This window comes from Akebia trifoliata, chromosome 16 (genome assembly GCF_017979445.1).
Source record: "Akebia trifoliata isolate Shusen 1 chromosome 16, ASM1797944v1, whole genome shotgun sequence".
Taxonomy (NCBI): domain Eukaryota; kingdom Viridiplantae; phylum Streptophyta; class Magnoliopsida; order Ranunculales; family Lardizabalaceae; genus Akebia; species Akebia trifoliata.
This window is the reverse complement of record NC_141390.1, coordinates 15,603,284-15,675,372: the sequence shown is the minus strand read 5'-3', so window position 1 is coordinate 15,675,372 and position 72,089 is coordinate 15,603,284. Positions and strand designations below refer to the sequence as shown.

General features: G+C 35.4%; 2 protein-coding genes across 2 annotated transcripts in view; both read right to left on the bottom strand.

Moving 5' to 3' along the window:
• LOC147382627 (chitinase-like protein) overlaps positions 1 to 1,886 on the bottom strand; it is a 41,698-nt gene extending 39,812 nt beyond the window's left edge. The window contains exon 1 of the mRNA XM_086428508.1: positions 1,319 to 1,886. Within this exon, the coding sequence (XP_086284634.1) occupies positions 1,319 to 1,711 (393 nt within the window). The 5' untranslated portion in view covers positions 1,712 to 1,886. The remainder of the gene's footprint in view (positions 1 to 1,318) is intronic.
• Positions 1,887 to 17,216: 15,330 nt separating this feature from the next.
• Positions 17,217 to 45,950, bottom strand: LOC147382626 (reverse transcriptase-like protein). Its single transcript, XM_086428238.1, has 12 exons — positions 45,806 to 45,950; positions 45,585 to 45,693; positions 45,417 to 45,480; positions 44,106 to 44,207; positions 43,967 to 44,031; positions 33,734 to 33,829; positions 33,205 to 33,284; positions 32,898 to 33,114; positions 29,650 to 29,705; positions 19,723 to 19,848; positions 18,121 to 18,307; positions 17,217 to 17,627 (listed from the first exon to the last, which is right to left on the bottom strand). The coding sequence occupies exons 1-12, from the start codon at positions 45,853 to 45,855 to the stop codon at positions 17,508 to 17,510; spliced, it is 1,272 nt and encodes a 423-aa protein (XP_086284364.1). The 5' UTR covers positions 45,856 to 45,950; the 3' UTR covers positions 17,217 to 17,507.
• Positions 45,951 to 72,089: the final 26,139 nt, after the last annotated feature.

Below are 72,089 nucleotides of genomic sequence, written 5' to 3'. Positions count from 1 at the left end.
AACATCCTTAAAAATTAAAAATTGAATTATTTTATGATCGAAAGCAGTAGCGGATGATAGATAGAAGCTTCCTACTACTAGGTGTTTAACACCTTCATGACTTACAGCCTAAAAGAGCATCTACAACAACCACAAGTCATATGCAATCACCATTAATATCCTTTGTAAGTCCCTCATTCCCACCTCTATTATACAAACCCATTTCATGTTCTTGATCCAATACTAATATCGTCTTAGATCAATGAGAACCTTCATATTCAATCTGATCTGCTTTCCTCTAGCCATCCAACCAAGCTAGAGGACTTGAGGGAATGGTGCTGGTCGAGAAAATCCAAAGATATAAAATACAGCTTCAAGTGGATGAAATCACCATCTTCATTCAGAATCTTCATCATTATTACCAGCAAATCATGCTCCAACAATGAGATTCATGAAGTTAATATTTTAAAACCATAACTCATTCTCCCCAACAAATAGTCCAGGAATCCCCAATTCACATGGTCACACACCTCCTCATCGACCTTACGAATGATCCCAACATTCCCAAATCTATGCCTCAAATCTATACATTAATTGGAAATCAAAATTCCATCCAAAGTTGTCTCTCCACTTTAAGAGCATCTTTTTTAGGTGAAAACATTGACCAAATGATTGTTGAAATTTCAAAGTCTTGATAACAATCTTATAAACACGCCCAACCAAGGTAAAACGCCAATAACCCTTAGTATCTTCCATTTCTAATACTTCCATAATCAATGAAATGAAGGAGTTATTCAAACAATAATCGAGATAACCTTCATAATAAAATTAAGTCCAATCTCTTTCCAAAAATAATTAAATAAAGAAGAAACATCTAAACCTAGGGCTTTCTCCCATCTAACTCCCTAATGGATGTGAAAACCTCATCTACCTCAAAAGGTATTTCCATCAAACCATTCCCAACCAATTCAAATGAATGCAACAAACATCTCTTTACATTTAAACTATAACGATTTTTTCTATTATAAATTAGATTAATAGATGCTGCAATCACCAAATTTTATATAGATCACAAGCATTTTAAAGTTAATAAAAATTGATTGCACAGCCTGGATGACCCAATGTCTTGGATGCTTCTAAGACAACGATGAATGGCCATAGGTTTCCATCTCATCCGATACTAAAAACAGATTAAAATACCAAAATTCTTAATAAATCCAGCTCGTACATTTCTTTGAAATAATTAACAATCAAATAAATAAAAATCTTAACAAATCAATGAAAATGTAAGTCTTGATCACCAAGTTATAGAAGAGAGAAAGAAAGATGTGAATGATACCGTGCAAGCAATGAAGGCCAAGAGAAAGAATGCCTGATCGCTCAAGCTTAATTTCGCCGTTGGAAGATAAGTTGAAAAATTAGGGTTTCCAACCTCGAAATTCAATCTATGTCCAGCTTCCTTTTCAATAAAAACATCGTTCTGTGTCTCCGTTTCCATCGATTTGGTAACAGATGGTTTTGCCGCTTCGGTGGAGAAAACTGTAATCATACGAGACCGATGGATTCGAGAATTAATAGAGATATCTCTGCCAAAAATTGGAATCTTGAGAAATCCATTGGAATTCCAATCTGGGGATCCCTTCTTCCGTCCAAACGAATCAAACACATGAGATCTTCTGGAGAAATTGGAGATGAGAGAAGATGAATTTGCAGAAATCAGAGAAGATTTCATCTTGTCGGTTCGATTAAAATCTTTAACAGATACAGAGATTCAAGAGATGGTGATGAGAGTTGAAGTTGGGGAGTGGTAGAAGATCATGCTAACATGCGCACGAACGAGCATGAGTAGGGATGGCAATTTTTCCCCTCCCTAATAGGGTCGGGTTTTCACACTTTTAACGGTTTCGAGCGGTTTTGATATAAAAAATGACACCGAATCGTTGTTGGGGTGGGAACACTATTCGCACCGTCAAAACACACGTCTCGTGTGCATGAACAGTTTTTTTTATGAAAATTTTATATAATTAGTAAAGAATCACAATTTAAGAGTATTTTAAGATTATTAATTTGAATAAGAGATAAAAATATCAATTATAATTTAACTAGGATTAGGAGTTTTTTTAAGGATAAAAGTCAAAATCCATTATAATAAGCAGGAGAGAAAGAGAAGAGGAAAAGGGGAAATCGAAGAGAGGAATGACTCCTCGAACCCTTGGTGGTGGGTATGTTTATTGAACCACGTAAAAAATTCTTGGGTTTATTTTTATTTTTTTTCCCATGATTTTTTTTATTAAGAATGCGATCGTGATCGAGGTCACCTTATCGCAAAAACAATCTCTATAATTGGCGTCGTCTGTGGGAATCGAATAGAGAATCACAAGAAATCACATGATACGATTAAGGATCGAGGTTTTAGGTTTAGATTTTCCTATATGATCTTGCCTAAGAAAAAAATGAGAGAAGATAGAAACAAACCATAAAGGTAGTTGCACGATCTGAGTATAGAAAGAAATAAGAGGTGGTTGGATCAAGGTCTCTCACAGACGATTGTAGGAAGACGCACAGAGGATGGTAGAAAAACACAAGGGAGTCCAAAGGAGCAACAAATCGTGAGAGAGAAGGTGTAGCAGCTACGTTTCCTAGGAAAGAAATGAGGAGAGAGTTGTGGTAGGATACAAAATTACATGTGTGCAGGACACGTACTGAGGAGAATTACTATGTAAAGTCATGTTTGGTTGAGTTGAAAAGAAAAGAAAAGAAAAAGAAAAAAGGTCGGGAAACTGTTGGAAAATAAATAAATAAAGGGATGAAAGTAAAACACTAAGAAGAGTAGGACAATACTCCAAAACAAATCTATTTTAGAAAGCAAAAGGTGATTTGTGAATCTGCACAATTTAGTTGGTTAATCAAGTTCGGCCTTGGAGCTTCGATCCAAACAAAACACATTATACTCTCGTGTAACCAATTCTATTTGCAAGAAAGTTTGAAGAGAGGGCCATTAAGGGTTGTTTTGGAACACCCATAGTATGTTGCGTGGAGGGTTACTAAAAGAAGAAGGAAAATATATTGATTTAAATGGGAGACACATGCCAGAAGAGTATCTGATTCAAATAGGGGGCACATGCTAAGAGGAAATGAACACAACTACCAGCACAAGAAGGCTATTTGGTTGGGTGGCGTGCAAGGGAAAAAGGTGGAAATGTGATGCAAGCATGGTAAGGATCGATTTTTGTGTGTGGCATGCACATCAAATGCTTGATGTGGGTTATAATTGTGTGAGGGTAAGTAGAGGTGAAAAGGAGTTGATGTTACAACAGGCTCATGATTACATTTACATGATTCCTTGAGGTTGAATAAAAATAAAAATAAAAAGCTTCAAATCAGGTAATTTTTTATCTTTTTCTTTAGGGGTAGTTATTAAAAAAATTAAATTTAAATATTAATTATCAAAAAAGTAATAATTTTTATAAATTTATAAAAAGGAACTTATTTTGACGATTTAATTACTGAAATTTTTTTTTATTTTTTATTCCAAATTTCCGGCACTTAAAGTGTCGAATTTTTTTTATTCACATTCTCGGCACTTTAAGTGCCGAAAATTTCATTAAAAGAATAACTTTCGTACTTTCCTCTTCCTTTTCTTCTCCTTGGTTCTTCTTCTCTTTGATATTTTGTTTTTCTTCTTCTTTTTCTTCATCTCCCAAAAGTTTCTTCTTCACAGGTATTTTGTTTTTTTTTTTTTTTTTTTTTTTTATTGATTATGATTAAGATCTTGATCTAATGTCAAAAGGATGCTTCTGACATTATATATTTCAATATTTTCTCTCTTAATTAATTCTAATTTTGTTTTACAATCAATTTCAATATAAGCTTTAACTACTTTTTTTAAAAATTTACAAAATAAATTTGCTTTATAAATTCTTTTTAAATTTGTTTGAAAATGTTGAATACAAAAAAAAAAATGAAATGATGAAGAAAAAATATTTATGAATTACAAATATTATTTCTTCTTGTTTCTTTAAAATAAATGAAACGTTACTAAAATCATGAGATCTATGTGACATTTCAAAATAATTTAAAAATCATTTCCAAGTATATTTATTTTCTTGTTCAACTATTACATATGCAAGTGGAAAAATACTATAATTTGGGTCATGAGCAACAACAACAAGCAATATACCTTGATATTTATCTTTTAAGAATGTATCATCTAATCCTACAATTAGTAAACATCAATTTTTAAAATCATTTATGCATATTTTAAAAAATATAAAAATACATTAAAAATGATTATTTGGACTAATTTTAAGAAAATCAAAGCTTCCCGGATCTGTTTATAAAATAATTTGACAATAATATTCAATATTTTTATATGCCTCAACTTTACAACCTTGTATTTTACAATTGACTTTTTTCTTTAGTTTCCAAGCTTTTATATATATAATAGATACAGTTATTCATCTCTAATAAAATTGATTATTCCTTACGTGAGTTGATATTTTATCCTTTATTCAATTACTACTGGCTTGAGGATGAGGTCGTGAGTCCATTTTATCCATACATGTATAGGTTATGTTAAATTTACGTATAACAAATAAATCACTATTTGTAATTTTTTGGTATCTGTACACCAATCATAGTTTGAAACATCACATTTAACTACAACTTTTTCTTTATTATTAATAATATATTTTATGGAAAAATTATTTGCAATAGCTAAAAAAAATATTTTTTCTCTTAATTTTATTACATTATTAAAAAATTTATCAATATAAATATCAAATATATTTTCATCATCGTCGGATGACGAACTCAAATTGTTATCAACAAAATCTATCTACATCTCTATGAGAATCATTTTGTGTTACAACATTCGGTTGTGTTGTACCTGTACGCAACATTATGGTCTATATTGGTATTTTGATATTGATTCGAAGAGTTAAGCCCACCTTGACTATAATTTGATTGATACATTACAAAATTTTCATGTTATATTACAAACTAATTATACTTTAAAAATTTTGATTATAATTTAATATATATTCCCAAGTTCATTAGTCAAAAATATCAGTTAAAAAAATTTCATCATCTAAATTGATAACTGACCTTATTGAAAATTATCGTTAAATATTACTGATTGAAAGAATAAGAGCATTTAACTCTGCATATATAATTTTTTATGAAGTCGATAAAAGTCGTGTATTTCCATCAATATACGTGATACCTTCAATGTAATTTTCATATCGACAAATAATTACTCTTGAAAATATTTTCGATGTAATTATGAGAGAATGAAAATATTGAGAATTATGATAGAAAAATAATAAGAATTGTAAAAAAAATAAAAGTGTAAGATATGCATATATATACACATAATCCAACGGCTAAATAACAATCGAAAAACAATGGCTAAATAATAGTCGAAAAAATTAAAAATTCGACGGCACTTAAACCACTGAAATAAGTTCCTTTCGATAAATTTGCAAAAACCATTACTTTCTTTTATAATTAATAATTAAATTGATTTTTTTTATAATTACCCCCTTTTCTTTACATTAAGTAGGTAAATTTAAAAAAGGTTTAATTTGGGTGCATACTTGTACATCATACTTGATGTACGAAAACACTTTTTAAAAGGTAGAAACGAGTTGGAGTATGGGTCATGAACATTAGTATTTTATGTGAATTGAAACCTACAGTGAGTAGGGTGTACCACTATGAAGGCCACGCATTCTGACACCTAGAGTAAGGTGTAGTTCACCTCTGAGTCACCCGGGAGAACCCATGTAATCTATGTAAGGCTCACATATGAAGTCATATCAGCCTCGTACCAGGGCATATCTATTAGCTTAGTGGCATTTTAGTAATAAGGGAGTATGACCGACCTCTACTTTTGATGTTTCCTTTTGGAAACTTAGGAAAAACTTAGCGTACTCATTGTAGGAAGGTTGTCTAGTATCCCAATCCCCGACCTACTCCCATGTTAACTTCAAGCCCTCATGCCAAGCTACATGAAGTGTGTCATATATCATCAGTTGCTTGTAACACACCTATTACTTTTGTAACGTGTTATACTATGTAATTTGCATATATATATATATCAACAAAATTGCCTCCGAATTTTGCCTCATGTTGCTCCTATTATCTTACATGCTAGCTACGTATTTGTGTGTGGATATTATTTTTATAGGCTTATTTGTGGATTAGTACCTCTTATGCCGCACGACCTCGTTTCGAAGAACACAGTCGTGCTAGTTGGTATCAGAGCCAAGTTGTGTGACAGTTGGTATCAGAGCCACGTTGGTTTCAGCATTAAGTTCTTCCCCCAGTTCCATTTGGTCCACACGAACAATGGCTAGAGGAGATAAAAGTACCACGGACCAATCTGCTCCAACCACATCCCCCCCACGTACAAATAAAGTTACTCAAAGATAAGATGGCCCAACTATCGGGTCTCGTTGATAGTGTTGCACAACTAGATGATAGCCATAACACGTCGGAAAATGACTCTAGGACAATCAGTGTTAGATTAGTCAACCTTTGACCTCAAGGAAGATACCCAAGGATCCCTAGCCAATTTATAGGAACAAATCACGAAGCTCACTACCAAGGTAGGTCTCATTGTCATAGCCGTTGGTAACGAACAGCTTATCAGTAGTGAAGCTTCTCCCTTACGCCGAAGAGTTCCTGAGCCACATGCCTTTAGTGGTGTTCGCAATGTGAAAGAGCTCAAGAATTTCTTATTTGATATGGAGCACTACTTCCATGCAGCTTGTTCGGATTCAGAAAAGGTAAAGGATCACCACAACGTATATGTATCTCAAAGGTGATGCCAAACTATGGTGGCGAACCAAGTACACTGAGATGGAAAGTGGCCAATGTTCCATCGATACATGAGATGACCTTAAACAGGAGTTGAAAATTCAATTTCTACCAGAGAATGTGGAGTTCATTGCCAATAGAAAGTTGAGGCAACTCCACCAAACAGGTACAATACACGACTATGTCAAACAGTTTTCCGCCTTGATGTTTGATATTCGTGACATATCAGAGAAAAAAGTTATTCTCATTCCAAGAAGGACTCAAGCCTTGGGATCAGACAGAACTCCAGAGGCAATGTGTGCAAGATCTCCCGTTTACAATTGTTGCAGCCGAACGGTTGACTGATTATACTCACATGGATGGAAACAAACAAAAGGTACACCCTTACTCGAAGGGGTACTCCCAACAATATAAACACACTTAAAAGTCTTCTAATGATAAGATTGGAGGGCACGGATACAATTCTAGTCAAGGATCCCAACGGGATTCCTCCCCTTCAAAGAGTAGAAGTACCTCGCCTCAAAAGCACCGCAACAAGCTGATATTCATTTTGTGTGATGGTTCTCACAAGACATACAAGTGCCCGAAGCGAGCTAGGCTTATTACACTACTAGCCTCCTAGAATGGCCTTAGTCACAAGAATACAAATGTACGAAATGATGAACATTCTCCTCACATGGAAGCAATGCATTTATTGAATACAATTAAGCAGACCTCTGAGACTCAGAAGATCCGTCTACGGAAAGGTCTCATAAATGTTGACATAGAAGTTTGTGGCAAGACCACCCAAGCAATGGTTGATATAAGAGCTATGCATAGCTTCATTTCCCCTATAGAGAGGTAAAGTGCCTCAATATCTGGTTCAAAAAAGATTCAAGCCATATGAAAGCTATAAACTCTCAGGCCACTCCTATTCAAGGGTTGGCCAAGTTCATGGCCATCAAGATAGGTACATGGAAAGGTAAACTTGATTTACTCGCAGTTCCATTCGATGAATTTAAAGTTATCATTAAGATGGGCTTCTTGCGATAGAACAGGGCCGTTCCGATGTCATTCGTCAACACATTGGGTATGCTAGGTGAAAGTTCAAGTTTCATTCCCATCTCCATTGGCAAGGAAAAGGGGAAGATGATTTCAACCTTTCAACTGAAGAAAGGAGAGCAAACATGCATTGCTACTCTACGAGTTGAACCTGATGTTCAGGACCATAGTTCAACTCACACTCAGGTTACACATGTATTAACAAAATTTGATGATGTGATACCGAATGAGCTTCCTAAGGCCCTACTGCCACGTACGCCGATTGTTTATCAAAATGAACTAGTACCTAGTACCACACCTCCTACAAGGGAGTCATACAGAATGAGTCCTCTAAAACTAGTTGAGTTAAGCAAGCAACATGATAGACTTCTAGAGTATGAGTTTATCAGACCTTCCAAGGCACCTAATGGGGCGCATGTTTTGTTCTAGAAGAAGTATGGTGGGTCATTACGACGTTGTGTCGATTATCAAGTGTCAAACAAGATCACTATAAAAAATAAGTATCCTATCCCACGAATTGCCAACTTATTTTATTAACTTAGGACAGTCAAGTACTTTTCAAAGTTGGGTTTGAGATCAAGTTAATGTCAAGTTCAGGTTGCAGATGAAGCATGTCAGTTACTTCGAAATAATGTCATCAAGTATTGGGGTGTGCCCAAAAGTATTGTTAGTGATAGAGATTCAAGATTCATAGGGGAGTTATGGGACGAATTGTGTAGATTGCTTGGGTCTCAGCTTGACTTTTCAACCAATAGACATCTTTAATCACTGAAGATTAAACCAAAGTGGTCAAACCAGATTAATTGGTAATGCTTACATATCAAATGATAAAAAAGAAATTAGGTTTAAGATTGATAATGTTCTTTAATACCACTATTACAAAGGAATTGAAGTGATTAACATTTATAGTACAGAATGCATACCTCAATTTCACTCAATAAAAGAATTTTGAGGTTGCCAACTAGAAAATATCAATGCCCTGAGATTGTCATTAAGGGATTGGGATAGATCTTTTTCATAAAGGGAAGAAAAATTGAACATAATCAGATCCAAATGTATGGACAAGATCAACCAAGAACTCATCACTATTCTCCCAATAATTTTAGATCTAAAAATATGAGATTTGAGAATAAGAAACATCCCGAGCTATGAAGGGAGGAAACAAAATGAGTTCTTGGTTGATCTCGTCCCCACCACAACGAAGAAGATCCGTGATTTAAGCTTGCAATACAACAAGGTGATCAGCTTCGATTTTACATACCTTTGGATCGAATTTTTAGAGTTCTTGATGGATAAAATTAAAAAAATTGAAATTGAAATAAAGAAACAAAGAAAAGAAAATTTTAAAAAACATAAAATTAGAAGGAAATGCAGTTGAAATCTGAATTTCATTAATAAAATAAGAAGAAAAATAAAAATTTGGAGGATTTGGAGCTCCATTAATGGAGTTTTCTTCTTCATCTTCTCCATTTTTCTCCTCTAGATCTACTTTCTCTATCCTCTACATCTTCTAGATCTACTTTCTCTTTCTCTGATCTCTAACAAACTTCGAGAATAAAATTATCTTCATAAATTATGCCTATTTTCTAAGACCTTTCCTCTATTTATAGAAAGAGTCTAAAATTACAACTAGGTCCCTCACTTACAATATATAATTATTAGAGAATACTCCCTCTGTAATTCTTTTAGATCTACTTTCTCTTTCTCTGATCTCTAACAAACTTCGAGAATAAAATTATCTTCATAAATTATGCCTATTTTCTAAGACCTTTCCTCTATTTATAGAGAGAGTCTAAAATTACAACTAGGTCCCTCACTTACAATATATAATTATTAGAGAATACTCTCTCTGTAATTCTTCTTCTACAATTATTACATAATAGTCGTTCTCTTTCAATTACAATTATTACAAAATGAACTCCTTTCACTTATAAGTACAATTATTCTAAAAAATATCTCAAAATACAATAAAATTTACAAATGTACCCCCTTCATTTACAAATGATCCCCAAAATAATTAAGAAGAATGTAAAACCACCCTAATTACATATCAAATATGCATGTGCCAATTTTACCCTACAGTAATAAAACCCCCTCGGTGTTGGCCCGTCAAAGTGAAACTCAAGGACTAGCACCGAAGCAATCATCATTACAAAATCATCATCTTCACAAAAATCTCATTGTAGTATCCTTGGGTTAGATTGACCTTCTCTGTGTCTTCTCAAACAAACTAACAAATGTCGTTGGATGCCATTTCGACCCCTATAATAAATTCTCCTTGGCGTAGTCAAGGTTAGTCTACACCTTGGACAATTTTTCTTCCAACTCAGCAAATCGAGCTCGAGCTTCAGTTAGGTTTGCCTTGAGGTTATCCCTATTGGACCTCGTTTGGGCTAAGTCCAAAGTGGATCTGAGGGCTTATTAGTGTTTTACATGAGTCCAACAAGACATTTACATGGACTGATAGAGCACCTAGAAAGAAAGAAAGATGAAGGTATAAGATATTTATGAGTAAGCAAGAACAACACCACCACGAAAGGGTGGAAGAAAAAAGACACTTTTACTCACATTGATCAAGTCCTTAAAGAGGCATTCAAAAAAAAACCTTTTCGTTGACAGCGCTTAAGGTAGAAGCGTCAAAAGAGTGGACAATAGACTCGCTCACAACCTTCGCAAAAGGGGCAAATGAGAGGACACTTTCATTTTTTTTTATATGGCTATCTAGTATTTCCATTTGAGGTCTCCAAGAAGCAATCCTTAGAGTGAGAGAGGTCGATTGGGTGCGCGATCGAGATTGAGTCGCCTCCCCGGTAGGGATTCAAGAAGAAGCAAGAGTTTTCCCCTTTCCCAAAGATCAAGAAAGAACATGATCCTTGGAAGACGCCTTTTTCGTTGGGGAGCCGTGATGTCGGTCGACTTTGTTTTGTTGGCCAAAGAAGCAAGTCTAGGAATGCGGTTAAAGGTCTCAGAAAGTGAGGGAAGCTAAAAGGAGTCGCCGTCCATTTCTGATTCCAAGCTTGAACTTGAAGAAGACCTGCCAAAATGAACGTTGTTAGATCCCTTAATAGTACTATCATTGAAAATCTCTATGATCCTAGGCTCAGTAAAAACTCCAACAAAATGATAGGGAACGACGAAAATGGAGACATCGAGAAGAAACGATCTAAATCTTTCAATAGTGCACTCAATCATTTTGGGCCGAAGAGTTGGGAGCTGCAAAAGTTCCGTGTACGATTTGAGATTCTTGGACAATCCAAGAACCCAATCTAATTACTCCCTTTTGGCCGGGAGAATGGACGGCTGCTCATTAAGGTGTTGTCATGCATTTATGTTAGGGAGAAGTTGGACACCAAGTAGTAGACACCTCGAGCAGAGTAATGAGATGAAAAAAGAAGGTAACCTCACTAGTTACCTAGGAGAGATTTTCTCGTCGGGATACTGGAACCTCGACTTTCTAATGGTGCGTCTGGCCCAACTTCCCACTCACCCGAGATCATCACTGGGTACTTATACCATATTTTGTCAGTATTTTTAAAATCGTGGATTAAGGCATACTTTTTGCTCCTCTAGTTAAGATAATAACAATCCATTATGCACAGTCCTTGTTTAATTATAAGTGCATTATTATGTATGGACCTACGCTAAAGTTAAACCTACTATTCAACTCTTAGATACACCAAATGAACCTAAAAAAGTTACTGTTCATTTGATAAATTGTAAGGCTGAGATATTGGAAAAGATCCCTAATGAGGTTGCAAAGGGGAAACCTAAGGCCAGCGTAGACCTAACCTAGAAAGTAACAGATCTTGTAAGGTAAGATCGGAGTAGGCTCTACTATTTCCTTGGTCCATCTAATTGTAACAACAGTAAGGGGTATATTAAACCTTTTCTTGACCTTCACTTAAGTCATGGTGATAACGCTTCACTATTGAAGCAAAGTCACAGAGAGTGGTTTGTTATGTACTTAAAGTAGTGATGGTTTAATTTAGTTAGGTAGTTATAGGTTGTGGATTTGTGTAGAGAAATTAGTAGTCAGTTGTGAGTAGTTAGTGGGTTGTGGCGTAGAAGTTATGTAGTTAGTGGGTTGTTGTAGTTAATGGGGTGCATTGTGAGATTAGTAGTTAGTAGGAAATGAAGGATTGAAGGGTGTATTTAATCTATTTTTATGAATGTAATCAACAAGTAGTTTTTTCTCCTAAGTAAAATCTATATAAGGAGGCAGGTTACCCTCGAAGTAACCATCTTTTTTTACTTCCAAATTGCTAAAAGTAGCAAGACATACAACATCGGTATCAGAGCGGTTGATTCTGGAATGGTAGAAAGAACGTAAAATGTTAAACTCGATGAGATGATGGGTTTCTTGAAGGAAACCACAGAGATCCATGAAAAGATGCTTAATGAGCTAAATATGAAGGTTTCGAGTATGGACACCAAATTTGAGCACTTCTCTAAAGAACAAGGCAAGGAGATCGGGGAGAGTTTGAGCAAAACCGTTAACAGACCAGATGAACCTCATCAATTTGATATTGACAAGGGAATTCAGACTCGGACAGTATGATTGGAATTCCCAAGGTTTATTAGGGTGGATCCAAATGGTTAGCTTTATAGGCAGAGCAATTCTTCTTACATCAGCAGACTCCTTCCACGCAAAGGCTACTTATAGCCTCCTTTCACATGGAAGGTAAGGCACCCCAATGGTTTCATTGGATGGAATGGTCAGGGGCGATTTTGACTTGGGAGTCATTTGCCTCTGCTTTGCAAATTAGGTTCGGCCCCCCTTCACCATACGAGGATCCCATGGCTATGCTATCTAAACTGCGACAAATGTCTTCGGTGGAGCAATATCAAACATAATTTGAGGAGTTGGCTAACAAGACGGAGGGTTTGAAAGAATCCTTCATGGTTAGTTGCTTCATAGATGGGTTAAGATAAGATGTAAGACTGAGTGTTCAAATGCTTAGACCCACATCCCTCTCTGATGTTGTTGGGCTTGTTAGAATGCAAGAGGAAAAGATGCTAACTTGGCGACGGCAGATCAAACCCCCAAACAACATTAACACAGTTGCCTCCCCGGGAGGTACTAACAAGTCTTCTACAATTCCTCTCAAACGATTCACATTGATGGAGATGAAAGAGTGCAGAGATTGTGGATTATGCTACAATTGTGATGAAAAATTCGCTCCTGGCCATAAATGCAAGATTCAAAAGCTTTTCCTTCTTGAAGGAAGTTGGTCGAACGAGATGGGTGAAGATGTGATGGAGGAATATGTAGAAATGGGAGATAACGAAAAAGGTGAGGAGTCCAACAGCCATCCTGGGATTTCTTTGCATGCCATTAAAGGTTCATTTTGGGCACAAGTTGGAAAAAGGGAGGTAGTAGTTTTGATCGACTCGGGTAGCACTCACAATTTTTTAGATACAATGGCAGCCCACAAAGCTAGGCTAAACATAAAAAAAGGGTGGCAATTTTGAGGTGGCAGTTGCCAATGGCGATAAACTTCCTTGTGAAGGTTGATCTATGGGTGTGGGATTAACTTTGCAGGGTATCTCAATAGAAGCTGAGTTCTATTTGTTACGTTTGGGGGAGCAATGGCTTCAAACACTTGGCCCAATAACTTGGGATTTCTCACTTCAAACCGTGGAATTCAACTATGGTGGGAAGAAATGTAAGTTAAAGGGTGAATCTGCTAAAGATATGGAGTTCTTAGATGAAGGGAACTTGCAAAAGGTTAACAAGGAAGGGAAGTATAGCTTGCTTCTTCAAATCTGCTGCATAACGAAGAGTAGCCTGAATGCTTGCCCAGACACGCGTATCCAAGCCATTCTTGATAAGTTCAAAGATGTTTTCGGTGAGCCAACTGGGTTACCACCATAATGTCCGCAAGACCACAGAATTTTGCTAGAAAAAGGAACTAAGCCCATAAACGTTAGACCCTATCGATATTCCCATTACCAAAAGGGGGAAATTGAAAAAATGGTTTGCAAGATGTTGCATTCAAGCATAATACACACCAGCCACAGTCCATTTTCCTCCCTCGTGTTGTTTGTAAGGAAGAACGATGGTCATGGCGTTTATGTGTAGATTATCGCACACTAAACCAATCAATAATTAAAGACAAGTTTCCTATTCCAATCATTGACGAGTTGTTAGATGAATTACATGGAGCATAGGTGTTCTCTAAATTGGATTTGCGTTCAGGCTATCACCAAATCAAGGTACACCCAGACAACATTCCAAAAACAGCATTCAGAACTCATGAGGGACACTATGAGTTTCTTGTAATGCCCTTCGGCCTCACAAACACATCGTCCACCTTCCAAGGTCTCATGAATGGCATATTTGGACCATACTTACAGAGGTTTGTCTGAGTATTTTTTGATGATATTCAAATCTATAGCCACTCATGGAATGATCATTTAACCCACCTCAGCATAGTGTTGGGGGTGTTACATTCTCACCATCTATTTGCCAAGGAATTTAAGCACAAGTTTGGCTGTGAAGAAATCAATTACTTGGGTCACATAATTCCTAAGTGTGGAGTAGCGGTAGACCCTAGTAAAATATCTACCAATGTTGGAATGGCCGTTACCCTCATCTCTCAAGTCTTTAAGGGGGTTTCTAGGTCTCACAGGGTACTACAGGAAGTTTGTGAGGGATTATGGGAAAATTGCTAAGCCTCTCACCGATATGCTAAAGAACTTTTTTCATTAGACTCCGAAATCTCAAGATGCGTTCGCAAGGCTCAAAGAAGAAGTGACATGCCCACCTGATTTGGCACTTCCAAACTTCAATAAGACCTTCATCATTGAGTGTGACGTGTCAGGTTCAGGTATTGGTACTGTGCTCATGCAAGAAGGAAGGCCTATCGCATTCTACTACCAAGCATTGAAGGAGAAATTTTCATTTTTCTCAACCTACGAAAAGGAGCTGCTGGCTTTGGTGATGGCAGTCTCAAAATGGAGACCTTACTTATTCGGAAGGAGATTTATAATCAAAACAAATTATCAATGCCTCAAGTACCTATTGGAACAACGAATGGAAACACCTTCACAGCAACAATAGGTATCTAAGCTCATTGGGTATGACTTCATGATGGAGTACCGAAGTGGTCGTCTCAATAAGGTTGCTGATGCACTATTCCGTAGGAATGAAGATGGCGAGATTAAAGTTGTTTCCAGCCCTATTGCCACTTGGTTGGATGAGCTAAAAGCTGAATATACTAAAGATTCTGATATTCAAGAAAAGTTGCAACAACTAAAGCAAGGATCATTGGACCCCACTCGTTTTATGAAACATAACAAACTTATATTCTACAAAGGTAGACTCTATCTAAGTCCTCATTTATCTTTAAAAGAAAAACTCCTTAACAAGCTACATAACAGTCCCATTGGGGGGACCGTTCAATGCCAAACAGTTTGTCGGAAGTTTGGTAGAATGTTTAGCCCTTGAAAGCACTCCTATGTGGAACAATACATCTCATATTGGATAGGATTGAGACTTAAAAATGACAGATCAATGGTTCTACGTAGTAAATTCCTTATCAGATAGGTCCCAATTTGGTAATAATCCAATCCTAAACCATTCCATTAATAGCCCTATTTTGTTATTATTTCTTCAATAAAAAATCTAAGTGGGTATTTGATAGCGCTTCAAAACATGGCTTTTTATAGCTTTTTGGTGTCAAAACGCGATTACGTGCTGCGATTTGCATTTGATAATGCTTCAAAAAGCAGATTTTTGAAGCTTTTTTTTTTAACCACAGTTTTGAAAAGCGGATGAAAGGAGCTTCTCACAACCGTGTTTAAAAACACCGGAGTGAAATGATGTAAATACCCTTCATCCAATAACGTAATTACAACGCAAGTCCAACTATAAAACCCAATCGATCTCTCTCTTCTTCATTCAACCTAAACCCCACAGACACCTCTAGATCACCATTGACAACGGCAGGCATCTCTGATCAACACCATCGACAAAACCCACACAGCCCTCTCTCTCTCTCTCTCACGCCATTGATTCTTCGTTCAACCTAAACCCAATCAAGACGACAACCATGATCGACAACATTGACGACCCCATTTGCGATCAAAAAAACGATTTAGGTAAGTCTCCATTGTTTAAAATCCGATTTTTGAACTTGTTTTATTTGAAATCTATGGATGCAAGACGTGTAACAGTTAGTCCTCTTGTGATCACTTGTTAAATGATGTTTGTCATGGAATTGGAGTGATTTTGTTTCGAGAGAAATGGAGATCTTAGGTTTTGAGGTTGAATGTGAGTTAGTTTTGGTTTGATTAGTAGTAATTCGACGAATGTTGGATTTGGAGGGTTTTACTAGTTGCAATTAAGAAAAATGAAGTTGTTATCTGTTTCTGAGTATTCGATCGTGTTCTATTTGCTTTCTTTTGAGTTATAACTATACATATACTTTTGATTTTGACTTTAGTTTAAGATTTTGGTGGGTTGAGTTGTTCTGGTTCAAATGGAGTAAGAATTATAGAGCTCAAGAGCATACAATTGTGCAATGTTGTTTCTAGATATGTTATTCTCTTTGTTATTTGTTATGATTTGTGAGATCTAGAGTTGAAAGCTCAATTTGGTGTCTAAAGGTGTTTAATTTGAAGATTTAAGGCCTATTTGGGTCTCCAATTTTTGCCAAAGAAAGATGTTTTGAAGCTTCTTCAACCCAAAAATGACAATCGAAACTAGCACATAACATTGATAATAAGTTTCTTTTGTGTTTGTTAGACTGCTTAGTTTCCCTTTGATTTTAGTGAAAAATTGGCCACTTTTAATTTTCTATTCTATTGCTTGTTGGTGAGTTTGATTTCCATAATTCAAATTAAATGGATTTTCTAAAAGGTCAACTGTTATGTTGTAAGCATTGGTGATATTTTGACTTGATAATTGATATTAGCCTATATAGGATTTGGGCTTTTTTTCTCTTCTTTTTTTTTTTTTTTTTTTAAATAAAAAAATTCAGGGGTGTTCTTAGATTATATCACCAAATCTCATATGAAATCACAATTATAAATTACCAAACCCATGTATAGATATCTAGGTGCATTATCAACATTAATTATGCAGGTATTTTATTTATCAAGAAAATTTCTTGTCCATTTTTAAGAGGAGATATTGCTGAAATTTCTATAGAATTAATTATTTTTTAAATTAAAATAAGTATTTTTATATTTTTTAATATAAATTTATTATATTTATATATATTTAGAGTAATTATATATTTATAAGGATATTCTGATAATTTTTTGTGCATTCTGGATGCATTATCAACATCAAGGGTATTTTGATCATTTTACCCTAATCCAGGAGAATCCAGCAGTTGTATCAAACAATAATTACCAGATTCTGGTAAACAGCACAATACTTTTACAAAACTATATCAAACAAGCTTTTCAGTGTTCTAGTTTTTTAAAGTTATTACTGACAACAACTTCTTACAACAGAATCTGACAACAAATTTTGATAGGTATATCAAACGGGGCCTAAGTAATTTTATAAAACTGTCCTCCAAATAAATACAAAGCTACTAAAATGCAGTATTTTCATATGTTAATCAAGATTTATAGTCTGTGTGTGCATAATTGTATTTCGTCTCAGGCTATAATCCCCAGATCTTAGATCCCTCTCTTAATTAGAGAACCAATTAAGAAATATGACCAGATTGGCGTTCTGAACGCATTTGTTGAACAAGTATTTCCTCAATGGCATCCGCGAAACTTGAAAGATTTTGCCGTGTTTTTACATCCAAGGAGTTCACCAGTTCCTAATCAATCAAAATTGAGCGAAAAAACATCAATTCATCATTAAAACAACTAAAAAACCATAAATTATATTCGATGATACTCAAGTTGAAATGGGAGAACGGGTAAAATTAATTCAACATAAAATGAAATAACACAAATACCCCTACTACTAATAACTTGTTACTCCTAGCACTACACATCAATTTATCTTACATTAAAATCTCAATTCTCATTAATTCTGGAAATGCTACTTCCCCATTCAAGAAACCAAATCCGCTCCCTTTTACACAAAAATGTAAAAAACGAGACCTACTGAAATATTACAATATTAATCAATAATGCTCACACAATCAAAACAAGTAGGGCATATATCAGAAATATGCAAATAATATAACATTTTCATGTTTTGGTGCCACAATGATGCTCAATTAGTACTAAAGGGACCTTTAAAAAGATCAATTTTGGCACTACTGGATTTCATTATGCAGGGATTAATAGTCCAATACAACTCACCTCAACCTTGCAAAGAAAGCTCAATGAAATTCCTTTTGAATGATTCTCTAACGAGCTGTTGAGAGAGACCAGCTTCAATGCAGAATTTAATACAGGCCAACTTTGTGGTATCTTTATGAATGCATCTATTCCCCCTACCATATGAGCTGTTATTGTTGCATCTCTATCGGAGTACTCGAACCAGTGCCTGAAGTAGGAGACAATGTTAACTATGTATAAAAACATATAATACACCATTAGTATTAATATATATATGGGTGGCGTTAGGAGGCCCTAAAGAGAGCCAAACATTTTTGATATCACCATAGAGATCATCCTCACAAAAAATCAGCCCATTCTGAAACTTCTAACCCCTATTTTAAAAAATGTTTGGCTCTCTTTAGGGCCTCCGAAAGCTTCCCTATATATATATATACTCTTTAGGGCCTCCGAAAGCTTCCCTATATATATATATCCTAAAATGAAAGGTCAAACAATCCAGAAAACCTATATATCAATCGGACAATTTAAACAATCCCCTTTTTTAATCCTTAACAAGTAGATCTCTTTGGTGGAATCCATCAATGGTGTCAACTCTAGTTACATGTAGCATGTAAAACAGAGGTGGGGAGGATCAGACTCAAGAAATCTCCACAATTCGTATAATGGAACAGAATTGGAGAAAAAGAAGTAAAACAATAGTAAAGGGAACACACTTCACATGCAAACCCTTGAGCAATACCAGACTTGAAACTTACATAACCAGATTGATTTCGTAAATACATACTATTAAAAATCATGAGCAAATACTAATGGACAATACTGCACCATGCACGAAGATTTAAACAATGAAATAATGCGTTAACGAAAATAATGGGCATGACCACCATAGAACTAAAATGCTATTTTATGCTGTAAAATTCTTCTTTTAATTTTTTCAAGGTTATATTGTTAAGTATAATGGAATATACTGTACATTAAAAAACAGTAACGAGTGTGCTTGTGTGCCTCTTAACATTATCACTAAAATATATATGACAAGACCAGAGAAACGTCCTACGAGGACTTTTTAGTAACATAAAAGATAACAATAAAATGGAAATAAACACCTTACAACATAGACGATCATCAAAGGAAATTGCTGCGATATTAATTTGAGTCAGAATATATGGCTCTTCTGTTTGATCATGAATTTTACTTCTACTCACTGAATTGGGTTATTTAGATCACGACAACTGGATTCTTCCGAAAGTTACTCCTATAAATCCAGGAGATAGTCTTCCAAACAGGTCAAATTTACTCCATTTAAGATGAACATGAGAACAACTAAAATAGAGAAACAATTAGAGAATTCATCCATTATAACCAACTTCAGGAAACATTTAAGCAATGGTTGGGTTCCCTTGACTCAAGAAATAACACACTGTCCGAACCATGTAAGCACAACATCCAACAGTAGAGAATTATCTTCAGGATATGTATTATCAGGACAAATGTTACTGGGATGCGTATAAAATTCCAATTGTTGGATGTTGTGCTTACACGGATCATGCGTTATTTCTTGAGTCAACAGAACATGATCCTTTAAACAATATAGACATGCTTGAAGAATATAACAATCACCTTGAGTTGTTTGCATCTTTCACTAGTAATTGCCGTAGAGTGCTTAAAATAATTTGATGTTGCACTTTTCTTACAACCCATTCCAAGGAAGACCTTGGCTCTGAAACCGACAATGGACAGTACTGCCTGCAAGAGTTAAACGTGACTAAATTTATGAGTCTCATTGCTTTTCTATTCATGCAAATACATACATACATGCATACATGATTAGTTGATGATGAGAAATGTCTTTACATGATTTTCTATCTACACAAACACGCATATGAATATACATGAATTAGCACTTAAAAAAAAAATCAAATAAAAGCAAAAGAGGTGACAACAAGGAATGTAAGAAGTTGTGTACCTCAGCTGCATAAGAGAAACATAACTTTGTTTCAATGTTTATAAAGCCGAGAAAATTTAGTGGTCTAGCAGAAAATAAGAGCGGAAAGAATGACAAAGAATTGATGAGAGATATCGAACATTTAACTTGCATGCAAAATATTAGTAGATAAGCAATCTATGATTTGTTAGGGAAAATCAATTTGCAATATAAATCATGGAATAATCCAGAAGAAGAATATCGCATAGAATTATAGTAATAAATTACCACTTGTGAGAGACATGGCTAAATGACCAAGTTTCTCACCCAGAGAATATAGCTTGGTAGAACATGCAAGTGATTTAACATCAGAAAACCAAAGGGCTTTAAAGTTTATAGTCAACTTGTCTAAGATGTTAATCCCCACTTGCTGATGAACATAACATCCAAATGGAGTTTGAGTTTGCTAAAGAAAGAAGCAAATCTCAAAAGGTTAGGGGCTGTTCGTTTGGGCTTCGAAAGCCCGCTCCTTATGCTTTTTTAGCTTTTAAGCCAAAAAAGCCCAATAAACACTGTTCGTTTGGGCTTCTTCTGCTCTTATCAATATCAAAAAAAGCCTGAAAATGGCTCTTATCAAGAGTCCTCTAAAGAGGGCTTCTTTATTCTGCTTCTGCGCAAAGCAAATCATCGAAAAACGGTTCAGGTATAAAGACCAAAATACCCTTCATCTTTTTCTGAATTTCCACCAAAATTACAAACCTAAAACCCTTCGTTTTGTTGATTTTCAACACAGACGACAGCACAAACAGCGTCATTCTTGTTGAATATCTCAACACCTCTCTATAATCTCATCTTCTTCCCCAAAATTTCTCATCAACTCCGCCAACTCCGCCAAATCCTCTCTGTAATCTCTTCTTCTTCAAACTTCTTTCAACTCCGCCAACTCCGTTAGAGTTTCTCAAATCGAACAAAGGTAAGTTTCTTTCACATCACTTTCAAGTTTTAGACGTTTTTTTTTTTTTTTCTCTGATTTAAGTTCTGTTCTAGTGATTTTTTTAAAGAATTTTGATGTTGATTTTTGGATGTTTTTCATTGATTATATTTTTAGGGGTTTTTTTCTGATTTTTTTGGGATATATGTGTTATGTGAATGGGTATCCACCTTGGTTTTGGATTCCTTTTTATTGGAATCAATTACAATGTAATCTCTTGGAATGGAGTCGATTGAACAATTTTATTGGATTCCTTTTTTGGGATATATTCATTTTTCTTCTCTTCCTGACTTCATCTAAGAGGCAAATATGATGAATAATTTTCCACCTGAAAATCTGAATTTTATGAGGACATTCCAATTTTCATATTATTCTCCATTTCTGATTTATTTTAGTGATGAGCCCGAACAACCTCCAAAGCAGATTTTGAAGTGAACAGCCCATCTGATTAATACCCTGTTGCACCTAAATAGAGCCACGCAAGTTTGCAACATCTTCACCATAAAGAACTTCAACCCTCTCTAGATTCCACCTTCTATTTGTCCACGCTTGTCCCAACTGAAGAGAACCGTTGGCGAAAGGAAATAATTCAACTAGTGCGTCATTGCCTCTCCAATTATGAAACATCAAAGAGATATTTCTACCATTGCCCACAATAAATCTGACATTTTGAAGCATCAATGGCATTAATTTGACCATAGCTTTCCAAATAAGAGAAGAATTTTGAAAATCTTTAGCTGTATACATGCATTGATCCTTAAGGTATTTACCTATGTCCATAAGGACTGAATAGTGTGAAATTTCCAACATAGTTTCATCATGCTAATTTTGTATATGTCTTCTAAATGACAAAGCCCCAGACCTCCTTCCTTCTTTGGAGTTGCCAACTTATCCCATCGCATAAGTTGAATTTTTTTCGAGTCACAATGTTGTTCAATTGTATGAATTGTTGATTTAGGAATTGGAAGGATCGAAAGAAGGTAGATTGGCATGGAAGCAAAAACGTGCTTTAATAAGGTTAGCCTTCCTCCATCCACTAAAAGCTTAGATTTCCAACCTTCCGTTCGCTTGAGAATTTTTCAACCAAACCGTTGTAGCTCTCCCTAGTAATCTTGGACATTAATGTAGCAGTGAACACACAGCAGAGAACCATATAGTGGTGCTATGCTTCTAAGGATAAGCATACCATATGCATAGTTATAGTGGCTTAAGGATATGAAATATTTACAATAATTTGAGTTTTCAATATTTATAGTAAAAATGACATTTTGTTTTACTATTTTGGAAATTTTTGAAATTATTACTTTTAGAAAATTGTGTTTTACACTGTAATAGGTACAAGAGACTCAAAATTTGTATACAATTGCTTGTTAAATTAATAAGATAAAAGTGTGATAATATTACATTAACCAAGTGGAAATAATCAGTCAAAAAAATGTATATTGTCACCATTAGTTTCAACTATAATGTATATTCATACATTTGCAAAAGAAATAAGCCCACTGGATGAAAGGCCATTTATTTTTTATGAATTAACTGTAGTTAGTAGATTGTTCATATAATTTATTTCTCTAAAGCAATATTTTGTGTTACCTTATCATGTTATCTACCTTTCTCCTTGTGTTTTCATATAAGTTTCTTCCTATGAATATCCTCTTTTTGTTAGGACTTCTTTGAATTAGTTCATCTATGTCATCTTGTGTATTGGATATGGTTTCTCATAATCTAACTTGGAGTTCGTGGGGACTATTTATGGTTAGCAAGTTAGGTTAATTTTTCTCCTTTTCATTGTATCCACTAGCTCTAAGCTCTTTTCTTTTAAAGCCCCCACATTCGAAGTAGCTAGAAGAATCCTATAATTTTGGACCAAATTATTTACTCGCACTCAGTTATTTATGGTTGTTAGAATTTATCAATTTTAATTACGATTTCTACTCATTAGATTTAGATATTTTATTTGTGATTCTTCAATTAAATGATTAGAAATCATCAGTCTAGTTTCTCTTTATAAATAGGCATTGCACCTTTGTGATTATATATGATCATAATCATGTATTTAATTTGTAATAAAGTTCAAGTGTATAATACAAGCAAAATGTGAAAAAAAAAAATAAGGGGCAAGCTTCACAAATATAAAGTTGTGGGATAGTTCATAGTCAATGTGTCAATCAATTAATGATTGAAATTAGTCGAGATTACTGTTTTAGCTATGTTCTATCATGTGTATTGGATATTCTATCAATTAATGAGGTAAGTTTTATTTAAATTCACCTCACATGCAAAATTTATATAGATAAATGCAAATTTATATAATTATTTGCTTTATAAATTTATTGATTATTCCTTATTCATTATTTATTTTTAAATGAATATTTAAGTTGTCAGATGCCGAGACAAAAAGTAACAGAACCAAAAGAGACAGAGTCAAAAATTGATTCTGCACGATGGACACCCTATCTTCATAAGATTTGGGTTGATATCTGTGTGGAATTGGTTAAGAAGGGGAAAAGACCTGGTACTTCACTGAATGTATCGGGGTATTCATCTCTAATGAAGCAATTCCAGACAACAACAGGGATCGGTTACACTAAGAAACAACATAAGAATCATTGAGATAAAAGTAAAGCTATGTAGGTTAGATGAATTAAGTTAAAAGCATGTAGTGGTGTGGGTTACGACGCTGTTAACAATAAGGTATTAACGAACGATGACTGGTGGAACTCTTGGTTAGAGGTAATTTTCGATTAGTTTATCAAATAGGAAAGCCACGTTTACCTATTCAAACCCATTAAAGAAATTTATTTATTTTATAGAAAAATAAAATTGATGCACAATGGCGTTATAAGGGACTGGAACATGTTGAAGAGTTGGACATACTATTTGGAAGGACCTATGCTACTGGAGAGTATGTCGTGAGCTCTTCTAATCCTGGTGCACATCCATCCATTGGGTCATCTAGAGTTGGAGAGCATGAGCTTCATGATGATGATGGTGGTGGTGGTGATGATGATGATCTTGCATTTGTTCAAGAAACGCAACCACCAGAGTCCCAACCATTAGGTCCTCAGCCACATGTTGATATTTCTCCTAATACTGATGTTGATGGTGATGGTATCCCTACATTTACTGCCCCATCACAAGAAATCTGGAGATTTCCATTCTCATTCCAAACTACAAAAAATGATGAATACAATTATGTTGGGACAACAAATTGATCGTTTGATTGAAGCAGTTTCGTCGAGGACGAGTGTGAGTAGTGCACCACCTACACAACCTGGTAGCATTAGGGAGTGTATTGATCTGTTGGATGCAACAACAGAGATCATCCCTAATAGTGATCGTTATCGGTTTGCACTGAAATTATTTAGTATGAAGAAGTACAGGCAAATTTGGTGCATGTTGCGAACCAATGAACTCCGTATTGGGTGGTTGGATGGTGAGATGGAGGATGCTTGAATTAATCCTTCTAAGTAGTATTTGTGTAATTTTTGATATATATGTTTTTTGCCATCTTTCATTGATGGTTATGACTATGGTGGTATGTTATTGACAATGTCTATTTTTTATGTTTTGTGGATTTGGTAGTATGCCCGTTATGTAGTGAATGTTAAACATGTCTATTGTGTTATCTATGTTAGTTGAGTGTTATGGTTTGGATTTATATAATTTGTAATTGTGTATTTATACAGACTTATGGATTCCGATGAAGATATTTCCACGCACGATGATATGTCTAGTAACGATGAAGTTCATGACATGAATACCGTAGATGATGATCTATCGTTAGATATTTTGGTAACAGGTGCCATTGTTGCAATACAACAATACGCTGACACTTTTATCTATAGGGAACCACATAGGAGTTCTATTTATACTTGAGCAGATTATGTGCGTCATATCATTAATGAAGAGAGTAACACATGCAATGATTTATTTAAGATGGAACGACATGTTTTCCTAAATTTGTGTGACATATTAGAAGGAAGGGGTTTGTTAAAAGATGAAAATAAGATCTCGGTTCAAGAACAAGTTGCAATGTTTGTTTATACCGTGGGTCACAATGAAAGACATAAGGTACTGAGGGCCAGTTTTAGACATTTATTAGATACAATTAACAAATATTTTCATATAGTTCTAAGAGGCTTAATTGAAATTTCAAAACTTTTGATCGTTCCTCCTAATCTCAACGAAGTCTCGATGCATATACGAACCAATGAAAGATATTGGTCATATTTCAAGGTATTTTCTTAATGATTTTCATTTATTTACCATTATTTCTAATAACGTCAAATATCGTTATTTATATTTGAAATATGTAAATATAAGGACTGTGTTGAGGCGATTGATGGGACACACATTAGTGCACATATCCTGTTAATGCATCAGAATAGATTTCGAGGACACAAAGACATAACACAAAATATTATGTTATGGCTACTTGTGCTTTTGATATGACATTTACACATGTAGCTGGATGGGAGGGATCAGCTAATGATTCTCGCGTGTTCCTCGACACTATTACGAAGTCATTGTTACAATTTCCACATCCTCCTCCAGGTTAGTTATTTTAAAGTTAAGATAAAATACAATAGTAAAATGCATTTTCCACATCTTCGTTCTTAATATGTTATTTTCTTTTTTCAAGGCAAATATTATTTGATCGACTCTGGATATCCATTGATGGAAGGCTACCTTGCACCTTATCGGGGTGTAACATATCATTTACAAGATTTTACAAGAGAGTCGAGGTCAAGAACAGATAAAGAATTCTTTAATTATATGCATTCTTCACTTAGGAATGTCATAGAACGATGTTTTGGAGTTTTAAAAGCAAAATAGCCAATTTTGAAGCAAATGTCACGTTACAAATTCGAAACACAACGAGATATTACATTGGCTTGCATGACACTCCATAACTTCATAAGAAAGCATGCAATTGCAGATAAAAAATTCTTACGTTTCAAAGAAGAACAAATTGTGGAAGATGAAGGGGGTACACCTGAACATGATAATAATGGTGAGCCTGTAGATCGTCGATCTCGTGTTACCATGGAGAGGACAAGGACTGGAATAACTAATGCATTATATGTTGTTCATAATAGAGCTTAAGAGCTTTGATTTATTTTAGATTTGTTCTTAATGAAAATTATATTTCTCTTTTTGTATGACATTATAATACTTTTTATTTAATAAAATGTGATTTGTGTATGGGATGTTATGTGGATGTTGGAATGTGTATGGGATGTTATGTGGAGGTTGGATTGTGTATGGAATTTTAATGTGTATGAGATGTTATGTGGAGGTTGGATTTTGTATGGAATGCTAATGTGCATGAGATGTTATGTGGATATTGGATTATGTATTATGCAGGTATTTTCTTTTTCAGGAAAATCTCATATGTCCATTTTTAAGAGGAGATGCTGTCGAAATTTCGATAGAATTATAAAATTTACAAATTTTGTTAAAGTAAAATAATTAATTTTATAATATATATATATATTTAGTGTAATTATATACTTATTAAGACATTCTGATCATTTTTTATTATAATGTTAATAGTAACATTTCTCTTAAAAAAATGATGAACTATAATGACTTAAAACATATTGATGTACGTATTATGTATTTTTTTTAATGTTAATGTGTATTAGATATTGCGTAGATGATAGATTATGTATCATGCGGTGCATTATGCAGGTATTTTTTTTATCAGGAAAATTTCATATGTCCATTTTTAAAAGAAGATGCTGCCAAAATTTCGATAGAATTAAAAACTTTATAAATTTATTTAAATTAAAAATAATTATTTTTATAATTTTTTAATATAAATTTATTATATTTATATATGTATTTAGTGTAATTATATATTTATTAAGGTGTTCTGATAATTTTTTATGCATTCTGGGTGCATTATCAACATTAAAGGTATTTTGGTCATTTTATCATAATCCAGTAATAAAAAGTTGTCAAACGAACATGCTTTTTTGGCTTCTGTGCTTATGTAACGAACAAGCTTATGCTGGATATGGCTTTTCAAGCTCCGGGCTTCTGCTTCTTCTTCTTCTAGAAGCCAGCTTCTAGAGCTGAAGCTGGCTTCTGTAAAGAACAGACCCTATTGACTTCTTAGCTTTACATAAATCCTTTTGAAACTAGATATGATCTGCCTCAAAGTAGGTTCATTAGTTTTGGATTTCCAATGAAGTCGTTACATTAATTTGTATAATTAGTCTCATGCTATGTAACTTGAACACGGACATGTGTCTCGGTGTCAATAGGCTCAACAAACCCAACAATGTAGGCCTTGTGGGCTCCCCTAACCTTTGGTCTCATCTGGTCCTGAAACAACCATGGTCTTCTTCAAAGATTCACCCGTATTGCCTTGATCAAGTAGGTATTCAACCACCATGATGGTTGATGCTTTTTTGTTCCTCTTCTATGTATCTCTTGTGAGCTATGCCACCCATTGTCGAAACCAATCTATGAAGAATAACTCATCCTTTATGCTCATGTCTGTGACATAGAGTTGCAAGGTAGTGAATTGTTTTACACACTCTCAAATTGATCCAATGTGCCTTAATCTTGTTAAGTTCTTCCTTGCTAGGTAATCCATATTACATAGAAAAAAAATTGCCCCATAAGCGCACCTTCCAGCTCTTCTCACGTGATGCTAATAGACCTCCATCACCACCACAACATTGCATAATCCGTGAAATACATGATTGCCGCATACAATTGTTCCTCTTCATTCTCAAGCCAAAAGGTTTGAAATAATTATCCACTTGAGATGGGAGTTCTAAAACTCTTGGAAATTTTGAGCATCTCCATATGGCTTGGGTTTTGGGACCCTTACTTGTGAAAGTGCAACGTCCCCTGTTGCCAACCCATCGGCACTGCCCGTTCCAAGACCACCATTTTGGTCTTAACCTCTTCTAATTGGGTTACCAAACCCTCAACCATTTGAGCCATCTCCTCACATAAGCTTCAGGAAGCATCTCCATCCCTAATCCCACTTGAAACAGATCCGCAATGTACCTCACATCAGCCTCCATGTCTTTGATGGCATCACTAAACTCATGTTGCCTAACCATCAACTCATCCCTTCTTTCTTCCCAATTGGCAAAGGTTAGCTCCACCTTGCTCATGTGTGCCTCCATCACCTCAACCCTACCCTCCAAAGTTGCATCTATATTAAGCCCCCTTGCTTGGTCTCTTCTCCTCTCACAAGACTTGTTGTGCCTTCTCTTAGGGATAGCATCACCCCTCCTTGTATTTTGTTGATGGGTAAGCTGGACTTGAACCCACAAAAAACACCATTCCTTGGATTAACACTATTCGTGCATTGTCAACCTCCAATAACGTTGCTCCCAAGCAACTTCCACACTAATGCTAATCCCCTCATCATAGGGCTCATGTGACACTCAAGCTAACCACCTTGATTTAGCTTAAGTCATCCTTACTCTAAAGTGTACTAGGAGTTCCCCAATTCAATTGGGCACACACTCAAGACATTGCACACACCTTTGTGTTAGCCCTGTTCGAAACTTTAATTATGTACAAATGAAGCACCCACCACTTTATATAGGCAATTAGGTAAAGGGAGGTGTAACGGATGGCTTGGATCAAACCACATGGCATCGATCCAATATTATAAGAACACTTTAGAATACACTACCACACTTTACACACTAGAACCTTCCTACAAAATATCCAGACTATACATTTAGAATTCCCCTAAAAACTATCAACAAACCCTCAATCCCTACTAGGTACAACAAGATACACAATCCGGGCCTTTCTAGACGATTCAAGTTTCTACAAACTTGCTGAAATAGCGAAATCTCAGGTTGCATGCTAAGCCCGTGAGAAACAGACCTAATAGATATTTGGGTTCTAGATGGTAGTTGTTTGAAGGTTTCAAGCAGCAACTTTTTATGAAGACTATACGTTAAGGGGGGAGTAATTTGATGGGCAAAACCAAGATTTTCCCTTAAAAGTGATGTGGAGATCTAGAGCAGAATAACACGGGAATGAGATACCACAGTCTTGGCACAAGAAATACTTCTGCATTCCCAACAGACAACATCAGATTTTAGTGTATAGAAAAGTTTAAACACTTACTGCGAATTTTTCCGTAGTATCTCAGTAACAAGGAAAGGAATGTAGCATTCAATTGACTGTAGTTTAAAATATGTATATTGTGAAAAAGATTGGAATTGAGTGGTCCAAACTTGACCAAAGTAGTAAGTTAGAGAGGAAGAGGAAGAGGAAGAAGATTACTTTAGAAGAAAACATGATTAAGGTTTCATACAACCCTTCACACTCTTTAGTTATAAAACTTTCAAAATTACAAATATCTCCCTGATCACCCTCATTATTCATATAATACCCTACATCATATAAATGTAATCTATTTATTCCAACAACAAACATTTACTTGCGAACTAAACTAACAATAGAACAATTTAACCTGAGAAGCAAGATCAATCTTAGTTTCACGCTGGTATTGAGAAACAGAAAATGTAGATATACATCAATTTATAATGGATTATTGGTTTTAAGTTTTACGCAAACAGAATATTACAACCAATAAATTAGGGTTAGGAGTGGAAAAGAAATTACTAGAGACACATACCTTAAAGCCTTTGCAGCATCAATAATCTCTCCTATGAATATGTCATGTGGGAAAATCTGAAGTGTCAAAGAGTGCATTGAATAACCACCAAGAAATACAAATATTGGATTAATATGGGGAAGCCAAAAATCTGATTCATTTAAATAGGATACACCAACACATTATCACATTCTAATGACAATCAAATATTACATTGACAAAAGAAGACAACCTAAAAACACTAATCCATGGTCACAGCCCATATACATGATAAGGAAAATGGGTATATAGAATACAATAATGCTTGTCAACAAAAAGCCACTTTTCCATAGTCATTTACAGATATGTCCCTCTTTGGCATCTGTTCTTCTTATAAATACGTAATTTTCTACTAATTTATTTTTAGTTACATTATATGAGTCATCCCAAGACCATTTAGGATGAAAACCCCTTCCTAATACTAGGCAACTGCCACATCCATGCTTTAAAATCTTGTTTCGTTTCAATGTTTTGGTCGAAGCACCACTATACAAGGTGGTAAATAATGTGTATAAACCAAAACAATACTAGAATATTACAGAAAAGTTATTAAACATTCTGAAAATTTACCAAAAATTTATTAAATACAGGTGTATCTCCAATATTAATCAAAACATGGAGGGGCTTGTCCAAATCACCCTTAAAAAGAAATCTTCAAGATAAGGCCGAGGACAAGAAGAGAAAGGGGGTGAAGCCATGGGGAGAAGAAGAAGTAGGGAAAAGAAGTAGGAATTGATGTCATTGCTTCCCTTTTTACATTTTTTTTGTGTTTCAATCGGTGCAAGTCTTTTCAGTATGTTTCGGCCCATATATCACAATACAAATTAAAATACTGAAAGAAACATTTGATTCTCAGCCTCTATCATCTCAAAATGTTCACAAATCGATATGTCTTGATCGATACATTCCAAGAGGGTACAGTACTTTGAACATCGGTCACTCATCTTGTTAGCATGTGTTCTTGGGATTTACTCATCCCAAATAGTAAAACTTTTAATCCAACAACTGTCATAAAATCTATCAATTTGCCTCACTTGGCCTAATAATGCATGGAAACTCATTTTTCTCCCGAATCCACAGAAGAACATAACATCCCATTTTAGTAAATCCAATACTCCCACACCACACATTGAGATTTGTAGCACCTACGTGTTGAGAAGAAGGCCCCTAAGAGCTAGGTTCCCGTACAATACGTATAAAGAGTTTGACAAGTTTCATGGGACATTTCGAAACCCAATGGCACTTGGAATCCTTTGGGAAGTGTCCACTACTACTTGTTTGTGCCAACCTCACAAGTAGTAGGCATGCCACATTTGCAAGCCTAATCCACCTCGATGTTTCTCGACAAACAACAAGAAACATGGGAGATGAGGCTTCCAAACGTGAGCACCTCCTCTTGGGTTGCGACTCATGATGAAAACACCTATGTCAAACATTGTGGCCAAACAAGGTTCCAAACTTTCTAAAGATTAATGTCAAGAAAAGTTCATAGCAATTGATTACAGGTAAACGCCTTCATCAAGTTCTAATGGTTAAATGCATAAGGATAATATGAATGATTAACACTCTAAAAAAGTTAATGGAATTTTCCACTTTGACAAAAATCATTATGCCCATGTATAGTATTCAGGGCATAGTATCAAAGGTGAGAGGTGCAAACTATATGGTTTGTTAAGCAATAGGATCTAACCTGAAAGAGAAAATAAACAAAAAAAGAAAAATTGAGCAAATCAAGAACCTCACAAGGCAAGTTCAACTTGACAAAGTCAAATTCTCCCAACAAAGGGAAATTGTTAGAAGGCATCTTTTCTTAACAAAACACAAGAATTCAAATTCAATTAAAAAGCAAAAGGATAATAAAATTGATTTCTCTTTTCTAATATATGCAACCTAAAACTTTTTAAATTTTCTTGCAAATTTTGTAAGTGTTCACAAAGCTACTAAAGGTCATTTGGGGGTCAAAAGGTACACTTACGTTTTTGGAGTTGCATTCGATATTTGTGGCCGAAGTTAAATGCTAGGAAAGTGGGAAATCATCGATAAGAGGTGGACCAGCATGCTCCATAGACCTATACATTTTGCAGTGGCTTAATGAACCTGTCGTTTGTTTTCTAATCTTTCTGGGCAAACACAAGAAAAAGTCTCAACAGTGAGGGCCCTTAAAAGTAAGTTGGGCACTTGTATTGCTAGACCATCCAGTAGTAGCTTTAGGTTTCTCTTTGGTTGTGCTTGCAAAAAGTGGATTGCTTAATGGAGTTGTATTGGCTAATATTCCAGTAGGTGCCTGAAGGTTTTGGCTCGAATAAATGACCCTTAGGAAGTCATAATCACAATTCCTCGAGTAAGTGTTGTAATGGAGGAAAAAGAGGGTTGCTTTGTTCTTGGAAAGTGGTCTAGCTTTCTTTTGTGGAGTGCAATTCAATATTCCTAAAGCGGTTGTGTAGGTTTATTTTCGAGTGTGAGGTAAGTGAAATGAGGCGCATTACCCTTCTAGGCAAGCGCTAAAGGAAGCAAGGAGCGAGGAAAGCGAATATTGAATAAAAGCAAAAGCAAATGTTGTAAATTATTATCTAGAGAACAAGTTAGGGTTAGGTTGCTTTAGATGTATGCTAGCATAATCGATGGTTACATAGGATTACAGGGTTCATAAAAAGCATAATATATGCACTGATTGAGGAAATTCTTGAGCTAGTGCTTTTCTTTAATGCCAAAAGTGAGGATTTTAGCCATTGATTGAATATAGGTATCAAGGATCAATGTGTAATCCTTCATACATGATCAGATAATACAGACAACTTAATCAATTAGTTATTTTCATCGTACATTAAATTTCACTCAAAAATCAAGGTTCGCGGATGAGATTGGATGAGTTGGTTAGAACAGTAACACAGTATTGTAAAAGCACTACATATTTTCCATGATAATATTGTTCTCTTATTTTTTATATTTCAAGCATTAGGCACTGGTTTTTTTTATCAATGAAAGGTCAATGTATTCCAAAATGGCAATGGCTAAATAACCAGAGGAGGGGAGTGAGAGGATCTCACAAGGGTCCTCCCAGAGAAGCCCAACAAAAACAACACTAAAACAAGACCTAACAAATGCATTACACATGAGAATCATGGTATACAAGATAAATAGTTAATGCACAATTTATCATGAGAATCATGGTATACAAGATAAATAGTAGATGCATAATTTATAATTTTAAGTATTTTCATAACAAATACCTCAGCATTCTTTAGCTCCATAGTTCCATCCATAAGTTCTATAAACAACTCATGATCAACTGCAAATGGATCTGTGGCATATTCCATCTTCTGTTGACACAATAAACCTTCCAAAGTTGGTACGTATGTCTTCAGTGACAACTTAATACAATTTCCTTCAAATTCAATGACTTTTAGACCCATCAATGTATCCTCAATCTTTCCAACAGATTCAATCCTAAATACATGATAAAAATGTAAGTGTCATAGTAAAACCGGGGGAAAAGAACAGAGAATATATGAATATAAAATCTTAAACAGGAGAAACCTTTTGAAAGTATAATCAAGATCATGTAAAGAGCTCAAAGCAACTTTGTTCTTCTCAATCTCATGATCAAGCTCCAAAAGCTGAAAAGTATAGAATAACATGATTACAATCTTACAAATGGTCTACATACCATAAACCAATATCTCAAAGAAACAATCCAAATAAAGTGAAATCCGTGTAGAACCAAAACAAAACAAGATTGGGTACAACATTCTTAAAAGGTTGAAGATTAACACAAACACCCCAATCAATGATGAGAAGGTCCATAAACTATAAGTACCTTACCATTATGACAAATGAAGAAACATGTACAAAACTTCATACTGCTATTATAAAGTTTCAAGAGAACTACAAAAATGTTAAGTTCCAACTTCCATGTTCATGTATTCTAAAATTTTGATTCAGTATTTCAAGAGAATGAGGTAAATGTTAAATTCCATGTTATATATTCCAAATTCATCATTGTCAACATTCAAAGGAAGCAAACATCACATGTATATTAAGGAAATTACGATTGAAAAAATTGGACCTCAAAGTTGTAGTCTTGGTGCGCATATGAACTTCCTTGGTTTTCTGTGGATATGAAGCCTTCGACACTTGCATCCATTTCTAACTTATCCAGACCCTACAAGGCGAGTATCAAAGACAGTTAACAGGGACTCAAAATGTATTTTGTTAATGAACTCTAAAATATCCTAGAATATAGTAAAATAATGAAAAGGCTTAACCAAGAAAAAGAGTTAAACAAGGCAAATTTATCGTATTGCAAATGTACAAATTGTAGTAGTTCTATACATAGTGTGGAGATGCTAAAAAATGAATTCTTGTGTTGGAATAGTAGTAGTTCTATACATAGTGTGGAGATTGTTTTTCTTTGTGTGTGTCGGTGTTTATATGAGGTGTTGTTAATTGTTATAGGCTAATGAAACAGTTCTTGTGGAACTGTAACCAAAACCAAATACATAGCCACTATGATTAGCTCCCAAGTATTCTCTCAAGAGAAGAGTGCCATTTAGTACTCACTCAGCAATCTAGTGGCGAAGATCACATTTCTGACTTGATATATATGCAGGGTCGTGCATGAATACATGACAACAAAAGTTACCAACATCTATCTTAACATTCATGAAATAGGAAATTATATTTTTTTTATTAGCATTCATACTAAAAGGGAAAACCCCAAAAGAATGCCAAGGGAGCCTTTGAGGCAATACACTAATTACAACCTAGGTTTAGAATCTAATTTCAAGCCATTGGCCAGTCAAGAGAAAAACCAAGATTGTCTCAACAGAACCAATCTGAGACAATTTCAAATTATTAATGTTTGGAGACCAATGTCTTGTTTCCATATGGACAAGGCAAAATGGTAAGAAACCTCAAATACGATTACAAGAAAACTAAATGGCTAGCCATTTATAATAGCTAAGGCATTGGCAGGTAAAAAGGTAGATTCTCTGATGCCACAGAAAGGGGGAATCCACACCAAGCTCATACCTTGATTTGGCAGGTGAGCCAAACTTGGAAAAGGAAGACTTCCCACCCGTGATTGAAAAGCCATTGCTTCAGGTTGGGGAGATTCCGCCTTGCTAGGGATTCCAAGCTCAACACATTTAACATCACACATTATAAGTGATTCAACCTTAAACTTCGGTAATAAGCTGAATTTTCCCATAATCCGCAGTTTACCCAGCATATTCGATTGGTTATTCCAACCTGGCTAGGAGACCAAAAGAGTATAGCTAAGATTACGATGGGGTCTCCATACTCAATTTGGTCGGGTGATAAAGAAAAAAATTGTTTGGAGTGAGTAAATGTTAAAGATGGTCAAATGGCAACCGACCATAGTCCTCGGGATGGGCTTTCAATGATGGAGAGCTACTAATATGAAGGAATAGACATCATGCCCAACTCAACAAACAAATGGTAGTATTTTTATTTATCAGGGAAAAAGAATACATATCAAAATTAGATGACTACTCAATATAAGATATGGTTGGCAATAGAACCCAAATATTGGTGACCACTTAAACTGGAGAGTTTTGATATAAAATAAGCTCATAAATTCTTCTTCAATCCCATACAAGATATGCCTATTTATCTCTTTCGTAAACCACAATAAATAGCAAAGGAAAGCATCCACCAAATAACATATTCTTTGGAAGAGAAATATTAGATGGCCAATCAAAAATACGTCATCTATACTCCTGAGTCCCTACACCCCTAGGCACAATCCCAAAAAAACTAAACAGATAAAGTGTTTCACACTTCCTTAGCAATAGGCAATGAAGAAACAATAAATAGATTCCAAACATTGCAATTCACATAAAAGTTACTCAAGTTTTTATTTTCATTGACTAACTTGTCATCTAGAAGAATCTTATCCACACAAAAACAGCTAGAAATACACCTAAGGGAAAACTTGGAGAAGCACAGTGTACAAGGATACAACAAAGAAATAGTAGAAGAATTGTAAAAGAAGACAAGTCAAGTCCCAATGAGGGCTTGGCAAAGTATTTATAACAATCAGAGTGAATGGACATAAATGCCCTTATAGGGAAAAACCTGAAAATATAACATAAAGACATAAAGCTAAACATAACATATTCCAATACTCTCCCTCAAGTGGGTGCAAATATATCAACTAAGCCCAGCTTGACAAGATGAGAGTTAGTAACAGAAGGACCAACAGACTTCGTAAGCATGTCGACAAGCTGATCTGAAGAAGATATGAATATTGTCTAAAGAGCATCAAATCGAACTTTCTCCTTGAGAAAGTGAACATCAACCTATATATGTTTGGTTTTCTCATGAAGGACAAACTCAGAAACAAGCATAATAGCAAACTTGTTGTCGAAAAACAGTGTGAAGGAATCAAAAACGGGAAATCCCAACTCCGTCAGCAAAGATCGAAGTCAAATAAGCTCACATGTGCCAAGGGCCATAGCTCGATACTCAACTTCAGCAGAAGAACGAGAAACCACACTTTGTTTCTTACTTTTCCATGAGATCAGGTTATCACCATGGAAAGTACAAAAACCAGAAGTAAATCTCCTATCGGTAATAAAACCAACATAATCAGCATCAGTGAAGCAAGACAAATGAGATTGAACTGTGGATGAATAAAAAAGGTCAAGACCTAGACATGAATTCAAATAACGAAGAATACGATAAATAACATCAAGGTGAGAAATGCGTGGAGCATGCATGAATTGACTGACCACACTAACTGCAAAAGTCAAATATGATCTATTGTTAGTCAGATAAATCAGGCGGCCTACGAGTCTCTGATAAGAAAAGGGATCAAATAATAGTTCGTCAAATTCGGCATGAAAATGATTCTGATTCATAAGAGGGGAAGTAGGACAACAACCAAGCATACCAATGTCTTGAAGAAGATCCAATGTGTATTTGCATTGGAATAACGAAATACCACGACGAAAACGAGCCACTTCTATCTCCAAGAAGTACTTAAGAGGACCCAAGTACTTAACCTCAAAAGCACATCCCAATATCATCTTTACCCTGTTAATCCACTAGGCATCATTTTCAGTCAGGATAATATCATCTAGATAAACCAGAACAATAGTGCAACGACCATCCAAATCTCGACGAACAAAACATGTAGGATTGGAATGACATCTAAAAAACTTCATAAATAAAATAAACTCAGAAAAACGTTGAAACTAGGCTAGCAGAGACTGCTTCAAGCCATCTAGAAAGTTGAGAAGGCGACATACTTTCCTAAAATACTCCCCCTGAAGACAAAACCCAATAGAGGGGTTCATATAGATAACCTCAATTAGATCACCATTTAGAAAGGCATTCTTCACATCGAGCTGGTGAAGAGGATATGAATGACACGCAGCTAAAGAGATAAAGAGGAAAACAAGAGAAAGTTTAGCTACAAAGGCAAATGTAGCACCAAAGTCCCTGGAGTTTGCATAAATCCCTTAACTACTAAACAGGTTTTGTATCAATCAACAGTGCCATTCTCGAGATATTTGACAGTGAAAACTCATTTACAACTAATAGTCCGCTCCCCAAAGAGAAAGGAAAACAACCTCTTAAGTATGATTCTCCTACAAAGCATCTATCTCAGCAGTCATGGCTATAGTCCACTAAGGATCTCGTAAAACCTTTGAAACAGATCAGAAAATTCGAATAGAATCAGTGGCGGCAAGGTAGGCCTGAGAAGAAAAAGAGAATCCCTAATAGGAAACAAACTATGTAATAAGATGATTAGTAACACACCCACTTAAGCGAAATGCAATAGGTAAGTAAGAGTCAAAAACAAAAGGGATAGGAGTAGGGATATGAGAGAATATACATGAGTCCAAAGAGGAGATTGGCAAGGTAAGAGAGCGACAAGAGTAAACAAAAATGGAGAAAAGACCGAAAAATGCAGCACTATAGGAGAAGGATCCTATAAAAGAAAATAATCCTACAAAAAAGATGTGGTACAAAAGTAAGGAACATTTTCAAAAAAAGTGACATTAAGAAAATGTATGACACCATGAGAAACGAGATCATAACATCAATACCCCTTTGACATAGAGGAGTAACCCAAGAAAACATACCGAATAGCTTTATCATCTAATTTCGAATAATGAGGGGTCCTGTCCTGAACAAAACAAGTGCACCCAAAAACTCTGGTTTAATAGGAAATATGGTGATATCAGGAAGAAAAACATAGAGAGACACTTGTCCCCCTAAGGTGGGACTCAAAACACAATTAAGAAGAAAAGTCGCTGTGAGGACTGTCATATTCCAATATAACTTAGGAACATGCATTCCATGAAGAAGAGAACGGACAATGTTCATAAGATGGCGATTTTTGCATTTCGCCACCCCGTTCTGCTCAGGAGTGTAGGGACAAGTCAACTAGTGGAGCATATTATGCTTATGAAGGTGAGAACAAATCCCATCAGAAATATATTCCCTTCCACTATCAAACCAAAGAGATTTGACAATGATGTTGTATTGTGTCTAAATCATTTTAAGAAAATTAAGCAAAGTAGGAAGTACTTCAGAACGAGACTTCATCAAATACACTCAAATACAATGAGAATAACCATCTATAAATGTAACATAACACTAATGACCAGTAAAAACAGTAACAAGAGAAGGCCTCCACACATCAGAATGAACCAAATCAAATATTGTATTAAACCGATGCATATGAGAAATATAAGAAGTACGTGTGTGTTTAGAAAGCTCACACACAGAACATTGAAACTTATGTCCATTACAAGAATTTTTTAAAGTAGGAAATAAAGAATATAAATGCTGAAAATTAACATGTCCTAAGCGAGCATGCCACAAATCTAAAGACTGAAAAGAAAAAATATGACACCCAAAGGAAGGAAGCACAGGAATCGGAGTAGCAGTCTACGGAGGTCCAAACAGTTATAGCCCATTCCGCTCAAACCCCTTTCAAAAAATCCTCATCGAAATCAGGTCCTGAAAGATATAGTGAATAGGAAAAAAGGTTACTGAACAATTTAGAGATTTGGTAATACTATTCACAGATAAAAGGTTAAGAGATAAGTGAAGAACATGAAGCACGAAATCAAGGAAGACACCAGAAGATAAAGGGATGGTTCCCTTGCTATGTACAGGTTTAAGGAACCCATCAACAAGGCGAACCTCCCTATGAGTAAAAGTAAAATTGCTAAACTCACTGGTCATGTGATCAGAGGCACCAGAATCAATTAACCATGTCAGGGGCTCAAAACCCGACTAGATGACATGAAATGCAGAGGATGTACCTGAAGGCATAGTAATTGAGGCCACAGTCGAAGATGATCGAGTATGAACATGGATCTGATCACATACAATAGTGGCAATCTGGGTTTGAAGCAACTGTAGATCAATGGTGCCCGAGGGAGTAGGGGGGTAGGAACTGGGGAGGAATCCACAGCAGCAGCACGGGGAACAGAGTGCCCCAAAGGAAGAGTGACTATAGATCGCAAATGGGGATAGAACTAAAAGCATCGGACCTTCTCATGACCAATCTTCCCACAATGAATACAAATAAAACCACTGCCCCAACCCCGGCCATGACTCCAGATCCAGGAGCACGAGAGTCAAAAAAACCTAAATTGGCTAATAGAGCCATCTAATTTGTTGTTGGAGCAAAAAGAATAGAAGGAGCCTAATTTTGAGACAGGACTACATGACGACAACACTCATCACTGTCAATAGTAGCAAAAATCTCAAATAAGGAAAGCAAAGGAGAAATGTTAAAAATCTGAGTCCCCAATGCCTCAAACTCGGGACATAAGCCTATGAGAAACTAGTATGTATGATGTCCAACAATCCTCTTAACCACATACTCGGCAGCTTCAGCAGAGAGAGCTCAATCATACTCATAATGAGAAAACTCCTCCCATCGAGACAAGAAATCCAAAATAATCAACTAGACTTTGAGTCCCCTAAGTAGCTTGGGAAATGTCTCGATAGAGCTCATAAATCCTTGAATCATTCCTAGCATGCACATATGTCTGAGTGAAAGTTAACCACAAAGATAAGAGTCTCATAGCACATGAACATAGTATAGATATGCTGCTCCATGAAATTAAATAAGCATCCAAGAATAGTACAATTATCAATCACCCATTGGTCAAACTTATAATCAGTGGTAGTTGGCTTGTTAACAGTGCCCAAAAGCCAACCAAATTTACCTCTACTGCCCAAATAGAATCTCACAGACCGAGACCATGACTGAAAGTTTTGACCATCCAATAGGGCACTAGTAATATGTTGGACTAAGGAATTTCTCCCTAGAATAAAGATAGAGTCATTATTCTCTTGATTCAATGTCATATCTCACAAACACAAGTGGATAAAAAAGAAAAATAAGACGAGCAAAAAACAAATGGAGGATCAAATTAACGAACACTTAGGGTGTGAAAACCAATAGATGGTGCAAAGGATAGAAGAAAATCAGCTGAGAAGGTCTGATGCATCAAGAGGTAAACAGAAAAATGGAGAAAAGAGAGGAAAGAGGCAAAAACTTGAGACTTTGGTTTCAAGGGAGGTCTATCGTAGTCCCAAACCAATGGGTAAGATAAAAGAAAAAAGAAATGGCCCCAATAGAAGTAGAAACCAGCAAGGCAGCAATTCAAGGTGCGAGATCAAGGAGGGGCAATGAGTAGCCTATTAGAAGCAGAAACCAGCAATCAATCTTGTTGTTGCACATCCCAGCCATGTCGCAAACATTAGCCACCCCATCCCTATTGCAAAAACAGCACCCACACCTCATCCCTATCGCAAACACAATCAATCACATCCAACGTAGCCACCGCTGCTGACACACACCTCAAGCACATCCAAAGCAACCACCACTGCTGTCGCACACCTTAGCCCTATCACAGACCACAAACCTACCTCACAAAAATAGCTGGCAGCACTATCGCACAGCCCAGCCCATCGCAGCCACCTAGGTTTGTCGAGGATGAAAAAAAACCCTCTATTGCATCCCTATCGCATTGTGCAATGAGGAGGTCTCAACCAAGGAGAAAAAAAAAAGAAAAAAATCCCCGAAGGGGAGACCCTAACAAAACTCCTGTTAGGTTGGTCTAGTCTCTAGGTCTAAAAAAAAGTGATGAGAGAAGCGAAGAGAAGAAAGGTGGGTGGAGTTGATGCTTCAAGATCCCAAAACCGAAGAGGAAAAGCCAAGGAGGGGCTGTCGATGGATCCTCTAGGGCTCTGATACCAAGAAGAATTGTAAAAGAAGACAAGTCAAGTCCCAATGAGGCTTGGCATAGTATTTATAATAATCAGAGTGAATGGACATAAATGCCCTTACAAGGAAAAACCTAGAAACATAACATAAAGACATATAGCTAAACATAACACATTTCAATGATAATCACAGTGTTCCTCAATTTGTCACTATGGAGAAGTGAGTGAAGCTGATGAGTTGAGGATGATGAATGAGAAAATGAGGGAAAAGATGGGTTAAAGGCAACAAAAAACATATCGAAAAAATGCGACAAGAAAGGAAGAGGATGACAATCTAGGATCAAACAAATCTCCAAGTTTAAATTGAAGATTCTAATGGAAAGGAAAAAATCCTAGTTGAGTCAGTAATATTATCCTTGATTCCTAGCCAACTATTCAATCTCTAATATTTTAATTTAACCATTCTATTATGTTGTTGCACACAACAAGTGACTACGGAAAACTTGCATAAGAACCTCTCCCTAAATAAATTCATTGCCTTAATTTCTCATTGTTTTTCATTGAGAAAAAGGAATAAATAATAAATTAATAAAATGGAGGAATAAAGAAGGGGGAAAAAAAGATCTAACAAGGGGACACCAGTAAGAGAACCTCACAAAGCCTCAAACTGAAAGTAAACTAATAAGGTGAACCTTTTAACCAAATCCTTCCATCTGAATACAAAGTCATTGAGGAGGAATCCCTTAAGTCACCTGAGATTGAGAACCACATATGCAATAAGGCCTTTATCGATAAAACCACATACTCCAAGAAGCCCTCCTTGTAGTTAAAATATGATCATTCTGCTCTTTCCAAATGGACCAAATTAAAGTAAATGGGAGTTGCTTGCACAATCAACTCATCCATGAAAGGTGACAAGGAGAATTTTTTGTAAAAGAGAAATGCACAAACCCTCTTTCCCCAGTTTACGGTATAAATGATCATTTACCCTTTTATGGAGTTTCCTCTGCCACAGATTCACCAACAAATACCAAGGCCTAAAGTGGATCATAGGTAACCGAGTTATAACAAGACAACCATTTAGAAACTCAAGTGACCACCAAGTCCTCACGCCCCTCATAAAGCCTAAATTGTTACTAAAGTAGATAAGAATTTTCCAACGATCAACCAAACAACCACTTGGAAACCTAGGGGTGTACATTCGGGTACCTAAAACCAAGCCCGACCCGATTTTTCAGGTACAGGTCGGGTATACATGAAACTGGAACCGACCCATTAATTTTCGAGTACGAGTAGAGATCAAGAGGGTATACCCGTACCCTACCCAAACCCGATTTTTCGGATATTTTACGGGAACGGGTTCAAACATATATTAAAATATGATTTATTTATATAGGTTAGTTTAAGTTTAAAGTTTAAATCTAAACTAAAATTCAAATTTATAAATATATAAATCTTACTACATTAGAAAAATTTATAAAAAATAGAGTATATGCAAATTATATGAAACGTTTCTAAATATGTTTAACTTAAAAATCTAAATATTTGACAAGTAATGGGTATCGAGTACGGGTATCGGGTATTTTAAGGATCGGTTTCAGACTAGGTTTCGGGCGGGTAAATGGGTATTTTGTACACCCCTAGTTGGCACCAAGTCATCATGCTCCCTCGTAGAGCGTAAACGATCTCCTACAACAACAATTGCCTAGCCAAACTCAAGAATACATCAATTAGTTTTCAATTTGAACTTACATTCTTAGACATTGTATAAAACCATCAATGGATTCTAAGAATGCGGTAATCCCTATCAAAGAATGCAGGCCACCAATATTTATTAAGCAATGAAATAGCTCCTCGAGAGTATTTGATAAGATATGGTATGGGAACGTCTTCGAGTTTGAGTACTTAGACAAAATTTCCGTTCTAGAGAACAACATTTCAACATGTATCATGATCACTAGATGGCCCCCACCTTATAGATTTTCTAGTCCAAAATCAGTATGAGAAGATGATTTTTAACCGTCAAATAAGACTTTTTTGTTGAAGTTACTAAAATATTTTTCACCATCCTAAGATACAAGATAAAATTGAATGGTTGACAGTATTCAACACACAGCCTTTTGACCTCTCTTAGGTGGGACACATGAAAGTTGCATTCTAATAGTCTACATCCCAACCACGAACGACACATTGTACTAAGGAGGTAATTTAAAGTCAGACCACAAAACACAGTGATTTAACGGAATAGCAACAAATCACGGTGTTTTGCATTTCACGCACCCGTAAAAAGCAATAAAACATAGCAAAAAACACAATTAAAGATTGGATTCTTTTGCAGATCAAAAAGTCCTGAAAAACTTTACAACTTCAATCATCAAGACTTTCTACCCTTCTCTAACAGCCGCCTGAATCCACAGCATAAGGTCACTCACCATCGATCACAATAGAGGTACTCTACCTCTCTTGCTTGCTCGCTCTAGCTCTCTACCAAGCCCTAGAAGATGCTCACAAAAAGTTTGGACGAAAGCGCTATTGAATGGATCAAACAAGAACGAAAATCTAGTCTGCAGGATCATCTGAAAACCAGCAAGTTCAATCTCCATTGGCAAAGAGATTTAGTCTAGATTCCGTTCCAAAATCACCTTTGGTACTATAGTAAGTTTTTGGATTTTAAATTTTTTATTAGAAGAGTTAATTGATCAAGATTTGAGAAGTTGCAAATTTTATAAAAAATAAAATAAGTTAGTAGAAAAATATATTTAAAGAAGTGATTAGATTGTAAATTGTATCTTTTTAAGATAAAGAAGAAAAAAAAAGTTTATGGAGTTTGCATTTTTCTTCCCAACCAAGCAGTCGTTAACTTTACGTTGATTTCAAGGGGATACCAAGCACATGAACCGTAAAACATAGTAAAAGCCCGCAAATGCAAAAGGTTATAAATGCAAAGTTTTACATTTTACAATTTTATGGCATACCAAATAGGGCCTCAAAGTTCCCCCTCATTGTATTCATCTCATGCCCCAAATTTTGGAGGAAAAAAAATACTCTAAAAGATTGAAAAAAATGAAATACTAACCTGTGAAGAGATGGATTGCAATGAATAATTCAACCCTTCAAGATTGCTCTCCAATCGAGTAGCGTCTGCAAAATTTAAGAGACCAAGTATCACAAAAAGTACATACATGGAAATTGCCAGCATCATCATGACTAATCACCTTCTATATAGGTTCTTGTATGGACCTCAATTTCATTAGAAGTCCTCAAGTTTTCAGCCTCAACCAAGTTAAGCTCCTCCTTTGCATGTTCTACGTAGGCATCTACATCAATACATTGACAAACTTAGATAGAGTGAAATAATAAAAACAGGGGTTTAATGTTAAGTGTGGTTATGTGTTCAAATACTTCTTTTTTGGATTTATATAATATACAGATTAGAATAACACCCCAAACAATAAATGAATCCAGATTTCAAATTAAAATTTTGTCGCTATGAAAGTTTGCACCCTCAAATTTGGTGATTGCAACATAGCAATGGAATATAGCAACTTTTTTAGGTGCAGGACCCAATTCTCTTACTCCTTGATGGCATAGGACCAGAAGTTTATAAATACAATGGTGAGATTGATCCCCATTGTAACTTTCTTAGTACTAGCCCCAACATATAGAGCACAGGATACAGTAGAAGACCATTTCCCTATAAATGGCCCATACTTTTGTAGAATTAAGGTATCAAAGAGGAAAGCAGATTTTTTCTCTAGATAGATAAAGATGAAAAAAAAAAATCTGCTTTCATCTTCTATACCTTAATTCTACAAACAATGAAAGCAGATTTAGCAAAGATGAAGAGAAGTTGAGCCTTGGGACAAGATGGTAATTCAATAGAAATGTGGAAATGCTAGGAAAATATTAGACTTTCCTAAGTAGTTAAATTATTTAACTATGAAAATGACAGAAGAATGGAGAAAATGTGTTATGTGCCAAGCTATGAAACCATGGAAAAGAATGATAAAATAAAGATATAAACAAAAACAATGGATATAAGAGAACCAATTTAATTTTATGCCCAGAAGGTCAAATTATCTCTCAAAATGGGAGAAAGGTTGTGTTAATCAAGACCACCCTTTCGAATCTTCTGGTATATTTTAAGGTTTAATAGACTGGAGAAACTTATGAAGAAGTTATGGTGAAATAATAAAGATGATGCTTTCAAACACCATTTTAAAGATGATGTCACCTATAATATTGTCTTAAAATTTGTACTTGGTGATTGTTCGCTTTTTTATCGTGTATACCCTTGATTACAATACATGATTTAATCTCAGTTTTGACATCAATTTTTAGTGCATATGAAATTGAAATAAGTTTCCAATGTTTCTTTAAAAAATGTATAGAACAGTCACAAATTTCGAGAACTATCCGAATCAAAATGGGGAAAAAAAAAATGTCGAAAGTTTCAAAATCTTAGTTCAAAATGTTATAACCTAACTCAAATAAGATAATAACTGGTCAAGAAAGAGAAAGTTTACCCAAATCGTCAAGCCCTAAAGAGCTGAAATCCGAAGACTCCGACGTAATTTGTTTGATTTTGCTCTGAAAACAATTGTAAAGGAATTCAGAGTGGTGGAGAAACGACATAATTGAATTGTTAGACCGTCATTTAACAATAGATTGATTAATAGAAATGCAGAGCTTACTTCAAGATCGAGAAAGAAATCTTTAAATATCTTCACGGATTCAGAAGAGGATGATAATTCAGTGAAATCGTTACAACTACTAAGAATTTCTGACAGTTCCCTTCTTCGGCTGAACAAAATTTTAAAAAATATATATGTAATAAGTAAAAATGGAGAAAATTGAAGAAAATAAGAACTGAGTGTAAACTAATAACTGCTGAGATTCAAAGTAATAATCAAACCTGCGGATAGTCTCGATATCGACCCTTTCAGAGGAATGGGAGTTCTCCATACTCTCTCTCTCTCTCTCTCTCACACACACACACACACACACACACACACTCACAGACGCCCGCGCGCGCCAAAAATGACAAGAATGGTTCAAATATCGGCCTATAGTCATGATTTTAAAACGTGTGATTTGGACATGGCCATCCACGTTTTGGTCAATATTAGAGATATCCCTTCGTTTTCAAAATTGATAAAATACCCCTTGACCTAGGTTTTGCCTCAGATACTAATATAAAATGGCGTAAATATTGTCGTCTTCTACCTTTACCCCAAAATAAAACCCTTGTTTTTTCTTTGAAACTAGGTCATCTTCAAACCGTAAAGCTTTTCTAGTAAATTATTTTCAATCTATGGAACATTATTTTCAATGAATTGTAGATAATTCTTAATTTTTTTCTACCTGATCCATCATTCCAAAAATCTTCTCTTCTTTAGGTTTTAAGAAGATAAGAATCATCAAGCAAAAGACGAAGATGAAAAATGGTTCTAAAAAAAATCATTTCCAATTACAAGTATTCCCGTGTTCAATGGATCTCAACCTGGTAACCCAAACCCAAAAAATGACTCAAAACCTTTATTGAACTTAGATCTGAATCCAATTCGTGAAATGACTTTGATAATGCATTCGTTACTAATCTTGTGGGAAAAAAACAATATTTATGTAATGCAAATGGGGAAATTTATAAAGAAACAAAAAAATTTAAAATTCGACTTTGCTAGAGGGTTCAAAATATCTAAGAAACATAATTTAGACTATAATGATTCCTAAATCACTACAAAATCGACAGGATTTAGAGGCACAATTAGGGTTTTCTTTACAAGAAGTTGGAGAAAAAGCCTCTCACTACAAAATCGACAGGATTTAGAGGTGCAATTATGATTTTCTTTACAGGCAATTGGAGAAAATGCCTGTGGACACGGGATTTTCAATATTTTAAAACATCCCTCCACTTTGGGGTGTTTTGGAGTCGCCACCATTCATTTTTGGAAATGGGTATGAATGGTCACCCGAAGTTGTATTTTTGAAAAACATGTCATTTTGACTTTTTTTATGACTCTCGTAGGATAAGGTGCATGGTCTAACCTTTGATTCAAAGGTAAAGGGGTCCATTTATGGAGTAGGGAAGGTGTTAGGCACCCTACTCCACCCACGTAATGTGGTAACCTCGGATTCGATTTTTTAAAATAAAAAGAAGACGAAAATGAAAGAAAATCGATGTGTGCCCTCAAGTGTGAGGGGCTTTTGATATCGGTTCAAATCATTGAGGGCACCCTTATGAAGAAGGGGCCCTTGGGTGATTTAGACCATAATGGTGTGTTCAAATGTATAGAGAAGGGGAAAGTAGAAGAGGGGAGTTGATGGGTGTTCTTTTTGTCCAAACCCACCTTGTTCCTTCCTTGACTTCCTTTGACTTTCTTTGATGAGTCTTCTTTTTCTTTACTTGACTTGTTTGAGAGAAGGTCGAGAGTTGAGAGTAGATGTAGTAGAATGGGTTAAGAGAGAAAGGTTGAGAGAGTGATTTCTTCTTTATCTTTTGGAGGGTTGGATGTAGGATTTTTCATTAGGGATTGAGAATTGAGAGTGGTGGGGTTTTTATAGAGGTTGTGGGGTTATTTTAAGGGTATAATGGGGTGAAGTGAAGAAAAAGGATAGAATGGTTATGAGTTTGAGAAAGAAATGGGTGTAATTTAGAGGAGATTGGAGGGTATTTAAGGAATGGGGGTTAAATGGGTAAGTTTTGACCCAAATGATTTGGATCCAACCCAACCCATTTGGGTTGAGTGTTTGGTGAGGTGAGTTTAAGATGGTGGTTGTGATTAAATGGTATTTGATTTAAGAGAATGGAAGATTTAAGGAGGTGGTTCATGATATTTTGGGAGGGTGAGGGAGATGATGACATGTGTAAAAGTGGGTTAAAATGAAGGGTTGAGATGAGTTGATATGAAAGGATGAGTGTTTGATTTGAGAGGATAGGTGTAGGTTTAGGTTGTAGAGATAGGTTTTGTAGGGAATGATGGGGGTAGATTAGGGGAGGGTGATAGGTTATAAGTGTTTGATTTGAGAGAATGGATAGGATAGGTTAGGGTAGGGTTATGGGTTGAATTAATTTTTGGAGGGAAGTAATGGAGTTGGTTGGTTGATTGGATGAGGGAGGTGAAATGGGGTGATGACATGTGTCACACCTTGATGATTGTGGTGATTGGTTGTGATGTTGGATTGGGTTGAGTTGGGTTTGGGTTGAATGATTTGAGCTTGGGTAGAGTTTTGGTTGGGCTTAGGTTGTTAGTTGAATAGGAATGAATTTGGGTTGAGTTGAATAGGCTTGGATAATGGGTTTGGGCTTATGTTGGATTGAGTTGAGGAGTGTAGAAGAATGATAAGGGATTTGGTCCGTGGGCCACGTGAGAGGCCTGGGCCGTTTTATTGAAAAATAGTGATAAAATAAATTGGATTTTTGTAGGTTTGGGCTTCGGAGTCCATTCCAATTTTTGCGATTTTTGGGGCATTTTGCGTCGAGGGCCCGATCAAATTTGGGTGTCTACAATGCTTCTCACTACAGAATCAAAGGGATTTAGACATGCAATTAGGGTTTTCTTTACAAGCGGTTAGAAAAAATGCCTCTCACTACAAAATCCTTTCTTGTTTAAGGGTGAAAACAATCGATGATTTCGTGAAGCACCAGCAAAAGACTCCAAATAGAGGTGGTTTTATCAAAACACCATCAAAGAGAGGAAGAACATAGGCGATTTTTGTGTAAACACCCTCAATAGATGACCAATTGAAAGCGCCCTTGATTCGCGGGGTTCGCGGATCCGCATTTGACCTTGAGGTTTGGGAGTCGCCACCTAGTTATTATGGTCTAGGAACCGAACTTTGACTCTAAAAGACAAATAACACTAATCTACGAAAGAAAATACGGATCCGGGGATCACGTTACGGGGTTGGAAGGTGTTAGGCACCAACCCCGCCCAACAAACGCCGGGCTCTACTTATTCCCAAATAAAATTACATTGCTAAAAAGACCTAATCAATAAAAAAAATTAAATCTTTACCTTTACGAAGACAACGGTCTTGTTCCCTCAGATCTGGTAGAATAGATCTTCGTACAGCACTCCTCGCTTCGTTCTGTCACCGGATTCGTTTCGGATCTCCAAAATAAAGTATCTCATTCTGAAATTTTCTAATTTTTTATGGATTTCTGGAGTGTTTTGGAATTAATTTTTCATAAGGAATTCAATGGGAATATTAGTTTGTGTCATTTATGAAATTTTTTGTGCGAAATGCTCGTGAATTTTATGAGGGACATTTTCATAATTTTGTCGAATTCTGTGAAAATTGGCGAAATGATTTATTTGATTTCGATTTGTTATTTTATATATTTGAAAGAGTTTTTCTAAGCGAAACGTAGGCTCCAGGGATACTTTAATATTAGGGGTATTTTGATAATTTGATCATTTTTTAGTGATTTTTATCGTGAAGCTTCTTTTTATCTGAGAAATGATGATTTTTATGTTTTTGGGATTATATTTTCCTAGTATAGCATGGTTTCTACAGTTTTGTTAGTTCGAGATACCTTATCCGAATTTCTGAAACATATCTGGTAACAAAATAAAGCATTGGAATAATCATCCATCATTGGGAACCGTTGCGATCGGATTGAAGAATTGATTAATCAAGCGAGTGCAAAAATGGAGTGCCTACAGATGCCCCTCTTTCGCAGAGGGTTGAAGCAAACTAGATAGCAAATCTATTTTGGTAGATAGTGCGATATCAAAATGTCAAAGCTAGTGATAGTTCATTTTGCAGTCTGATTTAGCAATTCATCGGGACGTTCGGATCCTTGAGGGTATAACTCTCCCCGAACAAAATGTTGTCAGGTCCTTGAGCGAGAGCTCTCATTGAAGTTGTCAGATCCTTGAATTTTATAAAATTCTCCCTGACTAAAATGTGCAAGTGTGTGCACTGTGTGAAATTGAGTAAAAACTGAGCATAATCTAAGCAAAATCTGAGCATAATCTGAGCAAAATTTAAATGTCTTACTCTACTTACCCTGGGTGAAAGAGTAATGAAATTTTCTTTTTTTTGGAGTCCTACTTTACCTACTCGGGTGAAAGAGTAATGAACTATTTTTTTTATAAAAAAAATCCTAGTCTACCTACTCGAGGTGAAAGAGTAATGGACTAATTTTTTAGGAGTTCTACTCTACATACTCGGGGTGAAAAAATAATGAACTAATTTTTTTGAGAAGTTCTACTCTACCTACTCGGAGTGAAAAAGTAATGTACTAAACTTTTGGGAGTCCTACTCTACCTGCCCAGGGTGAAAGAGTAATGAACTAATTTTTTTGGGAAGTTCTACTCTACCTACTCGGGGTGAAAGAGTAATGAACTAATTTTCTGGGAGTCCTACTTTACCTACTCGGGGTGAAAGAATAATGAACTATTTTTTTTTGAAACAAAATGGGGATTAACACTGCATTTGAGTTTTTTTTTTAAATAAAAAATTGGATTTTTTGAAGGTTCGGTAAACATTTTAACTCCCTTTGAATCTTAGGAGTTTTCAAAATTGCTATCAAGAGGGTAACCTTTAATTCAAAGTTAACCTTATCCTTTGGGGTTGAAATTGACCAGGCTTTAGAACCAAAATACCCCTAGTTTGATAGGAACCATTGCATTGGGGATAATTGAACGTAATTTGAAAACGAATGCCCCTAGTGTAAGGGGGGAAACTGTACTCTTTAGAAAAAGAAAATGCCCTTGTTATAAAAGTTTGAAATCCTTTATTACCGCAAGCGCAATAAAGATTTAACTTTTAATTTCGACTTTTTATATTAAAGATTTTGAGTCAGACTTAAAGAAATTGGAACAAAATATTTCTTTCTGAAATTCATCATAGGATTTGTTCTTTCTCCCCGTCGATTCACTTAGGGACATGAAACTCTTCAGATCAATCATATACAAGATACTTGTATCCACTGAGTTTATATTTGGTTCAAACTTGGTATTGAAACTTGATCATTCGGACTTCTGATGTTTCAATTCGGACCGTCTTTTCAGTTTCTCAACTCAACAGAGATTTTCTTTTATTTTTCTTTGTTGCTCTAACTTTTGCCTAGATCGCCTTTTCAAGTTTTCAATCTAGCAAGCATGCCCTAGCTTTTGTTTAGATCGTCTTTTTAGGTTTTCGATCTAGTGAGCTTATAATTTTTTCTCTTTTCTTTACTCTGATTGTTGCCAAGGTTGTCCTTTCAGATTTTCAACCTTGCGAGCTTGCCCTAATTTTTGCCTAAGTTGCCCTTTTGGGTTTTCAACCTAACAGGCTTCATTTTTCTTTTTCTTCCATTTTGAACTTCTGGAGTTACTGTTTGATCTGATTTACTATCTTCTTTGACTTTTTCGCATAGTACTTAGGAGGACTTTTATGGGTTAGCTTAAGACTGGTGAAAGCGCCTTCGATCCGCGGGGTACGCTGATTCGCTTTTGACCCTTGAGGTTTGGGAGTCGCCACCAAGTTATTACGGTCTAAGAACCAAACTGACTCTAAAATGGATAAAAAACTAATCTACTGCAAAAAAAAACTGAATCCGGGGATCACATTACGGGGTTGGAAGGTGTTAGGCACCAATCTCGCCCGGCCAATGCCGGTCTCTACTTATCCCAAATATAACTACATCGCTAATGACAAAACCTAGATAAAAAATAACAAAAACCTTACCTTCAATCTGCAAAGGTTCTATTCCCTCAGATCTGGTGAAAATGTTCCTTGTACCGTACTCCTTACTTCGTTCTGTCTCCGGATCTGATTTTTGATTTCCGAGGTAAGGTATCTCCTTCTTGGATCTGGGTGCTTTGAATTTGTTGTGGATTTTGGGATGTTTTTGAAAGATTTTTAGGTGTTTTTTAAGCTAAAATCAAAGTATAGGTGTTAGGTAAGGAGTTGGGGCTTCAAAATTAGGGTTTTAGGGAGGTTGTGGAGGCTTTTTCACCTAATTTTTCTAGGGTTTTTTCTTTGATACGAAAATAGGGTGTGGAGGCTCCTTTTTATAAAGTTTTTTAGAAGCATTAGGGTTTGATTAGGGTTTCTTTTAGAGTTTTAATTAGGGTTTTGACTTTGGTCTTATAAGATGGACTTAGTCTTTAGGATTTTAATTTAAGGTTTTGACTTTAGTCTTATGAGATTGACTTGATTAGTTTATATTAGAGTTTTGATTTAGGGTTTTAAATTTAGTCTTATGAGATTGACTTGATTAGTTTAGGTTAGGGTTTTGACTTTAGTCTTATGAGATTGATTTTAATACTTTGACTTTAGTCTTTATTGGTTGGCTTTTTAATATCTTGACTTTAGTCTTACTTGATTGACTTTAAGATTGACTTTAGTCTTACTTGATTGACTTTAATGTTCACTTTACATTATTTAATGATTTATTTATTAATTTCGAAAATTTTAATTATTAAAGTTGTAAAATTACCATTTTACCCTCGAGAGGATTTTTTATGTTTTAAGTCGTTTTTCAATGTTTCAGGATGTTTTAGAATCAGTTTTTCGTAAGGAATTCAATGGGGATGTTGATTTTTGTCATTTATGAAATTTGTTGTGTCAAATGGTCGTGAATTTTATGAGGGGTATATTTATAATTTTGTTGAATTTTGTGAAAATTGATGAAGTGGTTTATTTGGTTTCGATTTGTTGTTTTATGTGTTTTGAATGGATTTTCCTAAGCGTAACGTAGGTTCTAGGGTTGTTTTGATGTTAGGGGTATTTTGGTAATTTGGTCATTTTTAGTAGTTTTTATCGTGAAGCTTCTTTTTGGTTTGCGAAATGATGATTTCTATGTTTCTGGGGTTGTATTTTCCTAGCGTAGCGTGATTTCTAAAGTTTTGTCAGTTCGAGATACCTCATCCGGATTTTTGAAACATATCTCGTAACAAAATAAAGCATTGGAATAGACATCCATCATTGGGAATCGTTGCGATCGGATTGACGAGTTGATTAATCAGGCGAGTGCAAAAATGGGGTGTCTACAGATGCCCCTCTTTGGCAGAGGGTTGAAGCAAACTAGATAGCAAATCTATTTTGGTAGATAGTGCGATATCCGAATGTCAAAGCTAGTGACAGTTCATTTTGCAGCCTGATTTAGCAATTCGTCGGGGTGTTCGGATCCGTGAGGGTAAAACTCTCCCCAAACTAAAAAAAGAAAATGTCAGGTCCTTGAGCGCGAGCTCTCACTGGCAGTGTCAAATCCTTGAATTTTAGAAAATTCTCCTTGACTGATGTAACAACTGTACAAGTGTGTGGACTTAAAATCTGAGATAGATTTCAAAGAATTTAAGCAAAATCTGAGCACAAAATGAATATAAATTGAGCTAAGCTTAGCATAAACCAAGTATAATTCCGAGAAACCCTCGGCAGTATCTGAGCATAGTTCCGAGAAAATCCTCGGCGGCATCTAAGCATAATTTCGAGAAAACCCTCGGTGGCATCTGATCATAATTCCGAGAAAACCCTTGGTGGTATCTAGCATAATTCCGAGAATACCTCGACGGTATCTGAGCATAATTCCGAGAAAACCCTCGGCGGCATCTGAGCATAATTCCAAGAAAACCCTCGACGGTAACTGAGCATAATTCCGAGAAAACCCTTGGCGGCATCTGAGCATAATTCCGAGAAAACCCTCGGCGGTAACTGAGCATAATTCCAAGAAAACCCTTGGCGGTATCTGAGCATAATTCCAAGAAAACCCTCGGCGGCATCTGAGTATAATTCCAAAAAACCCTTGGCGGCATCTGAGCATAATTCCGAGAAAACCCTCGGCGGCATCTGAGCATAATTCCAAGAAAACCCTTGGCGGTATCTGAGCATAATTCCTAGAAAACCTTTGGCGGCATCTGAGCATAATTCCGAGAAAAACCCTCGGCGGTAACTGAGCATAGTTCCGAGAAAACCCTCGACGGCATCTGAGCATAATTCCGAGAAAACCCTCGGCGGCATCTGAGCATAATTCCCTTGGCTGCATCTGAGCATAATTCCGAGAAAACCCTCGGCGGTAACTGAGCATAGTTCCGAGAAAACTCTCGGCGGCATCTGAGCATAATTCCAAGAAAACCCTTGGCAGCATCTGAGCATAATTCCGAGAAAACCCTTGACGGTATCTGAGTATAGTTCCGAGAAAACCCTCGGCGGCATCTGAGCATAATTCCAAGAAAACCCTTGGCGGTATCTGAGCATAGTTTCAAGAAAACCCTTGGTGGCATCTGAGCATAATTCCAAGAAAATCCTTGGCGGTATCTGAGCATAGTTCCAAGAAAACCCTTGGCGGCATCTAAGCATAATTCCGAGAAAACCCTCGGCGGCATCTGAGCATAATTCCAAGAAAACCCTTGGCGGTATCTGAGCATAGTTCCAAGAAAACCCTTGGCGGCATCTGAGCATAGTTCCGAGAAAACCCACGGCGGCATCTGAGCATAATTCCAAGAAAACCCTTGGCGGTATCTGAGCATAGTTCCAAGAAAACCCTCGGCGACAACTGAACATAGTTCCGAGAAAGCCCCCGGCAGCAACTGAGCATAATTTCGATAAAGCCCTCGACGGATCTGACTGAGTAAAACTGAGAATGAAGGAATAAATTTGGGAAATAATGATTGAAAATGAAATTTGAAAAAGAGGGGTTGAATCTGGGAATGAATAAATCTGGGACAGAATGAATGCCCTATCCTATGTGAGATCCAAAATGCATTTGTTTGAACCTCAAGATTTTATCCAAAAGTTTTATGAATTTAAAACCTGAGTTTTTATTTCTTTTGAACCTCAAGGGTTCTTCGAAAAACTGTTATCAAGAGGGTAACCTTAAGTTTGGGGTTCCCATTATCTTTTAGGATTAACAATGGTAAAAAACAAACTGCCTCTGGTTTGACAATAAGCATGGCATTGAAGATAATTGAACGCATCATTAAAAAATGCCCCTAACATAAGGGGGGAAATTACATATTTAGAAGAAAAAGAAAATGCCCCTTATATGAAGGTTTAAAATATTTGATTACCACAAGCGCAATAAAGATTCAACTTTTTTATTTTGATTAATTTTATTGAAGATTTTGAGTCAGGCTCAAGAGAACAAAATATTTCCTTTTGAGACTCATCATAGAATTCATCCTTCTCTCCCTTGGTTCACTTGGGGAAGTAAGAATTTTCAGATCAATCGTAGACAAGATACTTGTGGCTTCCGAGTCTATGCCTGGTTTAAGCTAAGTATTGACCTTGATTATTCGGACTTCTGATGTTTCAACTCGGACCGCTCTCAGTTTGGGATTTTCTTTTATTTTTCTTTGTCGCTCTAACTTTTGCCTAGATCGCCTTTTCAGGTTTTCAATCTAGCGAGCTTGCTCTAACTTTTGCCTAGATCGCCTTTTCAGGTTTTCAATCTAGCGAGCTCTTTCTTTTTTTTGGCTCTGATTGTTGCCAAAGTTGTCCTTTCAGATTTTCAACCTTGCGAGCTTGCCTTAATTTTTGCCTAAGTCGCCCTTTTCGGGTTTTCAACTTAGCAGGCTTTATCATTTTTTTATCTTTTTCTTCTCCTCTAAACTTCTAGAATTACTGTCTGATCATGCTTTGCTGCCCTCCTTGACTTTTCCACACGGTACTTAGGAGGACTTTTATAGGTAGGCTTAGGACTAGACATAAAAAGAAAGGAATTTTGAGGCTCAAAAACCCGAATGCCCCTTGTGTGGCATTTCATCTTGAATTATTTTCTTTTTCCTTGAATTTTCTTCCCCACTTTGACAATTTTTTCTTTTGAATTTTTTTCTTTTTAGATTTTTTCTTTGTCGGAGAATCTATTTTTATTTATTTTTATGTGGTCGGGCCTGAAGTAACTTCTCAGGCTGCCTACGTACCCCAAATTTTTGAGATCAGACCAAAACGTAGTTCGGATTTTTCCTCCCCTAGGTTAGGTGATCGGGCTGAGAAAGAAAAATGCATCATTTTGTTTTGAAAAGGCTGCAAAGGGCTGAGAAAGGAGATAATGAACTTGGTAGCAGGAAAATTGATTCGGCCAGAGATGACCTCCTTAAATGTAGTACCATTTGATCCAGTCAAGGTTGGTTGACTCTGGTAGTTCACTTCCATCATGATCTTGAAGTCTGACGACTTTTTCAGACAGTATTTCCTTAATGAATGAATTTCTCCAATTGGGTTCAGATTTTCTCCTATAGTCGAGGAGTAGTGTTCAATTTTCTTTGAAGTCTGATAGTTAAATCCTTGACTTGTAAATGATGAGCTTTGACCTTTTTGTCAAATACACGGGTGACTCTTCTTAGATAAGCTTGCATATGGTACGGGGCTTTAACTCGTTTTCTTCGATCAAATTTAATTCTTCATACTGTTGACAAGTCCAATCTGTTTCTAACAAATGATTTTCCAACAAGACTCTTAGAGACAAAATTTCCATTTCAACTGGCAAGACTGCTTTCATGCCATACACTAAGGAGTAGAGAGTAGCTCCAGTAGAGGATCGAATTGAAGTTCGATATGTCCATAGCATGAATGATAATTCTTCTGATCAATCTCGATGTGATTGACACATTTTCCTGATGATAGTCTTGAGACTCTTACTAACTACTTCAACCGTTCCATTGATCTGAGGACGGTAGGGGGATGATTTGTGCTTCCGGATCTTCAACTTTAAAAATAGAGTAATGATTTATGCTTTGAAGTACGACCCATTATCAGAGATCAGTTCAAAAGGTATCCCCATATCGACTGATAATATGTGATTTGCAACTCAAGATGTAGTGAGGATAGCGCTGATACATTTTATAACATCTTCTTTGATTCCATTGATATAGACGAGTATCTATTCCATGTTGAACAACACCCAAGCTTGTACCTAACATACCCTCATATGATCACACGAACAAGTCTTTTGAAATTTCTGAGTAAATTCATTATCCCCTCGTGTTCCTCTAGGGATAAGATGGTTTCTATTTGAATCTTTTTATGAATTATTTTTTGTTTTGAGGTCAAAGACCTTTTCTTTCTCGATTAAAGGTTGAGCCCGACTCTTATCTTCTTGTTCAGAAACGAAATCTATCAAATTATTAGTTAATTCGTTAATGCGCTCGAGGTATTCAAAAATTTCCTTTATCCGATCAATTTCAGATGGGGCAACAGACACCTCTATAGACTCGATGAACTAACTTGACTCAATAGGAAAGAGTAGACTCAATCTAAAGACGACATGACCATGCTGAAAAAAAGGACTCGAGCTAACCCAAATGACTAATGAAAACTCAAGACAAGTACCCACACCGGGCTTGATTATGACTAAGGACTGAGACATTGCTTACAACCGGCATGACTGAGGCACTGTGATCTTCAAAGAACAATTGGGCGATGTTGAGAAATTTTGAGGTCATTTCTCACTGTTGACTTGATATTGACGTTTACTCTAACTGACCGGATTTACAACCCTATCTAGACAATGGACGATTGAGCTTAGATATAATGATAACCCTTAAACCTCATTGAAGGTGAATTTAATCAATTCCAAGATTACCCCCTTGATAACATTTTAAACGAACCCTGAGATTTTTTTGAATTCTGTACACCAATCCATTAAATAAATCATTAATGTAATGATTATTCAAAAAAATAATTTTATTGCACTCTTGAAAAATATTGACAAATAATATTTTCATTGAATAACAACTTTCATATACATATTTCAATAATTTTTCATGCAAAAATAGATTTTGTAAACCATTTTTTTCTGAAAAATATTTTTCTTCCTTTTCTTTTTTTTTTAGAAAACATTTTCTTTTAGAAAACTTTTTGGGAAAGCATTTCCTTTTGGAAAATCTTATTCTTCCGAAAAATATTTTACTTTTTAAAATCATTTCTCTTCTGGAAAATATTTTTCTTCTAGAAAACATTTTTCTTCTTTTAAAATGGGTTTAAATTCCGAATCAGAAAAAAGTTTGAATTTCATTTTGATTCAAATGGCTCGGCCCATAATGATCGTTGGATTGAGATGGACTGGGTCAAGTTTAAAATAGATTTTTTATTGGGTTGGTGCACCCATTTTAATTTCCAAAAATAACATTTTTAATTTGTGGGGACAATCATACACTCTCATCTCATCATTCACATCATTCATATACATTCATCAATCCAAAGGTTCCATTCAATAAACAACCCGAGAACACCCACGATAAGTTCGAGTTGTGACCTACAGGAAAGATTTTTAGACTCTAAGCTTACTACATGCAATGCATTTTTATCTGGCCACCCTTACCCAAGCACACCTATATATCTTTCGATACGTGGTGACTTGGTTTGATATACCGTATAGGTGATAATCTAAAACCTCAACCCACTTCTCTGAAGCCAAAAATAGTCAGTTTGATCTCCAGTTGAGAGGTGGCGCACGATGCTGAGCAAGGGCCCACTTACATACCTCTCGTCTAGAATAGACGTAGTTTATCCCCCTCCTACAGTAGGGTACAGCAGGGCAAGATCTCGCTTAGGCACTGATTTTGACCAAGAAGTGCAATTAATATAATTAGATTATCTTTTACATACTTATGGGTACGAGTCAAGAGTTGTAACTTTCATAAATGGTTTGGCATCCCACGAGGGGACCGACCACGTACTAGTACTACGTTGGCAATCGGGACATGTGACTGTGTGGCTCACAATAGGTAAAAGGCTCAGGTCGCTCCAGCCTGGGTGCATCAATACATCTCTCAGAATCACCTGATCAGACGGTATTGATGCCCCAGTTTGATATACCCTAAGGTACGTGACTGGAGTTGTGATTTTCATGAATGACGTCGCATCTCCGAAGAGATCGGGCCACGCATTAGTGCCACGTTGGCTATCAAGGACGTGTAAGTGTGCAAAACAGTAAACGGGCATGTGGTGTGTGCAAAACAGGGTGGGGTGTGCCCGGGGCCTTTTTCAAACACATGGGCCCATAGGCCAGATTAAGTCATCACATATGGATATCAAATGAATATTGATCAAGAAAATAATACAAAACCCATCACATCGAATTAAGATGAAAGCAAACACATCACAAATATATTCTGTAGAGATCATAACACATTATATGGGCATATAACACAAATAATAATTAATCTGATCCAACATTAAAAAGGCCTACAAATTTGTTGTCTATGGTCCAATCAAGGGTTACTTTTGGGTGATCCAAAATAAATTGAGATTCCAATAGATGTTACATTGATGATAGAATGACAATGGTTGAGATGAGCTCACTCTCAGGAACATTAATTGTGTTAACATTAGATAAATTCGGATTTTCTGTGAATTAGGAAAATACAATCCGAACTTGCATCGATGATATTTAAAGCTCCCGATAATGAAATTGAGTAAACTCAAGTTCTAAATTAATCTACTCGATGAGATCTACATTTTATTAATAGATGCCCAGACTTAGTTCTCACTAGAATGTTTTGTAAAAATGTTTTAACATTGCTGTCCCAACCTTTATTCAGAAACAATTCCAGATTTACAGATTGAACTTGCATCAATGATATCTAAGGCTTCTGATAATGAAATTGAGTGAACTCAGATTCTAAATTAATCTACCCGATGAGATCTACGTTTTATTTATAGGTTCCCAGACTTAATTCTCATTAGAATATTCTGTAAAAATGTTTTAACATTACTATCCCAACCTTCATTCAGCAACAATTCCAGATTTACAGATTGAACTTGCATTGATGATATCTAAGGCTTCCGATAACGAAATTGAGTGAACTCAGGTTCTAAATTAATCTACTCGATGAGATCTACGTTTTATTAATAGGTTCCCAGACTTAATTCTTAATAGAGTGTTTTGTAAAAATATTTTAACATTACTATCCCAACCTTCATCATTTTCATATGTCAATTTGAATCTTTCATTATTTAGGGGTCATCAAAAAGTGATCCTTAATTGGAAAAAAAATACAATACCCAAAATCATCTATAATCAAGTCACAAAAATAAATAAACAGAAAAAATAAATAAAATAAATTGAACTAAATAAAAAAAAACTAGGTCATCTTGACAATGCTCTTATACTTGGGATTTTTCAAGTTTGATCCTCAATAGTCCCCAGTGGAGTCGCCACTGAAAGCGTCCTCGATCCGCGGGGTACGCGGATTCGCTTTTGACCCTTGAGGTTTGGGAGTCGCCACCTAGTTAGTACGGTCTAGGAACCAAACTGACTCTAAAATGGATAAAAAACTAATCTACTACAGAAAAAAACTGAATTCGGAGATCACATTACGGGGTTGGAAGGTGTTAGGCACCAACCCCGCCCGGCCAATGCCGATCTCTACTTATCGCAAATATAATTACATCGCTAATGACAAAACCTAGATAAAAAATAACAAAAACCTTATCTTCAATCTGTAAATGTTCTATTCCCTTAGATCTGGTGAAAATGCTTCTTGTACCGTACTTCTTACTTCGTTCTGTCTCCGGATCTGATTTCTGATCTCCGAGGTAAGATATCTCCTTCTTGGATCTGGGTGCTTTGAATTTATTATGGATTTTGGAGTATTTTTGAAAGGCTTTTAGATGTTTTTTAGGCTAAAATCAAAGCATAGGTGTTAGGTAAGGAGTTGGGGCTTCAAAATTAGGGTTTTGGGGAGGTTGTGGAGGCTTTTTCACCTAATTTTTCTAGGATTTTTTCTTTGATACGAAAATAGGGTGTGGAGGCTCCTTTTTATAAAAATTTTTAGAAGCATTAGGATTTGATTAGGATTTCTTTTAGAATTTTAATTAGGATTTTGACTTTGGTCTTATGAGATGGATTTAGTCTTTAGGATTTTAATTTAGGATTTTGACTTTGGTCTTATGAGATGGATTTAGTCTTTAGGATTTTAATTTAGGATTTTGACTTTAGTCTTATGAGATTGACTTGATTAGTTTAGATTAGGGTTTTGATTTAGGATTTTAAATTTAGTCTTATGAAATTGACTTGATTAGTTTAGGTTAGGATTTTGACTTGAGTCTTATGAGATTGACTTTAATACTTTGACTTTAGTCTTTCTTGGTTGACTTTTAATATCTTGATTTTAGTCTTATTTGATTGACTTTAAGATTGAATTTAGTCTTACTTGATTGACTTTAATGTTTCACTTTATATTATTTAATGATTTGTTTATTAATTTTGAAAATTTTAATTATTAAAGTTGTAAAATTACCGTTTTACCCTTGGAGAGGTTTTTTTACGTTTTAAGTCGTTTTTCAATGTTTCAAGATGTTTTAGAATCAGTTTTTCGTAAGGAATTCAATGAGAATGTTAGTTTTTGTCATTTATGAAATTTTTTGTGTCAAATGGTCGTGAATTTTATGAGGGGTATATTTATAATTTTGTCAAATTTTGTGAAAATTGGCGAAGTGGTTTATTTGGTTTCGATTTGTTGTTTTATGTGTTTTGAATGGATTTTCCTAAGCGTAACGTAGGTTTTACGGTTGTTTTGATGTTAGGGGTATTTTGGTAATTTGGTCATTTTTAGTGATTTTTATCGTGAAGCTTCTTTTTAGTTTGCGAGATTATGATTTCTATGTTTCTGGGGTCGTATTTTCCTAGTGTAGCGTGGTTTCTAAAGTTTTGTCAGTTCGAGATACCTCATCCGGATTTATAAAACATATCTGGTAACAAAATAAAGCATTGGAATAGACATCCATCATTGGGAACCGTTGCGATCGGATTGACGAGTTGATTAATCAGGCGAGTACAAAAATGGGGTGTCTACAACTGGGTATAAAAAGAAAGGAATTCTAAGGCTCAAAAACCCAAATGCCCCTTGTGTGGCATTTTCTTTAAATTATTTTATTTTTCCTTGAATTTTTTCTTCCCCATTTTGGGTGATATTTTTTTCTTTTGAATTTTTTCTTTTTAGATTTTTTTCTTTGTCGGGGAATCTATTTTTTTATTTTAATGTGGTGAGGCCTAAAGTAACTTCTCAGGTTGCCTACATACCCCAGAATTTTGGGATCAAACCAAGACGTAGTTCTAATTTTTCCCTCCACTGTGTTAGGTGATTGGGCTGAGAAAGAAAAATGTATATATATATATATATTTCTTTTGAAAAAGGTTGCAAAGGGCTGAGATAGGAGATATTGAACTGGGTAGTAGGAAAATTGATTCGACCAAAGATGACTTCTTTAAATGTAGTATCGTTTGATCTGGTCAAAATTGGTTGACTCTGATAGTTCGATTTCATCATGATCTTGAAGTCTGACAGTTTTTCCAGGTAATATTTTTTGATGATGAACAGATCTCCCCAATTAGGTTTGAACTTCCCTCTAGGGTCAAAAATAAGTGTTCGATTTTCTTTGAGTACCAAATCTTTAACTTGTAAGTGACGGGCCTTGATTTTTTTGTCAAACGCACGGGCGATAAGCCTACACGTGGTACAAAGCTTTTAAGTTATTTTCTTCAGTCAAGTTCAGTTCTTTGTACTGATGTCGGATTTAGTTTGTTTCTAACAATTGACTTTCCATCAAGTCCTTGATATACGGGATCTCCATTTCAACTGGTGAGACTGCTTCCATATCATACACTAGAGAATATGAAATGACTCTAGTGGAAGACTGTATTGAAGTACAATTTTCCCCCAGTGTGAATGACAGCTTCTCTGACCATTACTGGTGCGATCGACACATTTTCACGATGATTATTTTGAGACTTTAATTAGCTATTTGCTTCAACCACTCCATTAATCCGAGGACGGTAGGGAGATGATGTCGGATCTTGAACTTTGAACACAAAGTTATCCTTGACTTTGAAGTGTGACCCGTTATCAGATATTAATCCCAAAGGTACCCTGTATTGACCTATGATAACTGCAGTGAGGACAATATTGAAACGTTTTATAACATCTTCTTCGATTTCGTTGGTGTTTTCATTTCATCGAGCGAGTATCTATTCCATATCGGACAACACCCAAGCTTGCACCTAACATATCCTCATCAGACCACATGAACAAGTCTTTTGAAATTTTTGAGTAAATCATTATCCCTTTGTGTTCCTCTAGGGATAAGATGGTTTCTACTTGAATCTCTTTAGGAATTATTTTCTGCTCCGAGCTCAATGACCTTTGTTTTCTCGATTAAAGGTTGAGCCTAACTCTTATCTTTTTGCTTAGGAAAGAAATCTATCCTTGAAGCCAGATTAGTAGTTAATTCATTAATGCACTCGAGGTATTCAAAAATTTCTTTTATCTAATCAAATTCAGATGGGGCGACAAACACTTCTATAGACTTGACAAATTAACTTGACTCAATAGAAAAATAGTAGACTCGATCTAAAGAAAACATGACATTGAAAAATTGGACTCGAGCTAACTCAAATAACTCATGAAAACTCAAGACAACTACCCACAACGGGCTTGATTAGGATTGAGGACTGAGACATTGCCTACAACCAACATAATTGAGGCACGGTGATCTTCAGGGAACAACTGGACAATATTAAAAAATTCTGAGGCTATTTCTAACTGTTAATTGATATTGACGTTTGTTCTAATTGACTAGACTTACAACTCTAGCTAGACGATGGACGATTGAGCTTAGGTATAATGATAACCCTTAAACCTCATTGAAGGTGAATTTAATCAATTCCAGTATTACCCCCTTGATAACATTTTAAATGAACCCTGAAATTTTATTAAATTCTGTGCACCAATCCAATAAACAATTCATTCATGAAATGATTATTTAGAAGGAAAATGTTTCTATTGCAATCTTGAAAATAATGTTTTCATTGAATAAAAACTTTCACAAATTTGATTACTTTTTTTTGCAAGTCATTTTCTTTTTAGAAAAATACATTTTGGTAATTTTTCAAAGTCCATGCAAAAAATAGATCTTTTGTAAATCATTCTTCCTTTATTTCCTTTTATTTTGGAAATCATTTTTATTTTGGGAAAAGGAAAATATTTTTTCTGTAAAACATTTTTTTAGAGAACATTTTTTTTCTAGAAAATATTTTTCTTTTGAAAAACATTTTCTCCTTCTAAGATGGGTTGAAACTCAAATTAGAAAAGACTTTTCTTTCCATTTTGATTTAAATGGCCTAGCCCATCATGTTCGTTGTATCGAGATTGACTGGGTCGTTATGAATTATTGCTAAAAATGGATTCTTTATTAGGTCGGTGCACCTATTTTAATTTCAAATCAGGTTAAATAAAAATTTCGATTCTTGAGGTCAACCATACATTCGAATCTCATCATTTACATACATTATTCTCATCATTTACATGCATTCTGATCTCACAAGGTCCCATTCAATAAACAACCCGGGAACACTCACGATAAGTTCGAGTCGTGACCTCTAGGGAGGTTTCTAGGCTCTAGGTTCACTACGTGCAATGCAATTTATCTGGCCACCCTTGCCCAAGTACACCTATATACCTCTTGATACGTTGTGACTTGGTTTAATATACCGTATATGTGATAATCTAAGACTTCAACTCACTTCTTTGAAGCCAAAAGCAATAAGTTTAATCCCCAGATCAGAGGTGGCGTGCGTTGCTTGAGCAAAGGCACTCTTAAATCACCTATTTTCTAGAATAGACGTAGTCTATCCTCCTAATACCGTAATACATCGGAGCAAGATCTCGCTTAGGCACTGGTTTTGACCAAGAAGTGCAACTGATGTGCTTGGATCATTGTTGATATACCTATGAGTACGAGTTGAGAGTTGTAGCTTCATAAATGGTTTGACATCCCACAAGGGGACCGACCACGTACTAGTAATATGTTGGCAGACAGGATATGTGACTGTGCGGCTTACAATAGGTCAAAGGCTCAGGTCGCTCCAACTTGAGTGCATCGATATACCTTTCAGAGTCACCTGATAAGACGGTACTGGAGTTGTGATTTTCATGAATGACGTCGCATCTCCGAAGAAATCGGGCCACGCACTAGTGTCACGTTGGCTATATGGGACATGCAAGAGTGCAAAGTAATAAACGTGCCAGTAGTTTGTGCAAAACAGGGTGGGGTTTGCCCGGGGCCTTTTTCAAACAAATGGGCCCATGGGCCTGATCAAACCATCAATGGGCGACAAATAAGCATTGTAAGATTATCAAGATCAAAATCATAGCATGCAAATTAAAATCAATCAATCGAATCAAAACCAATCAATTAATTAGAATCGTACAATCAACATGTTAGACTTAATGGTTAGAGCAATCGAGATATCCAAGGGATATAATCATATCAATTGGGTATCAAAAAGGAAACCATGCACAGTAATCGTAGATTGTGAAAATTGCATTTAGGTTTTTATTAAAAATTTGTGGTGAGTTTCCAAAAATATAGAATTTAATCGGTTATTTCAAATTCACGTCAGAACTTGCATGTTAGATATGTTTAACTATATTTTTTAGCAAATTATACGTGGGTAGGATATTTCAACGGGCTATTTCTGTCAGTTGGATCATGTACACCGCTCGGACCCCATTTTGATCTAAGTGTTGTACCTTTTCAATATTATTGATGAAAATGAATTTCAAAATTGAAAAAAATGATTTTAATATTCAATGAACTCAAATTGAGTTGATGAATATCAGAAAATGGATATTTTGTTTGAAAGATTGAAAATGGTAAAAATTGAAAAAATGGGAAAAAATGGTATGAAACGGTAAAATGTCAAAGTCACACCCGATGGGTGATGTCTGCATTTTACATTGTTGTATTGTGTGTAGGTTGGTGAACGGATATCTAAGGATAATGTTACTGGTTGCATGTTTATTTACCTTCTTTTAGCGCGAGGCGCTGTTTATTTTTCAGTTATATTATTTATTTTAGGCCGGTTGGCCACACTTGCTTGGTAGGAAACTGGATATCCATTCTCAACCTTATATTATTAATTTCTCTTTTATTTTTAAATGAAAATAATATATATATATATATGTAGATATTTTGTGAGCTGTTAAAAAGTCTGTGAATGCCTGAAGGGAAAGTGCGTCATATCATCCGTAGTGGTGTACTATCCTAGGATGTACGGTAGGAACCACCAAGCTCATACTTGATATGAGACGCGTATGAGAGTAGAGTCACAACTAGAATCCGGGTTTATTCCTCTCTATCTTTACCAATGAACTTGTACTATAAAAGTAGTCATATACGAATGGTTTGTATATTTGGGAATCACATGTACGGCTGATAGGCATAGATGAAGATGATTAGTCAGTGATCACTAACAATCTATAGTAGTCGAACGTTCTGACACGTTAAAAAGAGACCCATTGCTTACGATCAAGTCAAACGACCAACCTGAGCAGGATAAATGGTCAACCAAACGTGGTAAATGCAGCGACCGGCCACAAAATCGGGAACTAAAAGCCATTAAAGAATTGTAACATCATGTCCCGACTGGGAGCGATCTAATTGTGAATCCCAACTCTCTAATTCCACTACTCCACCATGTGTATTATGTATATGTTGTCTTATTTTAATATATAAAATGAAATGCAAGTTTAATATTTCTATTTGATCAATTAGATTTGTATAAAAAGAAAATGCTATAATGAATACTGTTGGTTGATGTAATATCAGTTTTAAAATGTTTAGTTGCTTATCTTTGACTATATGTACCAGTTAATCGTATTTTCTTATGTAAAATTTTGTATATTTTAAAATAATTCAGTATGTTTATTTGTTCATATTAGGAGAGGTTATTGACAGAAATTGTTTGCTTCCCTACTGGTAACCATTGTTACTCACCCTTACCTTCTCCATTTTTTTAGTTTCAAAGCCGAAGCTTAGCAAGGCAAGTGTAGAAAACGAGTAAGAATCATCTGGTAGGTCAGATAGACAGTTAGAGTCCGTCACTTGGTGAGTATTAGGGTTATAGCCCCTAGTGGTGTCGATTTATCCAAAAGTATTATAGATTTTCTTATGAGCATTAGGACTTTTGTTAGAGTGAGGAATATTATATAAATTTCTTCTTCCGCACTCTGATCTATCGTACGTTATTAGATGTATATAGGCTTCCGCTAGTATTATATTTTATATATATATATATATATATATATATATATATATATATATATATATATATATATACATATACATGATTGTATGTCGTTTATTAGGTGCAGGTTGAACGCCTTGAAATGCTAATATAAACAGAGGAGACCATGCCGAAATTTCGAGGTGCCACCTAGTACCTCGGGATCTAACATGGGGATTTGTATTAGCGTTTGGCGGGGCACTACAAAAATAATAATTAAAACATTAATTAACATAAAGTGAAATCTTAATAAATTAAATTAAATTTTTTTAAATAAATAAAACCAATTAATTAAGCTCACGGGCCAACTTTTTAGTGGTGACCCATTTATTTAAGTAGGGCCCACATGATATTTAAAAAAAAAATCCTTCCATTTGAAGTTTCAAAGAATTAAAAATATAATCAGGGCGGTTCTCCAAAAAAAGCTTTAAAATATTCATTATATTAAAACCCTAATTCAAAACCCTAAATCAAAACCTTAATTAAACCCTAACCCTATCTTGAAGAAACCTAGTCAAATTGAAAAACTCCTAAAAGCTCTATAAAAAGGAGGCTTCACAGCCTAATTTTACAGGTCAAGGAAAACCTTAGGAAAGAAAGGTCAAAAATTCTTCCAAACCTTCCCAAATTCCTAAATCTAAAGTCCCAAGTCCCTACCAAATACCCAAATCTCATTTTTTTTACTTAAAAACACTTAGAAACCCTCAAAAAACACCAGAAAAGCTAGAAAGTATTCAAATTTAGGAGGAAGACACCTTATTTTGGAGATTGAAAGCAAATCTAGTAACAGAGACAAAAGCAGGAAGACTTATACGAGGAACGCACTCTGCTAGTTCTAAAGAAATCAACCATCGCAATCATCCAGGTAACTAGTTTTTTATTTATTTTATTTATTTAGGTCATTTTTAGCTATGTAATTTTTAGGTATAGTAGATACCGGCGTTTGTCGAATGAGATTGGTGCCTAACACCTTTCAATCCCGTAACGTGATCCCGTAACCCATTTTTTTCTTAAATTAGTACTTTTTATCTGTTTTGAGTCATGTTTCGATTTCTAGACCATAAATCTAGGTAGAGACTCCCAAAACACCAAAAAAACAGATTCGCACATGCGGATCAAGGGCGCTTTCAGAAGGGGACTTCACTTTCATCGATGTTCTGGTCCGATGCTCACTCTTGAACTCCGTTTTGGCGGGCCTATTCCATCGCCTGCAATTTTTTGGATATTTAGTTAATTTTATTAAGCCTATTATAGATCTTGGCCTTTCTTTCATGGCATCTTATTCAGACTTGCATTATGTATTGGACTTGGATCTAGTTTTTCAGTGTTCCCTTTCCCTTTTAAGGACTTGTTTGGGCACCATGAGTTTTGTATGATGCACTTCAGATGGGTAGATTCAATTGGATTGGTCTAGTTGACATTTACTAGATTCCTTTCTGTACCAACAACCTTGGTTTTGGGGAGAGAATTGTTGAAAATTTTGGCCTGATATTTACCCTTGAGCTTCTTTCTAGCGAGTAAACATCAATGGGACTTTATGTTGTAAAAATAAAAATGGTCAGCTCTTACTTGTTGTAAAAAAAAGGACACATTTTTTGCTACTAATGGATGCTCAAACATGCAACAAAGAGAACTGAAGAAATTGGAAGAAAATAGCGAGAAAACAACACCAAAATAATATCCTGGTCGCTCTAAGGATAGAGCGATCATTCTAATTAGAGCAAGCAATCTAATGATTTTTAGTCGTTTTGTAATTTCTTCTGTTTAGACCCCCATGAGCCTATAAATATAGGAGGATAAAAAAAATATTATGTAATGAGAAACTATGTTAAATTTACACCACAAACCGAATGAATTATTGGATTTCTCTCTATCTTCTTCTAATCCTTCTATTCTTGGTAAGAATTTATTAAAATTTTATTTTGTAATATATTTCTTAGCAAGTTAATGGAGTTAAATTCTTCATTGATATTTTGCAAGGAAAGCACAAGAACTACTTCATCACTTGTGACGTTGGATCATTAATCCATTATCCTTGTTATGGGAACAAGGAGAAAAAAAAAACTCATCTACTGTCTCCTTCCAAATATCAATTGATTTTGTTGCATTGAAGGTCCTAAAAAATAAGAAAAAAAACAACCCAAATTACATCAAAGATCTTTGGATACCAAAAGAGGGAGAACACCTTCATCACCCACATAATCGAAACCCGACCCAATTTACCCAAATCATTTTTCACTTTTTCCTGATATTATTGTTTCCCCCTCTCATGGTTCCATTGCAAAATTCTCAAAGTTCTTGGTTGATCACGTCTCCACTGCAAGGAAGACAACCGATAATCCAACTTCGCAATATGACAAAGTGATTAGCTCCATTCTAAACTTTAGAATTTCTCCGAATTTCAAAAATAAAACCATGTCTTAAAATTTGGATCTCGAAAATTGATAGAGAGAAAATTCATATTTATTGATTGCAAGATTATTTTGACGGCAAAAATTCAATTTTACAATTAATTCTAGTGAAATTCACGAATAAGCTTAAATTTTAACGGTTAAAGTCATGAATTGTTGACAAAAAACTCAAAGCCTATTGTAAAAAAAAAATGAAACTAATGAAAATTACAAATGAATTTGATCTCATATTTTCTTAAATAAGATGGATTCCTACATATTTGATCATATTTCCTTTCTTAGCTCCTTTATTGATTGAATCAAAATTGAGTTACAATAAATCTTCATTGTAAATGGGAAGATATCACTCTCTCTCTCGTTGAATCTGAACTTTCTCCAAAAATGAAAGATTCTTAAAATCTTATTTAATTATGTCTGATCGATCCTTCAAACAATAATCTCTCCCCTCTATTTAAAAAAATCATTAGGGGAGGTAACTTATAGATTAAGTTTTTCTTAAAATAGTAAAAATATAATTATTATGCAATGTAAAAATATAGACATATGTATAAAGAACACATGGAAAATTACATTTTAATGGCACATGCGTGAAGAAGTTACATTACATTCAAAGTAGCACAAGAAGAATTACTCAATCAAGTTGAAGGGCTAAAAATTGTTATAGCAGTTCAAGTTGGATAGCAATCTTAGACGATTTTTTATGCAATTCTCATATAATTGTTCGGTTGCATTACTCTTTAGAGTTATTTAGACAACAACATCATTTCTTCACTAATCAACCTCTAATCTCTTGCTTACTTTAATTGATTTTTTGAATTTCAAACTCTTCAACTCTCAATTTCTTCCTTCACAAAACTCATAAGGTTTTTAACATCTATAATTGTGAAAGCGCCATCTATCCGCGGGGTGCGCGGATCCGCTTTTGACCCTTGAGGTTTGGGAGTCGCCACCTAGTTATTGTGGTCTAGGAACCAAACTGACTCTAACATGGATAAAAAGAACTAATCTACCATAAAAAAATCTGAATTCGGGGATCAAGTTACGGGGTTGGAAGGTGTTAGGCACCAACCCCGCCCGGCCAAAGCCGGTCTCTACTAACTTTCCAAGTAAATTACATTGCTAAAACCTAGATAAAAATAAATATAAAAAAATACATACCTTTCCGATAGCAAGGATTTTGCTCCCTCAGATCTGACAAAAAAAAATTCCTTGTACTGTACTCCCTTGCTTCGTTCTGTCTCCGGATTTGACTTCGGATCTCCTAGATCAAGGTATCTCTTTGTTTCTGAATCTGAACTCTTCAAGTTTGTTGCGGATTTAGGGGTGTTTTTGGAGGGATTTTAGGGGTTTTCTAGACTAAAATTGAAGGGGGGATGTTAGGTAAGGAGTTGGGACTCCAAAACTAGGGTTTATGGGAGGCTAGGGGAGCTTCTAGACCTACTTCTCTTAGGGTTTATGATTTGATACGAAAATAGGGTGTGAGCACCTCTATTTATAGATGTTTTTAGGGGTTGATTTGGATAGAGTTAGTGTTTAATTAGAGATCTTTTAATTAGAGTTGTGTTTTAATTTGACTTGTTTTAGGTAGAATTGTATTTTAATTAGAATTGTTTTAGGTAGAATTGTGTTTTAATTCAAATTGTTTTAGGTAGAATTATTTTTAAGTTAGAACTCTATTAGATAGAGTTATTATTTAATTAGAATTCTATTATGACTTTTGGTCTTATTTGATTGACTTTTAATGTTTTGACTTTAGTCTTAATTGATTGACTTGACTTCAGTCTTGCTTAATTGACTTTAATTTTGACTTCAATTTTACTTGATTGACTTTAATACCTTGACTTCAGTCTTGCTTAATTGACTTTTAATTTTTGGAGATCCCCCTCTAAAATATATTTAATTCTTTGGACCCCCAAATGGAGGGGTCCTTAAAGAAATATCCCACGAACCCTCAACAATTTTACCCGAAAGTCCGATTGATCGATTTTTCAGGTTCAAAATTTTAAATTAATTTCATTAATGTTTCACTTTAATTATTTAATGTTTTATTTATTAATTTCGAAAATTTTAATTATGAAAATTGTGAAATTACTGTTTTGCCCCCGGAGAGGACTTTTCATGTTTTAAGTCGGTTTTTAATGTTCTAGGATGTTTTAGAATCGATTTTTTGTAAGGAATCAAATGGAAATATTAGTTTGTGTCATTTATGAAATTTTTTGTGTGAAATAGTCATGAACTTAATGAGGGGCATTTTCGTAATTTTGTCAAATTCTGTTAAAATTGGCGAAATGATTTATTTGATTTCAATTTGTTGTTTTATGTGTTTGAAAGGGTTTTCCTAAGCGTAATGTAGGCTCTAGGGTTGTTTTGATGTTAGGGGTATTTTGGTAATTTGATAGTTTTTTAGTGATTTTTATCGTGAAGCTTCTTTTTGTTTGAAAAATGATGATTTCTATGTTTCTGGAGTCGTATTTTCCTAGCGTAGCGTGGTTTCTAAGGTTTTGTTAGTTTGAGATACCTCATCCGGATTTCTGAAACACATCTAGTAACAAAATAAAGCAATGGAATACACATCCATCATTGGGAATCATTGCGATCGGGTTGAAGAGTTGATTAATCAGGCGGATGCAAAAATGGGGTGTCTACAAATTGTATCTAATTTTCAAACGAAAAAAGCTTGACCATGATAATGTGAGCCCAATTTGACCTATAACAGTAAAGTCCCATTAATGCTTGTCTGCTAGAGAAACTCAAAGGTAAGCATCACACCCAAATTGGATAAATAA

Coding starts and splice junctions, on each gene's coding strand:
- LOC147382626 (XM_086428238.1), bottom strand. CDS start 45,855: ATGGAGAACTCCCATTCCTCTGAAAGGGTCGATATCGAGACTATCCGC. Junction 45,694..45,805: donor GATATCGAGACTATCCGCAG/GTTTGATTATTA, acceptor AATTTTGTTCAG/CCGAAGAAGGGAACTGTCAG. Junction 33,115..33,204: donor CTTGATTATACTTTCAAAAG/GTTTCTCCTGTT, acceptor TCATGTATTTAG/GATTGAATCTGTTGGAAAGA.